The sequence below is a fragment of the Antedon mediterranea genome, chromosome 6, assembly GCF_964355755.1.
Source record: "Antedon mediterranea chromosome 6, ecAntMedi1.1, whole genome shotgun sequence".
Taxonomy (NCBI): Eukaryota; Metazoa; Echinodermata; class Crinoidea; order Comatulida; family Antedonidae; genus Antedon; species Antedon mediterranea.
Window position 1 is genome coordinate 18,688,953 of NC_092675.1, and position 68,727 is coordinate 18,757,679.

At 32.7% G+C, this 68,727-nt stretch overlaps 1 protein-coding gene and 1 long non-coding RNA gene across 3 annotated transcripts; both read right to left on the reverse strand.

Moving 5' to 3' along the window:
- Positions 1-35,323: 35,323 nt before the first annotated feature.
- LOC140051174 (QRFP-like peptide receptor) lies at positions 35,324-53,354 on the reverse strand. Of its 2 annotated transcripts, XM_072096309.1 has the most exons (3): positions 52,857-53,354; positions 41,153-41,235; positions 35,324-36,727 (listed from the first exon to the last, which is right to left on the reverse strand). In XM_072096309.1, exon 3 carries the CDS (start codon positions 36,710-36,712, stop codon positions 35,627-35,629), a length of 1,086 nt encoding a protein of 361 aa, XP_071952410.1. In that variant the 5' UTR covers positions 36,713-36,727; positions 41,153-41,235; positions 52,857-53,354; the 3' UTR covers positions 35,324-35,626. The 2 variants fall into 2 exon arrangements, with proteins under 2 accessions (XP_071952410.1, XP_071952411.1); XM_072096310.1 differs by lacking the exon at positions 41,153-41,235.
- A 7,960-nt stretch (positions 53,355-61,314) lies between these two features.
- Positions 61,315-63,780, reverse strand: LOC140051270 (uncharacterized). The gene is made up of 3 exons (XR_011845498.1): positions 63,676-63,780; positions 62,231-62,865; positions 61,315-61,420 (listed from the first exon to the last, which is right to left on the reverse strand). It is a non-coding gene; the product is annotated as an uncharacterized lncRNA (long non-coding RNA).
- Between the last annotated feature and the right edge of the window lie 4,947 nt (positions 63,781-68,727).

Here is a 68,727-nt window from a genome sequence, read left to right on the forward strand (position 1 = left end):
TAGGTACAGTACATACATTTAACACACATCTTAATAACATCGATATAACTGACAATATCAAGTTCACCACAGACTCGATGACAAACAACACAATACCTTTCCTGGACATGCTCATCACACTCAATGACAATGGAACAGTTACCACCTCAGTTTATCGGAAGCCCACTCACACAGACCAATATTTACATTTCAACTCACATCATCCACTCGAACACAAACTGGGGCTTATAAACACGCTTGTGGACAGAGCTGAGAAGGTAGTGGGAGATATGGATTTGAGGAAAGTTGAGATGGATAACATCAAGAAAGCGTTACACAACTGCCAGTATCCAGAGTGGTCCTTCCAGAGAGTTATGGAAAACCGAAAAAGAAAAAAGAACAAAGGACACGAACCACAGAAGGAAAAGATCAAGATGCGAGGTAGCATAGGAATCCCCTACGTAAAAGGAATGGCAGAAAGAATACGACGCACTCTCTCCTATCACAATGTCGGAACCTATTTCCTACCCCAAAATAAAATCAAGAATAGCCTCGTCCACCCAAAAGATAAAATCGAGAAGATGGATACATGTGGAGTAATCTACGAAGTCACCTGCCGCAACTGTCCACAAGTTTACATTGGGGAAACAGGGAGGGCATTACAAACACGAATTAATGATCACAAAAAAGATGTTACAACAAACACGGGGGGAGTAATGACTAGGGCCTCCAGAACATCCACATCTTCGATCATACACAAATCTGCCATTACAGAACATGTCATAAAACACAATCATGTACCAAACTGGGAGGCTGCCATCTTAACCAAAGAGCCTAAACGCAAAGACAGACAGATTAGAGAATCATTACATATAAGGAGAAATAAGGAGAAGACCATGAACCGGGACACTGGAGCCCACGAACTCTCGCATTTGTACAATGGTTTGATAGACACATCACCTGGCCGAGCCCCGCACAACCTCCAACCTACAACCGGAGGCGTACGACGTCATCAACAGATGACGTCAAGAATGACCAAGCTGCATTAACACTCCGCAGTCAGTTTGAGAAGGATCTCTGATAGAGATCGAAACGTTCGAGTAAGTACTCCGTTAACTTGTGCTTTTACAAAAACGAAATTTGTCATCTATACAAAGTATAAAGTTTAATTAGTTTAGGACAGGAGCGGATGCCGAAATACACACTTACACTCCTTGCAAATGAGAACCGGGATGATCAGTGCATTGAAAGGGGGTGTTGGGTTACACTGTGGCAACAAACATAAACACTGTTACGGCGTAAAACACAGACAACTTTTGTGTTTAAAACAAAAAAATAAAACCATTATTCAAGACAATTTGATCTCAACACCAAAATCAAACGTCCCTAATGTTAAATAAATATAAATGGATTAATAACTCATGAAATCTACATAAAAATGTTTTTTTAATAAGAAGGTAATAGCCACAATTTTAAGTAAGAATCAGTGTGTACTGTTTTGTTACTGCGGTTAAATTTTGCTTGGAAATCGAACGTTGAGCCTAGGTAACCACCGTGGACGACAACCAAGGTAAGCATGTGTATATACTGTACTGTTACCACTGTGCATCAGTTTGGTCCTATTTGATTTGAAATGTTCTCCAAATTAGTTTTAAATATTAAATTAAATTTCTAGCTCTTTTTGTTGGATAATTTACTGAATCAAGTATAGTACTGATTATACAACAATAGTTTGCGTGTTGGTACTATAATTTGGTTAAAAAGTGGATTTTTAAACACTCTGCAACTACGTCGCCCTCTAACATTGTACAAAATTAATCAACAATAGAGGGCATATTTTCTTGACTATAGACAATAACAATACAGTAATACAAGTTTTATTGGACAGGTTTTTTTTTTATAGGTTATCACAGTTATATATAAAGTTATTTATTATTATTTATGGTGATAAAGTCATGTGTATTTTGTGGTAATCTAAGCCATTAATATTCTCTAAATTACATTTTCAGGTATATTCAGAAAGTGGATGGCGCCCTCTCAATTTTAGTGGACGATTAAGGTAAATATATATTTTAAACGGTAATACTTATTAGGCCTACGTGAAACAGCAAGCATGTTATGAAGCATGTATCCACCCGCTGCAGATAGAACCAACTGGAAAATTGTCACTGCAGACCCATCCTGAAGAGAAGGCAACTGAGGTATGTATCCATATTATTGTTTAATCTTTTTTTCTTAAATGATATTGTTAAAAATGGTAAATAATGCAAAAGATGTCAACAAAATGTCGCCCTCTAACATTGTGAAAAACTAGTCAAAATAGAGGGCTTTTTCTTGACTACCGATGATAAAGATGTCTCGACTGATCCACAGGATTTTAAGATATCTTATTTTTTAGGGTCATAGCCTACGGCGGCCACACCCACAATTAAATTACGGTAACTATTTATACCGGATTCTATTATGTTGTTGCTGTTGCTGTAAGGCAATCTAACAACTTTTACGTGTGCTAACACAGTTTTATTACAATGGCAATATTGTGTAGCAATTGCGATTAAATGAATGGAAATATCAAACAAAGTATCGTACGAAAAAAAAAGTCTACAGATGGTTTTAAACGAAAACACGTTTTAGACAATTACCTCAAATTAATCAATTCAATATTCTTGCTTGTTAATTGAGGCGAATCATGCTCACATCATCAACTTGTGTTATTATGTTGCAAAATGCCAAACCGACCATGATAAACTCATAATCCCAATGCTCATGTAGTAGACTCATTTGATTAAGTGAAGCGATTGATGTCATACATTGTCTAGTAAATACATCGGCTTTTTAATTAAATAATACTTTTGTTAAACTTACCCAACTCGTACTAATTTTCTCAATATTGAACTAACTTATACAATCCGACAGTTGGGCCTAAAATAATTATTTTTTAATAAATATTTTTTAACGGAGAAATCATGAATGATACATGGACATATTATTTACTATACTGTAATATTACATTAAATATATGTTTGTTATATATTAACCCTCCTCATAACAACAACAATCTGTCGAAACTATACTGTATTGAAAAATTATGATTTCGAATCCTGGTCTATGTAAAGCCAAATACTAACCGTTCAACCAGAACTGGCTGCAAAAAAAACAACAGATTAATTTATGGTCATACTTACATAGCCTCCTGTAAGGTTTTAATTTATGCCATAACTAATGTCATACATTATATATACTGTGTGCCTTAACCACGTCGTTTTAAACATAAACACATCCCGTTAATATTTCAAAATACAATTAATACAACAAAAAGCACCGGTAAATAAAAAGATCACCGTACAGTGGGTAGGCGTCTGGGTAGAAACCATCTGTGTCGAGGTTGGAAGCGACAAAATATATATACCCGCATGCGCACAAAGAATTAACAGGACGTAGTTTGGTCGTCGGCCGTCGGTCGTCGTAACTCTTTAATAGCCACTTAATGATGCTAGGATCCAACATATTTAATGTCATCACAAAACAAAGCCCCCAAAAATCGATTGTAATAAACTTGCACATTAAACTGTAAGATTGTATAGGTTCGGTAACAATTGCTATCGATCTAACTTTAATTGTAGTTTAGGCACACGCTCTTCCTTTTGTCGTTTTGATTTCATTAGATTAGGCAGGTGTTAAACCTTCTAGTGGCTAATTGAAAACTGGATAATACTACACAGATAATACAACCACGTGGCGCGGTATGTATGATGTTAGGTGATAAGACCAGTGTACATGCAACAGTGGGAGTGATAGGTTACATATTTTGTGTTCTGTATACTTATAAAGTCAGTTCAATCAATTCAATTCAATTCAATTTTTCAATTCAAGAAACATTTATTGACCAAAAATATTATATTATAACAATGGTTAGCATATAATATATATAGTCGAGAGACTACAAAACGCCCAATGGGCCTGTCGCTGTAGTCCCTGTTTACATTATACAAATACTAATAATACAACACTTAATCTTTACGTACATTATATAAATGGGAAAAAAAGAATACAGTATCTTAATTAATTAATAATTAATTAGGTTAACATCTGAGGTACATTAATCTGATGGTAACATACAAATCTCAATATATATTAGCACTAAAGAATAGTTCCTATATACTAAACTACCTAGCCGATCAAAAAAGTAAATCTAGCTGGAAGTGTCTTAATTGAAGGAACTCTCAGCTGATAGAGAAGGGAAAATGTCACATTCCTTAACCTTTGGTCACAAATTTAGTAGTATCGGCTCTTGAAGCACGGTGTTCTAATAACTGTACATGCTATCCAACTCAACAGCAATGGATTACAGTTTTTAAGATCTGTCATTTGTCCCTGTTTGAATCTCCTATTAAAGCTTGGTTCCCACTAGAACGTAACGCAAGGACGTAAACGCAACGCAAGCGTTTTAACCAATGACAAGCGAAGTTATAGACAGTTAGCAATCACAAGCGAATAAGCCATCGCTTGTGATTGGTCAATTCACTTACGTTGCGTTACGTCCTTGCGTTGCGTCACTAGTGGGAACCACGCTTAAAGCACTTTCAGATCGCTTGCTTTAGTTTGTTGTAAATTATAGTGAGTCTGTTTCGTAGAAAAGGTGTGTAAGTTATGTAACAATTTATAGTACAGTATAATATCTGGTACAAGTTGAACGCAGTGTTTTTTTTAAATCATTTACGCCATCAACGTGAACATACATTTTCTAATTAAATTCATAAAGCTTAATAGGATTTGAAAATGTATTTTAATTTGAAATAAACACGGGGTTGATTAAAATTTCAATATATTTCCAGAAACATTATTATACTGATGAAAACACGATTGAGCTCCTTTGTCTAAATCTTGAATGTAATTAATAAAAAGGCTAAAGCTATACCAAATAGTAATAATGATTATGTCTTTATTATTAGTGTTAATGTTCATTGGAATTTTAATTATTTTCATAATTATACTTATTTGATCCATTAAGCCTTCAATCACAAAAGTATTCACAACCAGAATTAATTAATTGAATGAACAAAATATTGAATAGAATTTAAATACATCTTCGTTTTGTTAAGTGCAAATTTGACGTTTTCATTAGATAGCCACATCAGTCACGTGAAAAATAGTAAGTGTAAAATCTAGCTAATCGGCCAATAATAGGGTTGTTGAACTGACTAGATAATTAGGTTTTAAACCACAGTTTCACAAACGCACACTGACTTAAATCTCAGTCACTTGATCAAATCTGAAGTTATTTTCAACATCTGAGAAATGCTATTCCCAAGAATCTTTGTTCTGGCGAAAAAGAATTACGACGGCGAGTTTGTGTTCTTTCTTAAAATAGAATCTGGAAAACGAAGAGGATGATAGAATACAAAGAGATTATGACATAATTTGTTTCGGTTCCTGGGATATACTTTTGGAGAGGTCATAACATTGGGTCAATAGAAAAAAACAAAACAATAAAAGATCCTTTTTTTAAAAAATATATACCTTATTTAGATAATTAATCTTTAATTAATCGATCTTTACTTTAATATACAAGAATTACAATTTTGAGAAAGCAATCAGTGTAGTATTAGTATTATATTAGTACAGGCGTAGAGCTCCGTGGTTAGCCTAAGAGAACGGGACTTTTTTCTTTTACACAAATTGCTTCTAAGAAAACGACGACTCGTGATGACTAAGTGAGTAAGATGTGTATACAACATTGTAAACAGTAACTAAACATTCAATGTTTAGATTTTAAAATCAAATCAACAGTACAAGGAATACAAACACACCAAAGGTTAAGGAATATGACATTTTCCCTTCTCTATCAGCTGAGAGTTCCTTCAATTAAGACACTTAGACAGATTAGGTAGACTCACAACAGTCAAAAACACGAACATGCATTACGCTACACGTTATATTACAGATGTTCATTCGACTATTTTAATGATAATTAATCATTCTGATGTATAGTATTATGTAAAAATGTGTTATATATATATTTCAAATCATATCAAGCTGGTAAGAAATATTATTTATGTTATTATGAAAGTGCAATATAAACATTACGTTTACCATTAACTATTGTTATAGACTTTTAACAATCATACACAAAAATTGTTTCAAATAATGTAAAATAGAAACCACCATTTTAGAAAGATTATAGTAGAAACGCATTAATGAACAGTACACGGAGTACTACAACCACCACACACACATTACTAATCATAATTCGTATTACGATCTACCGTACCATTTATTAAAATGTCCTAATTGAATTTGATTACAGTGGTCGGAATTTTTAATGGTCATCCCATTACAGTATGAAACGACAATGGCAACGAGAGGCCTAATATAGTTCAACTTTGATCTTTAAGATCGCTTAAAAATTGTTTGATCGTAGGACACATTTATGATATGATAATACAATAATAATACATAATTCAATGTTGTGTTTAAAAATTCACGATTATATGTTTTCTTTTTGTTTTCTTTTTTTTTATTTAGGCCTATAAATTTGATCAGAATAAATTATAAACATTGTAAACTTAAATAAAAAATAATGGGAGGGCTAAAAAAATAGTCAGAACTAATCAAGTTCAGTCCTTAAACATTGAAAAATATGCTTAAATATAAATTTAAATAATTCAATAATTAAGACTATTTGACTGACAATATTCATGTTAGTTATTCTCTAAACTCTATGGTCCTTAACTTGGAAACCTTATTCCTTGATAAGTACTGTTGACATACAGTACGCATCGTCATACACAAGCACGTGATGGCTTTGTGTAGTTTTTTTATTTATTCAAATCGATGTCATGCCTACAGTGACCATAAACACAATGGTATCGCGTCTTCTACAGCTTCCTGTACAGTAGATGCTGGTACGGTTATATTGTCGTCTGAAGATACGGATACTACTGCTGTTGCTGCAAGAATCTACAGCGAGCCCAAAAGTTCCAGATTATTTTTTGAAAGAAGAGCATTCCAAAAGAAACTGTAAACGTCAGAAATTACCACATATGTTGTTATCTTTATACTAAATCAAATCGCAGTAAGGCAAGGTTATTTGTTAACTTATTTAATCTGTATTAAGAAATACTATAGCTGCTGATGTAAATCACGCAGCTGAAAAAAGGTAATAATACTTCTGTCGAATAATATTTAAGATAGGTTTAATAATGAAAAACACCATTAATCACGAAAGAAGCTGCAGCTAAATGGTAAATTTGTGTTGTTTACTACGTAATTTTTGACATTTTTACGAAAGAACAGGAGGTTTTCTTTATAAAGAATTGAATGTGTGATTAGGGTATATGGCGTTGAGGATACATCATGTTCTTTTGAAATCTCAACTCTTAACCTTGTTTCTTTATTCTATAAATAAAAGAATCCTATATTCTATATTGTCTTTCCTATTTTGTCTGTGTTACATGATCATATAATTGCTCTTTAATGCGTTTCATTGTGATAAACATGTTTCTAATCAAAAAGTTTAAGCTTGTTTCACAAGGGCATATGCGTAACGTAAGTAATTTGACGTGAAGCTTGATTACCACTACGCAACGCAACGACGTAATTGGACCAAACACAACCCATATTTTTTAACCGTCGCTTAGGATTGGGCAACTCGCTTGCGTTACGCCTACGTCCTTGTCTTTCGTCCTAGTAAAATTTTGCTTGTGACTGGTAAACTAACTTGCGTTATCGGTACGCGTATTCATATGGCTGCGTCCAAGTGTGGGATAGCAGTTTAGAGTTATCTAGTGCACTTAGAGTGGGAATATAATTGTTAAAGAAGTCGAAGATTTTCTTTCTATGAAAAATGTTTAAAAAAGTATTTAACACTCCAAACCAATAAGGTCACATACATTTTTATTCTATTGGATAACAGGTTTCAATACGCATGAATTGAAATGACAGTTTTACGTACACACTCACGTTATAGTAGCTGTTGTCATGATTCGGTTACTATTTATGATCTATTCAGCATCACCCATGGGGTACGATCTCACGCCATAAGTCAGAATAAAATATAACTAAAGCACAGGTGTTGTAAAATAATACTTCCTTCATATGTACAGGAAAATCTTTTTTTTTTTACAATTTTTTTCTACAGTCTTGACATAAAAAAGTCATCAAAATAATATTTGCTTTGTGATATGATATGCGTATGTTCCAGATTATTATTGTGTACAATGTTACCATTGACAGTTCACCAATTTTGATATGTTTTGTAGTAATTCCATTTGGCACCATTACTTTCCAACTGTTTGGTTTTCCTATTTAAATTGTGTATATATATACATGTATACATATTATGGAACCTCCTTATTTTTCCAATTTATTCTGTGCTGCAGAATATTCGTAAATATATAAACAATTTATCCCCAATTCAGACCTAACTGTCGAGGTGTTCATTTATGGAATCAAGTTTCTTCCTATAACAGGTTTCAAGTCATCTCAAAAGGATCAAGTTTATGCATAGTTTCTTTTGAAGAAATCTCTGATAAATCAAAATTACGTGATGCATAATTCCTTCTATTGTTTACTTAATTTAAGTTATGTTTTAATGTTACCTTTGTTTTCAATTTACTTACAACCATTGATTAAGTTTTTTTGTGAATAGTATTTGAATATTGCTTTATACAGTAAATATTTCATGGAGCAATACATGAACATGAAAATGCATGAAATGAAAAAGCACAAAATAATCCTGCTTTGATATAATATTGTCATTTCAAATTCTAGAAACAACATCTAGTCCATTTAAATATATCTCTTGAATATCTCCACTTTATTTATTTCGGTATAAAAAATATAAAATACATAGCGGTAAATGAGCTAAAATGCTTGCATTACAAATAAGACAAGACAGCTAACAAATTCATACAAAGAATCACGACAAACAGAATTTACAAAGTACTTTATATTGCACAAGTGGTATGGTTATGCATTGATTATATTGGTATCTACATTAGCTGTATGTTACATAAACGAATCGATACAGAAATGTGGCATGATGCTCACAATAATGTAATGCGATAACATGATGTTTGTACTTATACAGTTTAAGTAACAATGCATATTAATACTATAAAAATTAATAGTATAATATAACTATTCATTATTATTATATTATAATCTTAGTAATCTTTATGAATTTGAATTTACGCAATTCAATAAAAAGTAGTGCAATAGTCATATATATATTCATCAATTCCGCAGCGGCTTTGGATCAAAGGAGAAAAAAGTAAGATGTTGGATAAAAATAAAAGAGATATGTAAAGACGTACGATTTGGCATTTAAGTGAGTTTATAAGCAACAGAACATTATACAAATGAAATAAGGCCGTAGTATTTTTTAAAATTTATTTCCATATAGAGTTTGTCATTTTATCAAAGATTTTGATTCAAGAAGTAATGGAATACATTTACTTTGGGTTTATTCCTTACAACGTGTCGTTAAGTATGCATCACGTACCATTGAAACTGAACAGAGTTCTATTGAATCCGTTTTTGAAAATCGATTAATTAAGTTAATTTGTTAATTTATAATTAACACATTCTATATTCAACTCATCCCATGCATAATGTATTTGAGGTGTTACGTAGCTTTAGACGTTACCATCATCTCTTGTACAAATAGGTTTCGTAACAGCTTTTATCCAGCTGCCATTCGGGCACTGAATACGTATACCGTACGAGAGTGATGTGACACTTTGTAATTGTTTTTGTTAGTTTTTCAATTATCTGTTTTTGTATATCTCAGAGCAAACGTAATTCAATCTATATATATTTTATATGAAAATGGCAATAAATGGAAGTAATTTTCCACTGAATGAATAAATAAACCTCAAAATAAACCCTAGTATTCCATTTAAATACTTCTTTGATTAAAATACATTAAAACATAACATTTTAGAAATTAAATTATTGTTATATCACATGCATTTAATTAATACTCTCTCCAACCTCTTCATTGTTTTCTATATACTCTTACTCTTTTACTTCTTTTATAAAGGGCTAGTGTTGCCCGAAAGGTCTACTAATTTTCTGGCTGTTTTACTTTATTTATGTTTTTTTGGATTTACATTTTATTTTATTTCTGTTAAAGGAAAGTCTTTACACAGTGTTTAAGTTTGATTCTGACAATCGTTATCATTATGTTTACCTTGTATTCTTTGTATTTTCTGTATTTTTTATTGTGCCGAAATTTTGAAAATGAATCAAATAAAAAATTAAATATGTATGTATGTTGCAGTGTTTGAGTAATAAATTAGCAAGTGTTTTTGAAATAATAATTCAATAAAAGACAAAGTCTTGTTGTTTCTGATGGGCTCTTACGTCTAGAGATTAGTCAGTAGACAGAAAATCTGTCCTAATACCTGTCCATGACGCAAACAGACAAACTGGCCTGAAAAATCCAATTGATGTATGATATAGCTTTATACAAGACCGATCTCTTTACATGTGAAGAATGATCTACTAAAAACAAATTATATATTTACTTAAAATAACAAGAAGAGCTTAAAAAAGAGCCATCAATTGTAATCAGAAAGGGGAGAAAGAACAGAATATTTGTTTGAGGACCCAATATAAGCAATTTTTAAAAACTTATTTTACGATTTGTTTTCGTTTTTGCGTATGAAAACGACATTAAAACATACCAAAGTGTCTTAGGTAATAGAAGCCATTGCTTAAAGTATGATTTTTCATAGTTTTCTTATAGTCGGAAATCTATATACATAGTCGTGTGGCGTACAGGCTGCGTGATACACCTATTTTAGATAGCCAGTCGGCAAACTGGGATTCGGAAAACTGGAGTCGGCAAACTGGGTTTCGGCAAACTAACCAGATACCGATATCGCATACAAGAGATAAATGTGATGATTGTTGGCCCTGGAAACAAAAATAAATCTATTTATTTGTTCAAATAAATGCCAAATATAATTTTATTTAAAGAAAATATAGAAAGAAAATAAGATATATAACCAACTGCATTACACAATTACAGTTATCAATTTAAACAAAATAGATAGATAATAAGATTTAGCATTTCTTGCAATAACAATGTAGCCTCTGTATCTGTTTGTATGACCAAACTTAAATCATTTGGCTTAATGTGTCTTCCTCACACAATGTATTAGACTACTTTGATGAATATCTTTTTAGTACCATCATGTTGTGTGAATAAATAAACTGAAACTTGAAATATGTATAAATCTCAAATATGAAAATACCACCGACAACACTAATTAATCTAACAAATATCATAAAATGTGATTATAAAAATAGTTTGGTCCTATTAATCAATTTAAATTTTCTAACTTGAAATGTAGTTAATCCGATAAAAGACTCACTGAATCTTGAAGAAACAGTATACTAAGTCAATGAATTGCGAAGTATGTGTACATTATAGTTACATTAATGATTTAGACATTTAATATTAACTACGATGGCAACTGAATATAACATTATGCAGCGAAAGGTAGTACAAAAGGATGAAAATCTTCCTTCACTAAAACACTGTGATTAAAAGTTTATGATGGTTTTATTCAACACCTTAGTATTTGTAACCTGAGAAGATCGCTCTACAAGTAATCTATTTCACACAAAAAGAAATAAATTAATCAATACAATGACCGTTCAACGCAATTAACAGTACACACATTTATACTGTTAAATAATATTTGTATATAAGTCATTAGCAGCAACATGAATAGGTGGAAGCAAAAATGTGTTATATTTAAGAACATTCAGAGGCGCCTCTAAAAACATTTCCTTCGAAATTTATTTACGACTAAAGCTCTGTCTACAATATCAAGCTTAGTTTGACACAAAAAAGTGTGATGTGCCCAAATATGGTAGTGATATGCGTATTTATGGTAGCGATATGACATCATCATGTCCATTGAGCACATCGGATTTTTGTAACATAAAGTTGGATGGTGTAGACTGAACTTAAGATTGCATCCTTTAGTTATATTTTATATTTATACGGTTAGTTTCATTATATCGCCCGGTTGGTGGTGTCACACACCGATCGCATTTTGCATGGCTGGCGGCTCAAACATTTCACCCTTTTCTAAATCATCGCCATCCGCAACGCACGCTTGGGCTCAGTGGCAGTATTCATCAATCTCACTTAAGCTAAGGGAAATACTTACCCTTAAAATTTAAGAATTTCCTTTTAACAAAGGGAAACACTTAATGGGTATTCACAAATGAGTTAAGGGATTCACTTACCTAAAGAAAACACTTAATTTAAGGGTAAAACTTAAGGGTAAAAATAATCATAAATATTCATGAGTTTCCCCATTGTCCAATCACAAAGGATTTAATTCCCCTATGGTCCAATCACTTTCTTCTCTAAAACTAATTTGCATATTTAGAAAAAGAGTAAGGGGTTGGGGGACGGGGAGGATGAAGAGAAAAGTGTGTGGACGATGATCAATAAAAAGAAAATGGCAGTCAAAACAAAAACAAGTAAATGAATATTAGACCTAGACTAATTTGTATGAGGATCAAGCAAAATAGGTCTAGCCTAGATGCTACTAACAAACCAACATTCTGTCTGTATTGAGGCATATGCATCTCTACCTAGCCTACTAGTAGAATGGGGGCTAATTTCTATTAACAACGAAATGGGAAGCCATCTTTCACGAAAATCCACTCAAAACAAAAAAATAAATGAATATGTAGGCCTAGATAGACTAATTTGTATAGTGAGGATCAGCAAAAAAGATCTAGGCCTACTCGAACCAAACATGAATCCTAGGCTGGTTAGTGGGCACACCAACAGGGGGCCTAGCATCTCTACCTAGCCTAGACTGGGGCTATCTACAAGTAGGCATAGTACTCGTACATACAGAATCGTCAGCACAACCAAGGTACTGAATAGTTAAGGGAACTTTTAAGGGACCTCTGAGGTCCCTTAAAAGTTAAGGGGAAAATAGACAAGGGTTTCCCTTAACCTTCAATCCTTTTTGAATACCACTTAAGTGAAACCTTAAAATATTTTCTTGATTTAAGGGAAATTCTTAGGATTTAAGGGAAATATTTCACTTAAGTGTGATTGGTGAATACGGCCACAGGTTCTTAAAGTTTAATTCTTTTCCCACCCACCCTCCCACTTTATTTTATTTTAATTTGGCTTTTGTAGCATCCCAGTACTTTCTACTTAATCACTTATCCCTCGCACCCTGGGCGAGGGCAATATATACATTTTCTATTTTGCCGTGATCTGTGCTCACGCGACTTTTCACAATAAATATTTATCCAAATCATTATATCATCTATATTTGTGTTTCATTCTCAGTCTCACACACACACACATACACACACGCATAGAGCAAGCCTGACTGCAAAATATAATTCTCATCATTTTCACATTAAAGCGCAAGAAATCCACCATAAATTATATCTTTGAAATACACTCAATTCCAAATTCAGTTGAAAATCAATCCTAGATCCAATGACGACCTAATAATAATGACGTCAAATTTTAAAATAACAAATAAAGTGTAAAAATACATGATGAAGGAACTTGTTTGATGTATAAAAGTATCTAACTCTTCTTTCAAAAGATGTGTAGCTTGTGTATAAACAGTTTAAATTTCTGTGGTTTTTGTATTTTTGTGTTTTAAGCATCAGGAAATCAAATGAATGCCAATATTTTGTTTATGCCAATAAAGATTTATCTTATCTTATTTTAGTCTTTCCTTAATAAAGTACTGAAACGAATATCACTTAATTAATAACGTACTCTTCTTCGAATCCATTAGAACCAGGGAAGAGTAAACTTGTGTTGCTCATTATCTGCAAACACGTAAACGGCATATAGGCATATAAATAAGCATATAAACATTATATTTTCTAAATTATTATGTAATAATTATTATTATGTAATTGGAAATGGTGAAAATAATTATTATTAATTTGAAACTTAAATATAAAAAAGCAAGTATAATATAAAGAACGTTTGCACAATACAGAACCATGAACAACATAATATAACACAATAGCTTTCTGAAAAGCCTTGCTGTTTAAAATTAAAATCACAATGAGTTATGACGTTATTTGAACTAAGTTATAAATACGGGAAATGAAACCCAGTTTAAATAAGAGAGCAACTACTATATATAATACATAGAATGGTGTTTTCAAGACATGCATGTATGAAAATCAATTACCGGTTGTAAGTTCCGTCGTGTATGTTCATTCTTTATGGAAATAAAACCTTAGCATTTGGAATGGCATGTATCAAGTTTATATAAAATGTCAACATTTGAATAATCCCTTCTGTCAGTGTCAATGTTCATGTTGATTAATACAAGTTTTAAAAATAATCCATTCGACTGTTTTAAAGCCATGGTTTAGATGATTCATTTTATTCGTTGTTTAACGCTCACGACAAACATTGAGACTTTCTTAATTTTTCAAATAATTATAGGCTTATTTCGTCTGATTGAGACAATATGTGTTATTAAAACTGCAAACTGTTTTCAGAATGGAACCTACTTTTGATGTTATAAAAAGAAATACAAATGTATAGGCCTAAAAGGTTTCAATTATGATAAAATGCATACATAAAAATAGATGAACGTTCAGATAATATGTGTTTTCAAATGTGGATATACATCTAAACAATTAATTGGAAACTTCAAATATTCTTGCGAGTTTATTTAATCTCATCCTACAGCGATCAAAGTCGATCATTACAAGAATGATATGCATCAGAAATGGTATTGTTCGAGTGAAATACAAGTGCAAAGTTCTCGAGCACGTTTGTGCTGCTAAATTCTCTTACATACTATCACATGCGTGTCACGTTCTGTGATCATAACTTCGTATACTAATCTAACAACCAATATGTCATAGGGAAGTGTAGTTTACCATAAGTTGATCAAACTCTTCCAAAGTTAAATTATACAGCAAAATGACAAATTAAATACATTTTTATTTTCCTGTTATCAGATTGACAAATCACACGGTGGTAACATTATTTATAACACTTAAAGACGTTTGCTATTAAATTTAATGATTAAAATACGATTATTGACTCCTTCATGTCCTAATCCTACTCGCTAAGTTATTTCATTTCCACGAAATCTGTATGGACCAATAATCTCATAGTAACATATGCAATTTATTGTAACATACTTGGCTTTTTATAAAAGATGGTTTGTCTGAAATACGTATGTGAACGACATGAATTTAACCAACGAATAATCACATTAGAAAGTTACAACATAACATTCCTCTAATAAGACATATAAATGGTTTCTTTCTGACGTGAATATGTCATTGTCTTTAAAAGGTCAAATAAAATTCAGGACATAAGTTTTGGGGATAATTCACTTAGATAACTATAATGACAACGATTAAACATTATTATTATCGCCCAACCAATTATTTTCAAAGATTTTAAGGATTAGTAACAGCTTGATTTAGGCTAAATGTCCTCCGTCATTATTGCAGTGATTACTTTGAGTGGAGCTGGTTGTAGACGGCGATTTGGCTTCATACAACCATACCTTAAGAAAAACATTTTGGACATGGCGTGTTAAAACTAAACTTAAGCTGTGTATTGATCACAGTCTAGGCAAATACGACGATGAATACGAGTTTCGCTACATTATTTGCCCACGGCAAAAGAAACAATAGCTATAGAGACTTATGACAAGTCTAGTGTGGCACTCTTTGTATTACCTGCAAATGAAACATGTGTATGTTGTTACTAATTATATCAATATGCTGCAACAAACTGGAATAAATCAGTTTAAAATTAATTCAATGAATGAAGAAGACATCAATCAGACCATGACCAATTAATCAGAACACTAATGATACTATCAATAGATTGACATCGCGTAACTCGACCATCCACGTGAAGAAAGTGATGCTACAATTTAATTAATGGAATATGGGCTATCAACATTACACGCGTTGTCTCAAACAGGGAATCAGACACACTTTTCCTGTGTAATAATACAGAATGTAATAATAGCGGTAGGCTGCTGAATATAGGCGCGATCTAAATTTTGTTCTGTAGGTCTACGACACAAAGTGTACACGAAAAAGAATAGACAGATTATATCAATTTTTAAAACGGCTGTCAAATGATGAAATCTCAAACCGTCTCGAAATCAAAATCTCTGAACTGACAAGTTGATGATAATTTATTTATTTATTTTATTGATGAAACCAGGAGATTTTGACTGGGAAAATCCGTAAAGTTAAGTCTACTTATGCATCATTGTCGGTAGTCAAGTTGTCCACAATCATTCTTGTTAGATATTAGAATTGAAGCTACTGGCTGTAAATTCATACCAACACGCCTACGATTTGAATTCAATTTAGATCAATATTTATCTCAGTGTATTTATAGAATAACATCTAATAGTATAGTGGAATTATATCACACACCTACAACGTTCTAAATCACTCCAATATAAGGAAAGATAGACTTTGTGAACAGTATTCCATGCTACTTGAAGATATTTGTGTTTTAAAAAATAAATTTGTATTTTTTTAAAATCCTAATTTTGCTGTTAACCCATGTACACATGGTTGTTATATATTGAGGAAAATAATGGTTAAAACATTGAAAATCAAAACATACCTTACTTTTTGTATGCATTGATATCCACACTTTGTGCAGATACAACGGTGGGATTGTTTAACATAAAGATATTGTAGACATCAATTATTTACTAAGATAAGATAAAGACAAACATAGGGCTATTCAATTTCACCGTTTAAATAGACTGTAGGCCTATGAGAGTAATTGATATTGAACCTAATGCTGGTCATCAGTGTAATGTCCACACATTTTTCAGTTGCTAAGATGAAACAGTATTGTGAGTCGAAAATAAATTGCTAACACCGTATTTAAAGCTCTGTCTACACTATCAAACCAGTTTGACACAAAAGGTGTATGTGCATACTATGGTAGTAAAATGCCAAAATATGGTAGTGATATGCCCAAATATGGTAGTGATATGACATCATCATGTCCATATATAGATAGATTTTGTCACATAATAATGTAGACAGAGCTTTATACAAGATCCTCTTTCCACTGTCGTTATTGTCGTTAGTAGTTAAACTGAGATTTGATTTTTAAAAACAGTTAAAGGGGGAATAAAAGGTTTACAACGGCACAACGAAGATACAAAATATATTCACAATTTGTCGGGTCAATAAAATACCTTTAAAGAAAATGTAAATTCCCATTGGCATATACCATTGTTATTCTCATGACTGATCCTGTTTCAAACAAGGCAATACTCAAGCTAGTATAGGTTCTAGACGGAGTTTGACTTAATATTAGTAAAAAGATAAATATTTTGGCATGGCGTTTCATACGTATATTACTTGCAATCGTAAATTTTCAGAAAAAATAACTACAGACTTGGGGCAATGATCTATAATCAAGTATGTCTTTAAAACTATCGGTACAATTATAAGGACGCTAAGAAATGATTTTCAAATTTAAATTGTTACAATTTGTTTACCTACAGTATGTGATGGAATTAACTAATATACCACTGACGGTGTTGAAAACATCATTTCCAGCCAGACAGAATGACATTCCCAATGTTGTAATGTGTGAACATTAATTATCCTAGGTTTTATTCAAATTGAGTTTACATTGAATCTATATTATCATTGAACTATCTATTCTATGATGAATCGTTACGTATTTTTCACCTTTCATGAATAGTCAGTGCGGTTACATTCAGTAATTTTTTTGTTTTTCTTTGCCTCCTCAGTAGTGTATTTCATTATAGTGATTTAGGTAAATTCTGCTTATTCTGTTTAAAATGTACGGTGGCTTCAATTGTATGTAGTTTACTTTTAGTAAGATGTCTTTTTTAACGTCTATAACCAGTCACAATGTTGCATTGAGCAATGTTTTTAGAGATTTCTTCTAACTAACAAGTTGGCTTTTATGCAAGTGTGCCAATCAATGTATGTTTGAGAGATGGGTGATAAGAAAGGGTTTGGTATGGGTCCTCATTCTTTTTGAAATATTACCTAGTTAATCAAATGACGTCATGATCAATAAGAACAATGACAATCATATCTGCACGATATTATTGCTCTGACTAATCCGAAATTATTTGATTGGACGTGAGTATAACATATCATTTTCATCAAAGGCAGCATAAATTATTACCCAATAGTTCTATACTGAAAACTTTTCTAATTTTTTTATGTAGAAAATGCATATCTATCTAGTTATCGTCGATCGCTGTCAGAAATAGGAGGACTTTATGGAAAATTATGAAGTACAAACCAATGTACTTACTGCATACTTTACCGTTCACAAGTATGCAGTAAGTACACTGCAAGTTGAATGCAAGAAGTGAAATGACCCCAAAACCCTAAAATCTAAATATATATATGTTGTTAGTATCATTCATCAACAGTTCACAATGTACATATTTAGGCATAATTTGTAAAAATATTATTAATACAATGTACTGATGTTTAACCTGCTGTCACCTGATCTACAAAGCTTGTAATTTAGCCTTGAATAATTTACTATTTGCATATTCCCGTTGAATATCGGGTAACAGAAAGATATTATCGATTTTGACGATTAACCGCAATGAAAATAATTATATATTAGAAATTATTTATTTTATCGACGTAACATATGTAACTTACAGGTCAATACTAGGGCCAATATGTTAATATAATATAATTATATTTACAGTGTACATATTTAATTTGTAAAAATATTATGTTTGTATAATATTAATACAATGTACTGATGTTTAACCTGCTGTATCTGATTTAGAATTGAATAATTTGTTTTACAATAATTTATTATTTGTATATCTTAGTTGAATATATCAGGTAACGGAAAGAAATTGTTTGATTTTGCATTTACGATGAATATCTATATCGATTTTGACGATTAACCTCAATTAAATAAGTATATGTTAGTAATTATTTATTTTATCAATGTAACATATTTAGCCTACAGATGCAGGTCAATACTAGGGCCAATATAGTAATATAAAGTGGTTTAAAACCGACACAAACATCACATGTTTACTAAAATTACGTGTGGCCGAGCGGTTAAGAAAGTGGAACCGTAATTACAGCAAATTTGGGAAACTAAATTATAGTTTATACACAATACCATCTGGAGTAACCCGGACTCCACTACAAGGACATTGAATATCAATAGATAATTATACCTACACTATAGTGACCTCAACAAGTGACAGTTGATGGATGGGTTTGGTACTGCCTCCTTTAAGTCTACTTTTTAAGGAGAATTGGTATTTTACACAAGGTTACCGTACTAATAAATTAAACTTAAAAGACTAGGCGACATATTTATAAAAACAGGTGTCCCTATCAAATAGATCAGATTGACTATACATAGTATAACAAACTGGACATGTATCATTGATGTTACAGCAACTCGCTAGCATCAGTCAGATTTTATTTTCTGCACATTAATTTACTTTCTTCTGCTACAGGATATATACTATATTTAACTCTGGACGCATATTTTACATAGGATTTTATTTAATTGATTATCATTTTCTTTGTGTTGCCTATTTTACTACGTTTTTTATACTCGGCGTTCAATTTATTGATTACAAAATGGCACCTACCAGGACAACTACAAAGCGTTCTACTACGCCGTATGAAAGGGACACGCACAAGAACTGGACAATCGCAAAATTAAAGAGTGAACTTGTTAAGCGAGGTATATCATTCACACAAAATGCTAAAAAAATGGCACTGATTCGCCTTTTGACGGAGTCAAATACTGGCTTTGAGGTGTCATCACCAGTTCCGGCTGAAAGTATTGAACCCGCTGAGGAACAACAACAACAAACAAACAACAGAAACAATCGGGAACTAACGGAGTTGGTATCGAAGCTTTCTTCAACAGTTAAAAATCTGCAGGAAAATGTTTTCTAACTTAACTCAAAGGGTAATTGACCTAGGGCATACTAGTGCCACGAATCCAGTACCACCGCCTACCAGTGGCACGCCTATTAATGCAAACTTTACAACAAATGTCGTCGCTATAGAAGACGACACGCAAGGAACTTACACTGTCGACACGGCCCTCCAAGCATATAACGCTCCTGCGAACAACAATACCTCAAGGATGTTTAAAAAAAACAAGATTTGGATATTCCGCCGAATCTCTACCATTAGTGGAAACAATCTCTCCGGCAATCCGGCAACAGATCATTTCAGGTAGGGATGTTAATTTAGCATCAATAATGATTCTGTATTACTCTGGTCTATCCATCGAATCCAACAACAAGGATGGTGCAAATGCCCACACTAAAGATATAAGGTTAAACAAAAGCCTAAATATCGGGGAGTTCATATATGCCTTTGGCATTTATAAAAATATATTGTGCGGAGCTTATCCGCAACGTAGAAAGGAGTTAGACCAATATGAGAGGGACATTGTAGATATGGCGTCAAGATATCCCGGTAAGGGATTTTACAAATACCACAAACAGTTCAGTTTAACAGCAGCAGCACATTTGCGCTATAACAATATTTTGGTCGATTGGTCCGTGAGAAACAACACACTGTTTTGCAACATATTCGCGAACAGTCGTCCCAATACTTGTTCAAAATGCAACAGCACCTTGCATTCAACGGCGTTCTGCTCTGAGGTGAATATATTTCAGGCGAAAAGTGCTGCTCCAAATAGCTACGCCAGTGACTTATACGGCAGGAAGCGCGTATTCCACAACGGCGTAGAAATTTGCAATAACTTCAATGGGAACAGGGGCTGTCTCAGGCCAAGATGTAATAATCTACATGTTTGCCTAGACTGTAAAGGAGACCATGCAAAACATTTGTGTAGGCTCAGTGCCTCAAAAAACGGACAACGGCCCCACCCTTAAGGGGCCAGAGCAGACTGAAACATGACACCGCTAACTTTAACTTGTCTGTTACAACACCCATTAACATTACGGAACTAACACTAATGCTCGAAACTTTTCCAAACACAAACACCAAAGAGTATTTAATCAACGGACTTTCCCATGGTTTCTACACAGGCATCAAAAGCCTGCCCAAACAATCAATTGAATGTAAGAACTTGAGATCCGCACTGCGACAACCCGAAATCGTTACGGAACTAATCACAACCGAGGTGAGCAAGGGTTATTTGATTGGCCCATATAATAGTAATCCATATAATCAGTATCGTATAAATCCGATTGGTATCGCTGAAGGTAGATACTCGCACAAAAACGACTTATTGTGGACCTATCAGCACCTCATGATGACTTAAACAACCCGAGTCTAAACGAACTTATAGACAAAGACGCATTTTCCCTTCAATACGTATCAATAGATGACGCGATAAAAATAATAAAACAACAAGGGCAAGGCGCGTTATTGATTAAGACTGATATTACGGACGCCTTCAAAATTATACCGATTCATCCTAGCTTAAGAAGTTACCACGGTATCAAATGGGACAATAAATATTACTTTTTTAAACAATTAGTGTTTGGCTGTCGTTCAAGCCCAAAGATATTCGACACCTTATCGGAAACTGTTTGTTGGATCGCAACGAACGTATTTAAAATAAAAAATATTCTTCACCTTTTGGATGATTTTCTGGTCATTGAATCGCCACAGACAAATGCGGATAGTACAAAACAAGTATTGTTAAACATGTTTTCAACACTCGGTATCCCATTATCGGAAAAGAAAACCGAAGGACCAACTACTTTAATAGAATATCTTGGTATTTATCTGGACTCAGTTAACATGGAAGCGAGACTTCCGATGGATAAGGTAAATAGAATCCAACAGATTATACAACAATTCAGTAGGCGCAAATCATGTTCAAAAAGGGAACTATTGAGCCTACTTGGACACTTGAACTTTGCTTGTAGAGTAATCAATCCAGGGCGTTCCTTTGTATCACACCTTATCGGGTTGTCTACTACTGTTAAAGAACTACACCATCATATACGCATTAGTCATGAATGTCGGTCTGTTCTAGCGATGTGGTCACGTTTCTTAAAGGGATGGAACGGTATTTCTTTTTTCATGAATGACGACATAACAACAGCAAGTGATCTTAAACTTTTTACCGATGCAACACGTACTGCATTTGGGGGAATTTATGATAACGAATGGTTCCAGGGGGAATTCCCCAAAGACTGCGTCACCGACAAAACGTCCATGGCCTTTTTTGAACTCTATCCTATTGTTATGAGCTGCGTGTTATGGGGCCATATATGGAGTAGGAAGAGAATTCTGTTTTATTGTGACAATATGGCGACCGTTGAAATTATTACTAAGGGTAGATCAAAAACACCCGAAATTATGAAACTGATGAGGAGATTAACCTACTGTATCATTCAGCTACACACTGTTATTATGTCTATGCAAAACACATTGCTGGTAAAGATAATGTAATAGCAGATTCAATTTCTCGTTACCAGATGGAGAAGTTCCGAATATTGGCACCCGAGGCGAATCTTCTACCAACGAGCTGTCTACATCATTCCGAGCTTCTGATGAATTAAAACAGCAAGTCGAACAACTCTGGAACGCAGCTATTTGTGATTCTACAAAAAGAAAATGTGTATCATACAGCGGTTCAACGTTTTTTGAATTTTCTTATTATGTCAGGTATGATTCTGCCGAAATCAGGACTTCCGCCAATTGTTGAGGGACACCTCATTTATTTTGTAACTCACTGTCAGAAAGTACTGAGCCTAAAACTCCATACAATCAAACTCTACCTGTCAGGAATTCGCTTTCATTATATCAAAGCGGGTCATCAAGATATCACATTGGGAACAGAGAGACTACAATACATACTTCGCGGAATTAAAAAATCACAGAACAATAATCAACAAAAACGTTTACCGATTACTGCAGATGTACTAACAAAAATGAGTAACGTACTTTTGCGGGGTGTGTTTTCCCCGTTTATGGACCTTATGATTCAGTGTGTGTTCAAGTTAGCGTTTTATGGTTTTTTAAGATGTGGTGAGTTCACATGTAAACGAAAGACTTCCTGTAACGATTACTTAAGAATTAGCGATATTACCTTTAGCCCAGATTGCCAATTATATGTTTTACATCTGAGGGCATCCAAAACGGACCCCTTTAGATTGGGAATCGATATAACAATCTTTGAGAACAAAAATTTATATCCCGTCCATAATATGTCTAAATACATTGCCCTTAGATTGTGTAACGGTGCACCCTATTCAGCCCCGTTGTTCGTCGAGAACGAATCAACACACGATCCGTTATCAAGGGAACAATTTCTAATGCTTTTAAGGGAAGTTTTAACCAGAAGTGGGATAGATAACCGCAATTTTTCAGGTCATTCATTTAGGATAGGGGCTGCAACATCTGCTACTGCAGCAGGTGTAGAAGACCATGTAGTACAAACCCTGGGTAGATGGTCCTCTAACTGTTATATTAGATACATCCGAACGAATCGGAAGGTTTTAAAAGACGCTCAAGCAAATATGTGTAAATTGTAATACTGTACAGTAAATTACCAAGCCTTGCAATTACCGCAAGCTCGACTTCATCCTAGGGAATCTACAATAAATTAAACGTATTCTACAAGTACAATTTAAGGAGTTAGTCTACGCTACGATCTGTCTCAAAAAAAAAAAAAAAAAAAAAAAAAAAAAAATAATAATAATCCCGCCGGGCTCATCCCCGGGATTAAATCCAGCCGGGCTCATCCCCTGGATAATTTTGAGAGATCAACAGCACCTATAACTAACACAACCACTTGTCCCGTCGGGCTCATCCCCCGGGACAAGTCTAGATGATTTTCATGAGTTTAGCTACGCTACGATCTCTCTCTCTCAAAAAAAAAAAAAAAAAAAAAAAAAAAAAAAAAAAAAAAAAAAAAAAAAAAAAAAAATAATAATCCCGCCGGGCTCATCCCCGGGATTAAATCCAGCCGGGCTCATCCCCTGGATAATTTTGAGAGATCAACAGCACCTATAACTAACACAACCACTTGTCCCGTCGGGCTCATCCCCCGGGACAAGTCTAGATGAATTTCATGAGTTTAGCTACGCTACGATCTCTCTCTCAAAAAAAAAAAAAAAAAAAAAAAAAAAAAAAAAAAAAAAAAAAATCCCGCCGGGCTCATCCCCGGGATTAAATCCAGCCGGGCTCATCCCCTGGATAATTTTGAGAGATCAACAGCACCTATAACTAACACAACCACTTGTCCCGTCGGGCTCAACCCCGGGACAAGTCTAGATGATCATCATCGTAGGGATCGAATGTCCTGTTTCCTAATATTTTTATTTTTTTTTTACAAGAGCAGTATATTTATGATTTTAAGGTTTCTTTTTATTCTTCTTGGTATAGTATGTTTACCAAGAATTAAATGTAATATCATTTTTAAAAACTATGTAAATAGTCTTTTAATAGGCCTACCTTATTCTTTTTAGAGCCTGTTCTTATACAATTTAAACTACTTTTATTAATATACACTTTGGTTTATTTCTTGGGGGCTTTCTCTCATGCTATTCGCTCAATTGGGCTGGTATAATTCTTGACAATTATCTCGCCCCCAATAAAATATTATATTCCACGTAGGCCTACTCGGTACTAATAATTTACCGACACTCAGTGGAATTCACCTGGGTCCTACTCAGGTCTCATAAAAGATCCGTAACACAGCGAACTAGTATGACAAGAGTAGCCCCCGAAATAGCCAAATAACAATTAAGAATTAAATTATTTAAGGTGTGTAGATCGAAGTAGTAGCATAAATATATAATACATAAATAAGCAATAATTACTAAGGTATTTTGTTATTGAGAGTAAGGTACCACGGCAGTGGCTGGTATTAAATATATAATAAATGTTAACCGATGTATTACTGTACTTATATGGTGTTGTGTATAAAAGCAAATTTGGGAAACTAAATTATAGTTTATACACAATACCATCTGGAGTAACCCGGACTCCACTACAAGGACATTGAATATCAATAGATAATTATACCTACACTATAGTGACCTCAACAAGTGACAGTTGATGGATGGGTTTGGTACTGCCTCCTTTAAGTCTACTTTTTAAGGAGAATTGGTATTTTACACAAGGTTACCGTACTAATAAATTAAACTTAAAAGACTAGGCGACATATTTATAAAAACAGGTGTCCCTATCAAATAGATCAGATTGACTATACATAGTATAACAAACTGGACATGTATCATTGATGTTACAGCAACTCGCTAGCATCAGTCAGATTTTATTTTCCCACCCAACCATCCCCATCATCATCCCATCTTACTATTATGGTGCTACTTAGCTAGTCGTTCAATTGGGCTGGTATAATTCTTGACAATTATCTCGCCCCCAATAAAATATTATATTCCACGTAGGCCTACTCGGTACTAATAATTTACCGACACTCAGTGGAATTCACCTGGGTCCTACTCAGGTCTCATAAAAGATCCGTAACACAGCGAACTAGTATGACAAGAGTAGCCCCCGAAATAGCCAAATAACAATTAAGAATTAAATTATTTAAGGTGTGTAGATCGAAGTAGTAGCATAAATATATAATACATAAATAAGCAATAATTACTAAGGTATTTTGTTATTGAGAGTAAGGTACCACGGCAGTGGCTGGTATTAAATATATAATAAATGTTAACCGATGTATTACTGTACTTATATGGTGTTGTGTATAAAATAGCCATAATATCGGCAGGGGTTCGAGGCTCACTCACTCCATGGTTCTGGTGGTAGAACGAGTCTTCTCGGATAAGGACTATAAACCGTAGGTCCAGTGTACACATCTAGCTCGTGTGCACTTTAAAAGAACCTAGTACATCTTTCGAGACGAGTAGGGGGTTGCCCCGGTGTATTAGTACATCACAGCCACTGATCACCAACTGGGCCCTCTAGGAGACCAGTCTTTGACTGAAGAGGTTACCCAGTATAAATATAAATTTCAATCAATTCAATCAATAAACTCGCGTACCATCTATATTGCCATGGAGAGAAACACCATGCATATATTTCTTTTTAGATGGACTAAACTTATAGTCTACCAACATTTTTTTTTTAAGAGTTTAAACGCCATAAAGAAATCTTGTAAAAAAGCAGTATTATAGTAGAATGTATTTTGTGACAACATGTTTATTATGCAGTATTGTTGTTCTTGGTTTTATTTTTAAAATCGTTTAATTATTATTTAAAGATATGTTGTCGCCTTGGGGCAATGTGTCATTGTTTGATATGTATCTTGTTTGATTTGATCATGTGTGTGTTTGTACTTGGTATTCCTTGAACACAGACATTTGTGGAAATGGAATAAAAGAAAAAAAAAGGAATCGAAAATAATAATAAAACGTTTATTTGTATATTATGTTTATATATCTAACAGTAGGGCCTACCCACACTCACAGTAATAAAGTGTATTTGTATATGTCTAATATATATCTAACAGTATCCACACTCACAGTAAGCAATTTGCGATTCAAATGGCGACCAAAAATGGTTAATCCGTATTTCATACAGTATTGTCAAAGTATTGAAATGCTATATCTAAAGGTTTTAAGTTATTCCAAGGGCCCATAAAATTATTAAAAACAATTATCGTAGAAGGAGATTGGTAAATGCGAAGCATCCTCGTATTATTGTGTGCGGGTATTTTTCAAGATGGTCATCCAAAGCAGTGTATACCACGATCGGAAAACACCCCTATTTGGGGCAAATCGTAGAACCTACATTAACTAATTACCTAACTCAGTTTAATTAGTACACATGGTTACATCAGGTGGTTAATATCACTACCGAAAGTACGAACCAACTTTATATACTATCGAGTAAACATTCTAGAAGTAACGCGCGATTTACTGCATTTTGCACTTACGTACAGTATGTATACATATATATTGTACGTCGATTAAAGGGTGACCAATGATTGTTATTCTATAACCGATTGTACAAAGAATGCTTAACAACATCTTCGCCACTATGTAGACCTAATATTTTTGGTTGGTATATCGGTCGTTAATATATTTGATATGAACATTTATTTTGAATGTTTGAACAAAAAAAATACGTGAGATTGATACGTATGCGCAGAATGTTTTCCTTACTCGACATCTGCGTAAGGCTAGTCCTACGTAGAGAAAACGAAAGCCAATCATTCTAACAAAAAGCTATTTAAAAATGGAAACAAATAAATAGAAAACATTACAATATTTTCAGTTTTCAGCAAGCAAACATTGTATTTTGCTGTGATAAAGTTACATTTTGCTAAAACATTTTCTTAAAACGGTATTATGATATTTAAAGTAAAATATACGTTGTTATTTATAGAATTCTTATCTGCTATTAGCCTAAGTTTTTGAGAAAAAAAAACGATATAAGAGTCCACATTGAATTAGTTGCATAGTTTACTCTAGTAATCTAATTATTACGATACTTCTCTTAGTATGACCAGCAACTAAAATTCATGATGGAGATTATGAATAATGACAGTTTAAAATATACGGGTTAAAACGAGCCATTCTCGACGTGATTCGATTGAAGTTCTAGTACTGAATTCTGGTCATAAAACACGATTTGCGACTTTACGCGTGTTACAGTCAACACTTTCCGAATGCGATCGTGATTGTGGATCGATCACAAAGTCATGGATTGTACTACACTACAAAAGTCACAGTTATAAGCCATTGTGACGGGTTTCTTAATTTTTATTCCGAAACCAATTTTGGAAAAAATGTTTAGTAGGATTAAAAGCATTTTATTGGCCTTACAAAATAAAGAAAGAATGATATTATGCTAATACATTCTCTACTGTACCATTATCATTGTTTGGACGAACTAGATAGTAATGCATAACATTACGGACGTGAAGTGTAAGAGATTAACATTTTATGACGAATAGGTATTTCGTTTAACATTAAATAAATGTATATTCTGGATACATGTGTATATGTAAATAATATGTTACTGATGAAGCTGAGAAATTATTTCTATTATTTCTATGTATCATGATTTGAATAATGATAATCTGTCGATGATTATGACAATGGCAACGATAGACGTTGATACATTCATGTTATCATAGAGGAACATCGCTTTAGCCATGATATTATTGTAATATGACTGCGATGTCTAAATAAAACAGAAAAAATACAATGTCAATGCAAAATTATATTTAATAGCCTATATAGGTCACTATGTTGTAACACATATCGAATGGTTGACCTTCAATAATAAAAAATAAATAAAACATGAACAATAAATAAAGAAGAAATTACGTGGTTTTAATATCGATTAATCTACTTGATTGATATTTTCTCTACTTAATCCGCTAATTGACCTGTTGTATGGTCTTACACACTAATGGAACACGAGTTAAACAACCACAGACTACAAATTACAAGAAGCATTTCAACGACAAGTGGATTGAATAGTTGATTGCGCGGGAATATTTCATAGAAAACAGATGATTGATGGATAATAATAAGACGTCCTCCCTCCTTAGGTTTGTTTCCTGAGAACTTTCGTAAATTCCTTCTTTATATTCAAAGTATTCAATCACTTTCAGAGAGTTACATTGTACAATAATGTTTTACTGTAGTTTCTTTCTTAACCCATTCAACTTTGATTAAAACACATTGTACTTCTTCAAATGAATTCAGAAAAATAGCTTTGATCACTTAATCATGTGGGCTGGCTGTTTTGTATTGTGACCGTCAACCCAACGATGATCACTCATCGAAAGCGGGTCGAAATCGTCATTAATATCTACACAATGATAGTGCGCCAGAGAGACTTGGGGCATCTTCTACATGTACATGTGTGCACTACAACATTCAACCATAATAACCATCTAGAGATGACGGGTTCGAGTGTTGTAACTGGAGAGTGATGGTGTAATGATAATATGCTTTACTCTCATTGCACTGCCCTTCGGATGGGATGTAAAACCGTTGGTCCCGTGTACATAATGATAGTGCACGTTGAAGAACTTAGCCTATTCGGAAATAGTAGGGGATCGTCTCCAATGGTGCTTATCTGGTAGGCGCTGCATTGCATGGCTGTGGAGTGGGTCCTAATCAGTTTCCAGTTAAGCTTCAGGACTAGAATAATACGCGTGTTTACTAGATATATATATAATTTTAAATTTTTAAACGAAACTGTTGATGCATTTTTCTTTCCATATGCTACAAAACAGTGAATAGCATTTAGGCCTAAAATTCCTGAATAAAAAAGTATTATTAATTAAACTGTAATATTATTTTTAATCAAAAAAAATATATATATTAAAAGTAGGCCTAAACTGTTTTAATTAATTAAACTTGTGTGGAGACAACAAAATCATCGGAGAAGCTAAAATAAACATGGAAACCCGTCATTACAACACAGTGTACATATGGTTATAGCCATAGGTTACCTTAATCATTATTATTGTTATTCGACAGCATCATAGGATTGCAGATAAATTAGACTAAATCGAATTGTTTGAATATGCCTGTAACATTTTACGTACATTAAGAAATTACATAACATAATCTTGATGACAAACAAAATATCAGTATAGCCGATTTAGATAAATATATAGCTATTTGATTGTTGCTACATGGATTTAAAGCTTAACATACACAGACACCATGTACCGGTATAGAGCGAGTTAATCTTTCCTTTTATGTAATGTGACAGATTGGTTATGTTATTAGCCTGAAGCAACGAGTTCAAAATTACTGTGTAAAGGGCAAGCGAAATAAATATAATCAACACCAACCAATAAAATATCTGTAAAGACTAAGTCCATCGTATCCTGTAATAGTTTGTTACTTGTAGATAGCTTTTTAATGAACCCGAATCGCATACAAAATTACATTAACTACTAACATGTTTTGAAGTGTAATCTGAATCGAACCGTGCTATTAACATAATTGTATAAAATATGCATAAAACATGTATTTCTGGTAGTGTGTTTAATTACGCAAATAATTGATGTAATAATAATTATGCTGTTCCGCGTCATTTGATATTAATTTGTTATTTTTATTTTTGTATTTCCAGGTGGTATTGATTAGTCGATTGAATAAATAACTGATTTATTAATGTAAGATCGGTTGCTGTATTCTATGGAACACACGGAAAATTCAACGTTTCAGTTGATGACGACAAAGTCTTGAAGCTTGGTCGTTTCACAATTACTGCTCATATGAATTTGGTAGTGAAGTTGATCAAACTATCGTAAAGTATCATTTTAATTTAAATATTTCATTTCGGAATCTATGGTCTATTGAAAATAAACATAATTAACGTATACAATTAACTGCAATAGGACGTGTTGTCATCTAACAACGGCGTCCGGAGAGCATCTTTCTCATATAATGCATGCATTGTCAACTAACGTCTAGAGAAAACAAGGCCAACAGCCATTAAGTCGCATGCTACAATGCATAGTGATACCGGACCGACAGACAGACCGACAGACCGACAGACAGACCGACAGACCGACCGACAGACAGACAGACCGACCGACCGACATAGTGAACTATACTGACCGAAATTACTGAACATGTTTAAAAATGTTGAAATGTTTAAAAACATTTATATTTTTTTAATTTACACGTGCGTAGCCTGTCACTTTTGACGTGCTCGTATAACGTAATTTCGAGTTGAAAAGTAAGTCAAGAAAACAGAAATCGGGCAAAAAGAGTGCGCAATAAAATTTAACGCGCAGTGCGCGCGCAAAAATATGCGCACTCATGGCAATTTTGTAAACGCTTAAAATTGCCTGAAACGTACTCTTATTTCATCGAAAATAAATTTTGAAAATTTTAAGCGCGCGTACGCATGCGTTACATGCGCTACGCACGTAATTGTATTGCCATATGATGATTTATGCCCTGAAATTTATGAGTACCAAATTTTATTTAATTGTGATTCATGGCTGTGAAGATATGATTACAAACGTGATTTCGTTAAATCATGCGTAGACCGCGTAATTTTTTATTGCGCACCGTGAAAACATAACCACATTGATTCCTGGCCATAAGGAATATACTGTGAAAAATTGACCTAGCTAGATTAAACTGATATCAAGATAAGGTCAGAAAGCGATAAAAGGCATAGTGATACCGGACCGACAGACCGACAGACAGACAGACCGACAGACAGACAGACCGACCAACCGACCGACATAGTGAACTATAGAGTCGCTTCCACGCGACTAAAAACAGTCCATGGTATCGTGTCTATATACACACCCCGGCCTCTTCTTCTGAATAGTAACATGTATATACAAATGAATACAAGTAAATGAAACAATAATAATAAACAATTATTGGTAATAAAATGTGTTAAAAGGTTGATATGCAAAATATGTAAAAAGAGGAATGCAGTACTTAGAATTTATGTAAGTTAAAAATAAAATGTGATAATATGTAAAAAAATGAATACAAACAAACACATTCCTATTCTATTCACTATTCTATTCTTATTAAAAATGTATGAGAATTAAAAGTAGAAAGAACCCACATAAGATAAAAAAAAAACTTTTGAAAATAGGTTTTACAATATCCATATATTGGAAGGTTGCAGCTTCACGCTTTACTGCACATTATTTATTGTCGCATTGTTCGTCTGATGTTCAGTGGAAGTATGACTTGAAATCAATCTGTAAAACAGGTCAGTCTTAAAATCTTAATCGTGACAACTGATTACTTTGTGGTAGTTAATCATGTAAGATAGCCCATTACGAATCTTACAAAAACATTGAAATTATCTTATAATCCATCTCATGGCTTAACGCTATACAAATATTATTCATCTGGTGACGTTAAAAACATCACAATATTCATATTAAGTCAAATAATCTTCACTTGAAAATAATTTAGTGTTTATGTATCAAATCAAATCAAAAAACCAAATGCAAAGCTTTACCGGCAATCTATTCGGCGTCCATGTCAGTCAACATCTGTAAAATAGCAAAGCCGTTGAAATCATTCGACAAGATAAGGACAATTTATGTCTAAAAGTCTAATTACAAGCAGCAATATGTCGTAATTCAAATAAGAACTTATTGCACGTACTAAGCACAATTGATAACTATATGTATAAGTATGACTTTCTTTCTTATTCTACAATAAAATGAGTTTTTATTATTGGATTATAAAAATTATAAGGTCTATATATCTCACAATCGTAAATCAACATACAACAATATTTACCCAGTATCTTAGGAGTATTCGGTAATACAGCATCTCACGTAGTGCCTATATCATTAGGTTAAGAGATCATGGTCTATATAGTACCGGGTGATACATGTAAAACACATGTGATGTTGTGGTACAAAATTTCACCATGATACTGCATAAATCTATAGATAAAGTACCGAAAATCGGGTGGTATAAGGTACGTTTTTTTTATTTCGTAATCAAAACTGTATCAAAATCCCGAGTATAAACAAAAACTGTTACCCATAATAGGCTGTGAACTCGTTTTAAAAATAATAACATGCCATTCCATGAAATAACGGGTAATTTTGCAGCATTAACCTCTTCATCACCCAATCTAAAATATTTGCTTTCAGTGTAACAAACTAGCATACTTCAATCACCATATTCATAGTCGTGTTTTTAATGGTAAGATTAAGGTAATTGAAAATTTAAAACAACAGAAGATGCGTTTAAGTCTTGACAGATGGTTTTCTATCCGTGTGAGGTATATGCGTTTCTCTGCAAGGTTAGAATTCAAGTTAAAAGTGTAACGCCTTCCGGATGAGACATTAAGCCAGTAATCCAATGTGCATCAGTGTATATGCTGTGCATAGAAAATAAAGATTGGAAAATCTCCACTCCTATAATAGTCTCGTCTAAAGAAATCTGTTTTCAAAATAGTAAACATGTTTATTTTCTGAAAATATTCAATTCATTGTAATTTAGAACTCGGTAGTAGTAGGCTACCGAGTCGAGTGGTCGAGCAGAAAGGCAGACAAAATCACAGTTCAAATCACTTTCCTCTTTGGTTATGTATATATAAGTGGTAGGTACCACTTAGGTAGGACTTAACATTTGTGATCTAGCTAATGTACACACTGGCTCATGTGTACGTACAAGTAAATGATTCATTGTATGAATGTGTACAACCCACTGTAGCAGCATTCACTTCGTCACGGAAATCTATGTATGGAAGAAGATTATCTTTAACATATTAGTTTTTGCAATATATTCATAGATTTATTCTGTTGTTTACTTACCCATACCTTCACATTATTTTCAATCTACTAATTCGGTCATTCAACATTATTTCATATATCACAATAGACGATCCATTATAGTTATTAGTATAGCCTACAGAGCTATATACAGTGTAATGATAGCCATATAATATAGAGTGAATATTACCCATTGTCGTATATATATATCTGTATTATTTAATGCACTGGTGTATAATGATATGCTTACCTTTGTTGTGTAAACGTAAACATAACTACTGCCATTTAATATAACGCATAAATATCGTTGTTATAATAGGCTACTGAATATAACAACCGATTCTGCTACTGTCCCTAGGTGATATCTGTATAACTATAGAAAGTTATCCACGTTGCTATCTGCATAAATGCTGTACTTTTAACACCGTACACTGTCATGTAGCACAGTGTCTGTTGAAAATTTACAATGAGTTTATTACCTTAAATAGTTATACAGATACATACCTATTGACAGTAGCAGAATCGGGTGAATATAAGAAGAGTATTATTTATATACGTTTGACATAACGTGAAAGAAATACAAATACTATATATATTTACATATATATTAATTAAGCTGGATAATTGATTTAATTAAGAACAGAGCATAGCATATTTTACAATTAGTGTATAACATCTGTCTTTTTCGTATTTTTCACAAAGCAGGAATATTTCCCCAATGCCTGCACCCGATTCTTCATGTACCGTATTATGTCTAGAGACAATAAACAACATTCAGTTTCTTGTTTCTAGACATGACACCGTAAGCTGTCCAATGTTACATAAAAATAAAGGCACAATTACCTGCACCATGGTTCCACATTTGTAAAAACAAAAATACAAAGCAAGTATTTATGTATCAATTACTGTACAGATTTTTAAAATATTTTTTGCTCACAAGATTTTTTAATTCTTTTGCAATTTAACGACAAAATAACACGTCTCATCGTTTAATAACAATTTTTATTATATCGTAAATCTGTTTGTAGAGATACGTGTTTAAAACCATCTGGAAAATGTACATACAGTACTCAACTTGCTATCTATAAAAGTATGACCCTGCCTACATAGATTGAAATACGTAGATTCAGTGACGAATCGACGAATATTAACAATAGCGTTTACTATTAGATTATTAATTTAATTTTACTTAACAACACTACTATACGAAATATTTCAAAGAAACCGCAAATGCAAAGTTCTATCTTTAAATCCGTTATTTTAACAAATAGATTTTTTTATATTTCTTTTTACAATAGACACGTACCATGTGATATCCATTTACAGTGAATAAAGCTCTGTCTGCGCTATCACACTTTATGATATGCCCATATATGGACATGATGATGTTATATCACTACCATATTTGGACATATTACTACCACATTTGGCCACATCACACTTTTTTGTCACATAAAGTGTGATAGTAGACAGAGCTTAATACTTAACTATAAGATATTATAATGAAAGAAATTTAATTATACAATTATATTAATTATATGCTTCAAAAGAAAAAAGATATTTGTCATTATATACATTATATACATTATCGTGACAATCTGTAATTATTAGAATAATTAATCAAATTCAATAGGTAATTACTTTCGGGCGTTATTGCACAAACAATAGATTTTTGTTCAAAACAATGTTTAAGTTATACAACGACAAGTAAAAGAAAGATAATTGAGATGATTGGGTACATAATAAAATAAACATTTTCCAAATTATTTGTCTTATCAGGATATATTATAAAATGAACACATTAAAAAAAAAATTAGAATCCTCTTCTGAATAAACAGAATATGAATACATCTACATTTTTAGAAACGTGAGTAAGTTACTCTACATCATTGTACCATGAGTTGCAGAACATTTTCATTCGTCGAATAATTTATAAATTGTCGAATAAAAAAAAATGCATTTTTAGTGCTGAATTTGGCCCAAAATAGAACACATGAGTGGTTAAAATTTAATAATAATAATAATAATAATGTTCAATTTAATATAGCGCAAAACGCATGGCGCTCCAAGCGCTGAACAATCAACAGAAAATGGAAAAAGGAGGAAACGAATAATGTTGAAAAGGCAAATTAAAAAGGTGGGATTTGAGGAGCTGAATGTGCATGTGATGGGCGATTCAGATTTCCTGATTGAGTTTGGAAGTGCGCTCCAAAGAACATCAGCAGCTGACCAGGAAAAGGCGTTGTCCATAATATTTTGTTGAAGGTCGTGTAGGTATAGAGCTAGTTGAAACCATTATAATAAGGACATATGAGCCCTGATAAACTCCAGTGGTTACCTTTTAAGCAAAAATAATAATGTGCATTTTAGTGGGATCACCAAAAAGGGTTTGAATCCACAATGTCATTGTTCTGGTGGTAGCATCATTAGCTCTTCTTTCGTCGAAGGAGCGGATTGTTTGATTTTACGGCAGTTTATTCCAACCATGATATAACGTTTAAGGTTAGTGTTCATAAGGCCATACATGATGGGGTTCACGAAAGTACTGCTGAACCCGATGAGCTTTACAATGTACATTAAAAAGAGATTTCTTGAACTATCGTCAAAACTAAATATTTCTGTCTTTAATACAAAACGGATCCAGGTAAGTACATGATATGGTAACCACGAAAGAACAAATACCAACACAATAAGAATAAGTACTTTAATGGCCCGCTTTTTCTTTTTGACATTTCCTGTTGTTACGCTAGAAATTCCATTTCCGCCTCCACCGCTGAATGTTTCCTTGAGCTGCCAAAGTTGACCAACAACTTTTGAGTAGAGAACGAAAATCACAAGAAATGGTAAAATATACAAAATAACCGTAAATAAAATAGTGTAGCTTTTGATGTAAACCTCCGCCCATGTCTCCTTACAAAACGTATATTCCAGTAGCAAATTTACCTTTTCAGTATCGCTAAATATAAACAAGGGTAATGTAAGCAATATTGAGAAAATCCAAACTATGGCCAAATAACCTAGAGCATGCCAAGATGTTTTTATCTTTCTGTCCTGGTGAGGATGACATATCACCTGATATCTGTCACCTGCTATGCAAATTAATGTCAGAATACTTGCTGCTATGGCCAATGCTGTCAAATAGTTTCCAAGTTTACAACCAATTGTGCCAAGTATCCAATTGAAACTTATGATCTCCACAACTGTGAATGGAATGCACACGCAGGCAATCAACATATCAGCAACTGCCAGAGATGCTACAAGAATATTAGTTATCGTTCTCATTCTACGGTTGAATGTGATGATGTATATTATGACTGAATTTCCAATAAAGGCAAACAGGAATGTTATTCCAAACAACGTACACAGAATAAAGCGAAGTTGATATGACAGACCTTTAAGGCAGTAGTCGCTGAATTCTTCCAACTCGCATCCTTCCTCAGCAGTTAAATTTAACTGACCTAGGAAAATTTGTATTACATCCGCAGACATTTTCCAAGACGTTTTCTGTAGAATAAAGTACAATATCGATTAGCAGATTTAGCAGTTATAGTTTCAATAACAACAATTGAATCGCTTTTGTTTACGGTATTAGTTTAGTGTAGAATACATAAGATATGTTCAGATAAATAAAACTATACTCTCATCTCATCAATTTCCTTAAATATAATTTCTACATGCCAGATTGCCAAATAAAATATTGTTTTTCTCGTGACGGTATACGGAACGAGTAATTTATATGAAAGATTATTTTGCGCATGCTCATATACACAGGGAAGAGTGAAATTTCCCTGGTATACGTTGCGTTTGAGAAACGTCTTTTTGATAAAGTTTTGTAATTTCAATGACCATTCATAAGAAATTACGTAGTATGAAATATCACAATAGGCTTAAATACATCATTTTGTATACTGTAGTTTATAAAATGAATTTCTATAATAAAAATATAAAGCGGTCACTGTCAACAAACATGGTTAAACTTCAATTACAAATAGTCTTGAAAAGGTTATATTTTGCGTTACTTAACTTGGGTTAACGTAAGACAACATACATTTAACTAGTATATCACGATTTATGTTATCAATCTGCGGGTTACTTTGACAACTTTATACATGAAAACACATAAAGACACATAAATCTGCTAGTTAAAAAGCAGGAAACAAAAGGATTAATGTTCTATTATTAGAATTTCACCTTGATTTTGTTTTAGTTTTTAAAAAAATAAAATATTTAAAAAGACACATGAAATATATATTACAATTTAATATGTTATTATTATGATTATGTTGGGGGCGTGGGCTATAATAATCACTAGTCACCTTGTAAAATTGCAATGATCCATACATGTTTGTCCTGTATTTGTTAGAATGAAATATTAGGATCATCTCTTATGGATCAATAGACCGAAATGGCGTACAATTCAGCTAAAAACAAAATAAACCGTTGACAAAATATTCTTAGTTTTATACATGGAATAATCTATATTATATAACACCTATATAAATTCCTGTCATTTGATTGGACGAATGTGGGTCACATGGCGTGCAATAGTACGCACTATTCAACGATCGTTAAATAGTACTTTTTGAAACATTTTTGTGTACGAAAAAAAAACGTCTAGATGTTATATAAAACAAATAATGAATGTTTTGTATTCGTGTAATGGTACAAATAATGGCACTTGGTGAATGATGAAAGGTTATATCAACTCGGCTTTGCCTCGTTGATATAACCTTTCATCATTCACCTCGTGCCATTATTTGTACCATTGCACTCATAAACATTCATTATTTGTATAGTATATTAACAATAATTGTAAAAGTTAACTTAGCTATGACTATACTGTACATTAGGATCTTAAGAGGCGTAAATATTTTCTTTCTATTAAAACATAGTAATAATATACTAATAAACTATGACGCCTAACATGGCGTACTCAAAATGTGACGTCATAAAGTAAGTGCCAAGCAAGCTCTTAACACGTTGTCATTAAACTAATAATTAGTTTCCATAGGTTACGATACCTAATAATAAACCTGTAACACTTTGTGTTGTGATGATGATAAGTGTAAATCCAATTACACACTATTATCCATGGTCAGTGTTTGCAATGAAATAGCATAGCTTTCAAAAGGGCACTAATAATAATTTATTATTTTTACTAAAACTTGTAATGTTTGTAGGCGTAATGCAAATTGTAATTGTATCATCTCCATCTGGATACTGTATTTACATATCTCAAAATGTAATATTATTCCTACTGATAATTGAGAAACTGATAACTGAGGAAATGATCCAATATCAAGACAGATATTTCCATCCATCTAATTTATGTGAGTATAGTGCGTCACAATCAAGAAATGGATGTTTTAACCGTGAATCCCAAGAGGATGAATCATCACCCTTTCTGCTTTTATAAGATTCAAAACAAAAAGAATCATCATAAACACTAACATAATCGATAGACACTAGACTCCAATTTATTTGGATAGAGATGTCAAAGCTTCATATTATGCACTTTAAGGCGTAAACAAACAAAAACAAAACATTTGACGAAATCGATTGACCTGAGGTTTAACTTATCACATCGACTTTCTGTTACAAGCATACAGTATGATTTATAGTTTGATAATTTATTATTATATATATTACATAAACAAAGGCTTACAGTACCGTATATGAAGAGAATGCACATACAACAATTCAAACCAGTTAGAAATAGTATCTGCTGATAATGACAGTACTAGACCTAGATTCTCCAGTGTATCTATGAACATATTATAATGTGCATCGTACCATAGACAAATTCATAATAATAATAATAGGGATCACATCAAATTGTTAAATTCTAGCCAATTAATATAACCAGTTGTCATGTGAAAATATATGATTTTAAGATTTGTACTGAATCATTAAGATGCTAAGTCTAAGACTGAATTGGTTGGATGCAGAACGCATTCACTCATCGACGAAATAAGTTCATAGTTTCAAACATGGCAGTAATTATATTCTCATCATCAATTCTTTACAAATGGACATATAATACGGTATTAATGGATCGTGACAATGCTCGATGATCTTATCACTATATTTACTCACAAAGTATCTGCAAATAATCAGTGTATATATACCTGTAGTGTATGCTATATAGCAACGACCCTAATTTCATTGATTACAACTGAAATTAGATTCTTCGTGCTACAGGCCTACATTAAATAAATTGTTCCTGCATAACTGCATCTTGCAGAGTGGACTAAGTGAGTTGGACTGTAAACTAATTGTAAATGACGTGCGCTCACTATTGTCCAAAACTATACAGATAGATAATTTGACTGTATAATTTCTACATTTAGGAGACCAAAAGTACGCGTCAACATGCATATATACGTAAATTATGCGACCGGTTCAACCTCATGTATAATGTCCATTGTGCCGTCTTCTAGGTAATCCGTGTATTTGGTTGATTTTGTATATAGACTTTCCTTTAAAAGAGTGTTTTAATGTTAAATGTAATATTGTAATGACCAAATTAACTTGCGGAGAGACATGAATTGCTATAAATGAAACATTATAGATGAGTCAGCTATATCTAACATATTACATGATTACATTGACTTTAAGACAGCCGACACGTGTATATACATACAAAATATATAGAAACATGTATAACCATGCAGAAAATGTTCGTAAATTACATATAAATACTTCAATCTCGTGTGTCCACATGGGAATAATATCACATCATCAGCAATCAATTCTAGTTGGAAATCAAATACTCAGAGTACCACTTAGTTCAGTCATATTATAGTATTCATTGCTTAACATCTAGAAATAATCAACATTTATTAAAAATGGGTTTGCTGAAATCCCGATATCAATTTGGAGGCACATCAAGATAAATTCAGCGTTAGCAGAATATCCTTGAAAAAAAAGACAAAATCAAAGCTGATGAAATCCCAATGCAACAGTTTACCTGGAGATTTATTCGGCATTAACACAAAATACTTAAAGATGATAAGGCCTAAACCTAGTTAAATCCCAATGCCACACTTTACCTATTGTATTTAGAGTCACATCAAGAGATATTCAGCGTAAACAAAAAAAGCCTTAAAAAATATCAGACCAAAAGCTGATGAAATCCCGATGCGACACTTTACCTCTCTGTAGATATATTCGTCGTTAACACAAAATCCTTAAAAATATAACAATAAAAAGCTAACTTTTCAGCTGTAATGAAGCAGTTGAAATATATAAACATCATCACATCATTACTTATCTTTGTGCCAATAAAACTAGACAATTTGGCGAATTATAGTTTGCTTATCATTCTTAATAAAAAAAAAATGTTGTAAAAAATTGTAATAAAAAGCTACGTGATGTAATGAAGCAGAAATGTACATAATTATACATTATGAGAATAACTAGGACAGTAAGGAGAGAGAAAGATTCTTTATTTAGTTGTAATTACTGTATACACAGGTACCAAACACATTCAAACACACATCGATGAGAAAAATGTAACAACTTTCAAAAAAACTTTGAATAATCAACTGTAATCGGAACAGAATCATTTTTTTCCAGTACGGCAGTCATGCACATTGTACAACGTAATGCATCTTTTTTTAAATTGTCACTGTTTGTTGAACCAACACATTAATATTCTGTCATAATACAGTGAAATATCTACACAGAATGTGGCATGATTAATGTAAAAATAAGTATTATTGCTGTAAATGTCATAATCATATTTGTTCAGCATTATTCAAACAACATTATAAAATTGATAAAAATGATTATGAACAAATTGAGTTGTTGTTCTTGTTTTGGAGAGAAGCTATAAACCCAGAGGAAAATTATCTAAATGTCTCCATTTTCAGCAAGATATTTAATTTCTTTTATATCAATAATAATGCTTTGTATTTAAAAACTAACCTGTTCAATAATGTCGATCCAAATTATTCAGGCTAAATTCTTAAATTTTGGATCGTGAGCTTGGTGTTGAACTCGCCCTCAATCTGTATTATGAGACAAGAATAATTTAATAATTAATTATTGTTAACAAACGCATTAACTGACAGTGAGAGCAATTTTCAATAAATTTAGAATTAAAATAAAACAATGGGTAAAATAAAACATCGCATTGCTGCCAAGTTCTTACACAATAGAGTGCTACTAAAAAATAAGACCTACTTCCAAAATATCCCTTGTTTAAAACGAAAAAGAGCCATAGAGTGAAACCAGTTGCATCCATTATAAAATGTTATCATGCAGACCAGTGGTCTAAATTGATAAAACCGCACAATACAAGAAGAGAGAGAGAGAGAGAGCCCTTCAAAAACCCGTGCTCATTATTTTATGGGATTTAGTAGGCCTATGTTACCTTTTAATGATAGATGATGATGTTGAGATGACATTGTGAGAGAGACTAAAAATGCAATTTATTAATTTTACGATTCTTAATGTGTATAATAATTTAAAAAAAAATAACGTTGTGTTTTAGTGTTCTTATCTTGTCGAACTAAGCAAAACATTTATAAATACAGGTTATGGGCGTATACCATAATCTAAAGTAAAACCTTAATCAATCACTATTTTATCAAAAATATTGATCGAAAACAATAGGTAAGACTATACACTTCTTTCAGTATACGATCGCATTGAAAGTCTCTTAAATTTCTTGCGTGCCAATTACTCATTCGATTTGCCAAAGAAAGATTCTTTAACAGCCTAATCTGTAGCTCTTAAATACGTGTCATAGGTTTCTGTTTTGTCTCTAAATATGTTTTTTAAAAAAGCCATACATCAATTGGATAAAAGACGATTTATCTGAGATTGATTTCTGTTTAATATTAATTAAGAAGCAATTGATTGTCAATATTCTGATGTTATGGTTAGCGGCTGTGGATTTATTGCGTATATACAGTATATTTGACGGGTTGAAATTTATTCTGAAAATAATTGACTTTGATTTCAAGATCTTCTATCTTAAAATCACAATATTTATGAAGAGGTAAAGTAAAACGTTTCATCTTTCATATATCATCCCCGTGGCTTGATTTATATTGTCAGAACAGTAAATAGTATAGCTTTAAATATTCCATTTCAATGGCCTAGAATGATTTTATTTCAGATATTTTCTAACCAAATTATTGCAATAATTTTCACGTTTCTGTAGTTATTTCTTAAACCATCAAAACATGTGCAAGTATAAACGGAGTTTATAATAAAAACATCAAATCAAATCAAAGTAGTCTGATCAATCAAAGTATTGATTTCTTCTTTCTTCTTCAACAAAAAAAAATCCACCTTGACAAAACAAAGGTACATAGGATATGTTCAGTTGTTAAACATAGTAATAGTAGAAGAAATAGAGAAATAATAATAAGAGAAATAACATGATTTTAATCATATTATACAGTTTGCCAACTTTACATTTCGAAAGTAAGTTATATAATGATTAAAACATATATTACTGTTGTACAATGATTTTATAACTTTATGTTTAAAATTTTACATTTTGGTTTATTTTAAGATTTAATGATATACGAGTGGGGCAGGGGTTTAAAAAACATAATAAGACCGAATTGAAAATTACATCAAATTAATATTAAACCTCAAAATATTTAGTTCGTCATTGCTGTACTAATGAATGTAATATACTAACTAATAAATATATTCAGCAAATAAAGTGGACAAATTATGAATAGATAATAAATTGATTTATAATTAAATTATAATGGAAAGATTGATGTACGATCAAGCCGCACTAGACAAACCCTCAGCCATTATGTTTTGTACATGGACGCCAGGTAAAGTAGAATATAATTTAATTCTGAACTTGATTAGTATTTTTAGGAGCTATAGGCAAGAACGGCGAATACTTTACTAGAAATTACTTGGTACACATTTGTTGATTCTCTTTATTGTATCTCTACATCACACATCTCCAGTATCATCGGCAAATTATTAGAACAGTGTCACCTACTATAGGCCTACATCACATGGAAAGCTGTATTATGTTAAGGTTAAAGCAGGCTTATGGTCTATGAAAAGAATCACATGTGATGCATATGTGAAACTGTCACAGAATTTGCATATGATATACTGTAAAAACAGTCCCGAAAATCAGATACTACACGCAATACTGTAACACCAGGTGGCCTGAATAGAATCGATTAGAATTCCATTTTTTTTTTAGAAAGTTACTAGTTATCTTCAAAAAGATGAGAAAACATTCTGTGAAATCTCTATATTTTAGAAACCTTATCAAACTGTTTGGAAAGTGACTACTTCTAAAAGTAGATGAAAATGCGATCCGTAAAATCTCTATATTTTGGAAACCTTTTAAAACTCAGAAGTATGGATCTCAAAAATTAAAATTTCTGAAAACCTAAAAGCAGATGCCTAGAAAATAAATAATAATCTTTAGAACTGGGTTATACTAGCTTTTATGTGAAAGTTTGATTGCAATCAATCAATCTTCTGTATGAATTTGAGAAGAAGTAGATCAGTCCAAATTCTAATTTATAACTTAGAGTAATGCGTCAGTATTGATATTCCATTTGTACAACAAAGCTCTGTATCCGTGATTAAATGGTGTCTTTTTGAAGTTCTGTATTCGTTGAAATACCTATTAATTTTCAGTACGAATTGAACTATCAACACTTATTACGTAAAGTTGAAATGTCATTGCCAACTATATGGCATTATATCGTTTCCATTATTTGACATCGACAATTGGAAAGAGTAAATTCGTTGCAGGGAACGAGAGGGAGCCACATGTGTATAATTCTATGATCCTATACTATTTAGGTAAAAAAAAACACAAGTAGGCACTATGTGACAATTTCTTTGCAACACAAGAAATACATCAGCTAACATAGGTGGATTTTAGTATCCCATCCTGCTAACCATTATTAAACTATTAATATCTTCTCAGGCTTTCACGGTATTACCAATTTGTTGCATTATCAGGTTAGGAATTTGCAATCACCATTAGCACTATATCTAGTAATATGGATCAATGTTTTAGGATGGGAAAGAAAGTTTCAATAAATGTAAGCTTATTTTTATTTTCAACATCAATCAGTCACAAATAGAAATAACAATCTTTATCTGCATGTATTCTTGCTGCTTCATAGATAGGCCTGTTACCAACGCTTGACATGAAATAGCCCCATCAGTTTCTTGTTTTTAGACCATGATGATCGTGTTAAACATAATATGTTGACGTAGTCCTAATTATGTCCGTAAGAAGTGTTATCTTCACCTAGCTAGCCAACTCTGAACTGTGACAAATTTGGCGGCACTGATACATCTATACATTAGGAAAGATAGGCCTATACTAAGTAGAATAATAATAAACACGACATGTCAATTATTTCGCATGGCGCTTTTTTGGTGCCTTCATATTGAATTCGTCAATCAATCGTGTACACTATAAAATTCATCAGACTGTTTATGGTGCACAATCAAGATACATTTACTTGTTATTTTAGCCTGTATGTAAGAGACTGTGAATGGAAACTTATTGCATGTCTAATCATTGAAAATTTGAATCATCATCATATTTGTCAATTATAAGTATAATGTATAATGCATTGCACACTAGGACCTTTTAGATTTACACGTATCGAATGATATCCTATGACGTAATCTGGATGATTTGCGCATGCGGCAAGTCAACTAACCGAAAACTTCTAAATTTGAGAACGTGTTCAGCGGCAATTTTGACGTCCGCTCTCTGATGATTGAGATAAAACGACGTCATGGCACTGCAGATGTTTACCAAAATCATGGAGGAAAATTATCTTGTACGTACAATATTTTGTTCCCAGTTGAATCACACGACGAAAAGGAACTAAAACTTGGTTCCCACTAACGTAACGCAAGAACATAAGCGCAACGCAATTGATACCAATAACAAACTATGGATGAATCTCATTTGTCAATATCTTTGCGTTCCTAGTGGGAATCAAGCTTTAGTTCCTCTTCGTCGTGTGATTCAACTGGGAATAATACACAATGCTTCACATCTAACTATCATGGAAGACAACAATTGAGACATTAAAGTAGGCCTATACACTACCATCAATAGATAAATAAAAAATGTATCTGTCTAGATATTGAATTATATATTTTTAAATAATCAGGATACAATAAAACAGTGAAGACAAATAGTGTGTATACGCAGTTAAATTTATTAGCTTATGTGAACTTGCTTTTTCAAGTTAAAGAATAACGTGTTTAAATTGATTTTACTTGGGGATCTATTTGTCATGTTAATACAGGATAATGGAAAAACGGCTTATGGATACCCGCGACCTTCAGTCGTGTCATTAGAGTTCTACAAAAGTCTTGAAGAAATTCAGTAATATACTAATTAATCTGCAGTGTATGGTTGTACCACGCACCGGATTTAAATGCAGTTGTACTAATAGGAAATAATCTTCTTGTAATTAAAGGTTATGATACAAAGTAAAAGTAGAAAATAAATTTCCCAATCAGAGTTTGATCATTTTTTAATGCTCGGCAATTATATTAGGGACGAACGGGAATTGTAATAATAGTCAGTGTGCACGAGTATTGAGTTACAATCATAGTACCCTAAATGTTTTGATATATAGGAAACAACTAGAACAAAAACTGAAATTTAAAATTCTAAAACAAGATATTACCATAACGTGTGTGTTACAGTATATGAGATTTCGAGGCATAACCTTGGATTTTTCAGTTTTTTAGAAAATACCGAGTGATGAACAATTATGTATTTTTTTATTTGAAAGACACAGATATCGACCTTTACGGAACGGGAATAGGGTAAACTGTTCTAGGCTATGTGGATATGAGTAGTTATTCATGAATATAAATAGTAAATGAATGAAAATGACTTGTCATCAATATAAGCACTCTGTACATGTTGTAAATATAACGTAGCATGCATCTAATAGATGTGAAGAGGACAGAGAGAAGAAAAATCAATAGAGGCAGGTATCGTATCGAGTTAAGTAAATGCTTCAAAGACTGGTGCAATTATACTACTATGTTTGATATTTCAGGTAAGCGAATACAAAGTCGATAAAGAAGAAGGAAAAATCAATGAAATAAACTATATGGTGTTGATTTAAACAGTAAACTGCTTTCAATATTTGATGTAAGCATAAGTTACAAACTGTTTAATGACACGATGTATATTTCAATAATCAAATCAATATTCACTGAATGAATTGTTTAAAAAAAGTTTAAATAATTGAAAACACGTGTAAACTGTGACAATCAAATGAGATGCTGTTTCCGTTGACACTGGGGTAGGCCTTAGTAGTAACCGTCCTGTATCGTCCAAAAAATAATAACTTAGGCCTATACCTCTCATAAATCTATCTAAAAAATCAGTTCAAAGAATAAGTTTATAAATGCACAAGTTAAATTAATTTTTCAGAAGCGAAACGGAATTCTTAATATCTTCTGATGATCAGAAAATGATTGAGATGTGCACTATAGACGTTCTACAGTGATAAAACACTTTGGTATAGTTCATTGCGTATTAAATACAGGGAGAATTACGTGGTTTCGTCACATGTTAATTAAATTTTATCAAAATCAATAGGGACGTTATAATATCTTCAGCTGACGTGACTTGATTGAATTATGTAACATTAATAAAAAATCAAAATAAACTTAATACTTCGTTAAGACATCCTACGACGACTAAACTCACAGTTAGACGTTCTTCTTCTTCAAGGTCGGTAATATTTCGATAATCAATTCTAGAGACATCAACATTACAATTGTATATATATATTTTATTTTGTACAGTTTATCAACAACACAAACAGTCCAGGGACTGGATCAAACATAAGCCTATAAAACCAACATTCTGGTATCATGTACAGTCGGTTTCTCAATACTTATAGGGTGTCTAGAAAACACAGATCTAGAAAACTCAGATCTCAGATCTGAGTTTTCTAGATCTAGAAAAATCAGATATCTGAGTTTTCTAGATCTAGAAAACTCAGATATCTGAGTTTTCTAGATCTAGAAAACTCAGATATCAATTATCTGACTTTTCTAGTTCCAAAATGGAACTAGGAAACCCAGATCATCAAATGGATCGTTCCATTATTATTAGAGGGTAGCATATTTGAAATACTACACAGTATTATACGTTTTCTTACTAAAGCGTGGTTCCCACTAGCGACGCAACGCAAGGACGTAACGCAACGCAAGTGAATTGACCAATCACAAGCGATGGCTTATTCGCTTGTGATTGCTAACTGTCTTCTATAACTTCGCTTGTCATTGGTTAAAACGCTTGCGTTGCGTTTACGTCCTTGCGTTACGTTCTAGTGGGAACCAAGCTTTATAATAATAATTATTGTAACTTGTAGTAGCAGCCTACGACTTAAATCATAAAGAAATACAGTATACACCTTTTAAAATGTAGTCTTAGCATGTAGGCCTAGCTAAGCAAACTTAATTCAAAGCTAACGTGTGGGCGCTATCGCGATGTATCGCGAAGAGTAGGCCTGGTCCTACAGTACTAGACTAGAAGCGGTCAACTCGTACCCAAAATAACTCGTATCTATTCCCAACTTGGCTTACTCGTACATCAACCAACTGCAGGGCCGTAGCCAGGATCTGTCAAGGGGGGGGGGGGGGTTCGCACACTAAGTATTTGGGTCACCCCCACCCCCATACCTACCCCCCCCCCCCCTGGGGTGGGGCCTGAGGCGAAGCAAATTTTGTTAAATGACACCCCTAGATGGCCGGAAAAGACACTCTCATGCAGCATGCTACCCATGAGCAAAACGATCGTACTTGGACTCGTTGACTATTTCAACGATAACATTTGTTGCCGTATATGTTAGATGCGCGTGCTCTGTGCGGAACCGCCGATTGTTTGATCATTTACTCGATATTTTGTTTTGCGTTCAAGTTCAATGCGAACGTACGTCTAGGAGAAGCCCCGAAAAAAGCACACTGGGTGAAGGCAAATGCAATTCTTATTATAGCTCTATCTATAATATTTATTTACAGCAATGTGTTGAGGAAATTAAATATGCCAATGTAAATAGGTGATATTGATACATTTGAGTAGGCCTACGTATCGGCTGGTGGTCTAGAAAAAAATAATCGGATGCCATAATGTGAACTACAGTACATGATACCATAGATATTATAGTGTAAAATATTAATATTCACTATAATCCTCTATGATACATTATACTTCATAGCCACACATAAATACTGATGTATGTCGGAAGGCTATATACTTTATGCATGCTGCCTGACTGCCAGTGATCTAAACAATTGGTACGCAGTTGTCTGGCGGTGTCCTTTGTACGAATCGTTCGTCTCCCAGCTCGCTGTGAGACGCGTCAATATCACGTTACATGCAGGGACCAAACATTTATTTTTCAGGTTAAAATCCGCAATTCATTTGCAACTCTTTACAGACTATATCGCTCGAAGTACGCTCATACAGGGAAGAAGGTACTGTATGAGTTATTCCGAACGAGTTTACGAATTTTTAAATTTACGAACAGCTTTTTGTACTGTGGGGCACGTATTTGGACGATTTTCGGAGATGAGGGTGAGGTATTGGGCATGTCGGAGATGGGGGTTCGCAGTCGGTTAAGGGGAGTTCGCTGTAAAGGGGGGGGGGGGGGGTTCGCCCGAACCATAAAAACCCCCCCTGGCTACGGGCCTGAACTGGTACCCACACCAACTCGTACATGCCTCATTTTAAAGCCTACATTTTAACGGTAACATGCACTGTATTTTATTTATGATTTAAGCCATAGGCCGCTTCTACATGTTACATATTAGTAAGAAAACGTACACAGTAATCAGTTTTAATAATACTCTAGTATTTCAAATGATCTACCTGCTGATTAATAATGGAACGATCCAAATGACCTACCAACCAATCAAATGATGATCTGAGTTTTCTAGTTCCATTTTGGAACTAGAAAAATCAGATATTGATATCTGAGTTTTCTAGATCTAGAAAAGTCAGATATATCTGAGATCTGACTTTTCTAGATCTGAGTTTTCTAGACACCCATACTTATAGACTAACTTTAGGTTGTTTCTTCAGAAATTCCTATTTAGATCGTATTTAGAAGAAAATGTATAAATGTATCTTGTAATATGAATCACCCAAGCCCTTGTAGACCTATTCTTGAATTATTACTCAGAAATCTTGTTCCATATGTGATAATCAACAAAATACAGCATATTTTGTAGGAAATGTCTATTAGTTCTGACATATCGAAAAGTATCTTCTTCAGCTCAGGTAGGAAAATACGGTGACAGTGTTCTAATACATCTGGTGCCACCATTGAGATTCTTTTAGATTATGACTTATGACTGTTTAAAAATGGTAATAACAAACGACAGGATAACATTAAAATGTCAAACTCTGGAACACTCTCGGTCCAAATCGATGCAATAATGTATTCACGTTAGTTCAATAGTTTATTTAACCAACTGCATGCTGAAAAATGTTAGTAATTTAGAAAGAAGTTCACTAGGCATGTTTTAATCTCGAATTGTTGATTTGCGCATGTGTATTCGCACTTCCTTCTGTTTGTAACGCACAACTGAATGTTTATTCATATACATTGAAAACAGTTCAAGTTCACAATTGAAACACGGGGTCAATTGAAATGTATTTATTACATTTATTATTTTGTGGAAACATGTTTATTACTATCACCATGTTTATTACGGATTACTATAACTGACATTAACTTAAGTTCCAAACTAAACTCAGAATGTCTTGTGAGAGACATTTTTTTTAAAGTAACGTAATTTCAATTTCTCTTAAATTGTTCTGAGCCGCTTTTTAATATTTTATTAATTTTAGACAGATATTTACCAAATTCAAACCACTGAAAGAGAGAGCCTACAAAGGACCCCATTAAATTTTGGAGGCAATCCGGACCAGGATCCCAATTCTGGACCATTTTTAGGCTGCGGGATTATGGCCAAATTGTGACTGAATTGTCCTTACCAACTGAAAACTACGTTATAAAAATGCATTATAGACTCCCTGTTTATATAGCCTGTACACTTTAATTCGATATTTTAAGCGATATATATATTTAAAAACGGGGCTTAATGTTTGTTTGAGGTCGGCCATTGTAGGATGTAATCTCTTACCGATTGTATAGTTTCATCTCACCTACACTTTCTAATGTATTATTATAATAAATTTTTATGAATACTTTCCACGTTTGCTTATTCGCAGTGAATCGTCGTTATTTAGGTGCTAATTGTAATTGTGTCCTAAATAACATACTCTAACATTCGTGTAATTCAATTCCAGCGTTGCAGATATACTAAATGAAAATCATAATCATCATGGCCACGAACATTTTTTTAAGAAACACTAAATTCAAGGTTAATTTAAAGATGTATTGTCCCTTTGACTAATTCCCAAAAAATAAAAAATAAAATATTTCGAAAAAAAGTGGGTCATTTTGAAGTATCATAATAGTTATTAACTTTCAACAAAAATTAGCTGAAAAAAAATCATTTAACTGAAATACAGACGTTTTTTTGTTCAAAAAATAACTTTGACTTCCAGTCAAAGTTTTTGATCAAAACATATCTCATAATGCAACGTGCTTGTTTGGCTACTCTGTATGAATAATCATAAAACTTCCTCGCGATCTGTGTAAGAACACATTCTCAACGGTACCGTGACGAGTTGTAAACAATTCTAATTAGCATCATGCATAATGCATACTCGTGGTTTGAAATCTTTGTTTACTTTCGCTCGCGACGATTTTCCAGACGAAATGTAATCAAATTAATTTACCTGTTAATTACGTAAACTTGTTGTTTTGGCTCGAATTTCGACTTAAAGAGAATAACTTTAATATTTCTTTGATATGGTCAATTTAGATTTAGAATATTTTGACTTTCAAGAGACAATACATCTTTAAGCGAAAGCTGACTTTCTATTAGGTAACAATAACATTGAGTGGAGCAAGGCGAATATATTAAACTGCATAAATAAATATATGAATACATTTATATTCTCTCTTGAGTAAGTTACGCTGAATATCAAGCAGAAGACAATAGATTTAAAAATAGAATAATTTGTGGTGCAAATTCCCATAGAAACAGTAACAATTCGTATTTGTTATATTAGTACGGCAATAAACTCGGTTTTAATGCGGTAAAACGCATCTAAACGTAGCTATAATGATGGTTTCAGTCATTTAAAGATAGACACACAGTACGATAGCATTTATAAATAACACATACGAGACATGTTTTTCTAATGTTCAAACACATTAATTGAATAAATTGTATCTACGTAAAAACGGTATTGAAGATTTACATTACGGTTTGCTTTGTTCATTTACCGATAATCGAATCCCCATAGAGGCAGAAAAATGTTAAGAAACAATTCGTTTTAAACCCTGTTATGAGTGCTAACTAAATGTCATACAGACAATCAGTAATGTTATCCCGTAGCAGTGCGGAGACGTGTCCCTGCAATTAAAACACTCTTTTGCCCTATAATGATAAAATCAATACAGAAATATCGAGAAAAAAATTCAATCAGAATTCCCGCGTTTGTTTTAAAACCTTATTACTTAATTATTGATCCGTTCGAAGGATCGGAACTGAAGACGGATGTCCTTTAGTAAATAATTGAAAATTGTAGACGGATTCGGAAGAAGTTTTCCGTTCCGTGAAATGGAACAAGTGTGAATGCAGCTTTAGTGGATAAATTTAATTCATACATGGTTCAATGAAGGGACATAACCCTTTAAATAATCTTAATCGATAATCTTTTATAACCCAATGGATAATGACTTTCCGGCTTCTCTCATTAGGCTTTTACTGTAGGTATTATACTTTAATGTTTCTCATGAGAATAATTTCGGACTCTTTATACTCATCTCCTCTTTTTCCATCTATTATAAGCAATTACATAACTGTACTTTACAATATCTTTATTTTTAGATTCCGTTTGTAACAATCTACTGCCGCCTTGAAACTATACTTCAAGCTAATTTTTAAAAAAAGCAATAGATCATTTTTGTACAGTAAAGTAGTATTATGTACGTCACAGCAATTTGTTAGAGAAACTACAACCAGTGAGCTTGTGTTATTAAAATCCCAAAAATGTATAATAAGCTATTTTATTGTGATTATGCTATCTTTTTTATAGGATAGGATATATGCTATCCACCATGATAATTATCTAGTATTCTTATACCACCATAAAAATATAATACGTGTCTACAAATTTACTAATAACAACGTTCAATAATTATATTGCTTATGGCACTGAACCTATTATGTTATGTTTGCCTGTTTTATTATACTGCTGTCAATAGTCAATGATAATAACGAAAGTTAAAGTTACATAAGCTTGATTAGAGTGTCTTATTTCATTTTTATATAAAAAGTAGACAGTTGTTTAACAAACTGTGACTACTAAACATCAATTACGAAGTACAATAACAACATATTGATGTGATTGATGTTATTAAGTCACGATTGTTCCTAGCCTAGATATCTGTACGATTTATCCAAGGTTTAGTAATTATACAAAATTATCACTGACTGTTATTACATTTGTTATTTAGAACTCAGCAAAGCACCTTACCTTTTAAACTCTCTGTCTTGTTAGGAACAGGTATAATCACATTTACAACTTGTTCCTGGTTCTGGCAAGTACCGCTGCCATGTGTGTATCGTCTGTAGCGTCAACTGGTATAGCGATTTGTACTGTGTATTGTATTTAAAGCAACGCAGTAGACACGCAAGAAATCAATCAAGTGTGCGCGCATGCTCAGTTAAATTCAGTTCGATCACTCCAAAAAAAAAAGAAGCGTATCCAGGAAAGAATGAAATATACGGCTCTAAACGAATATCAATTTCGATCCATTATTGCTCATAGTTCTTTATTGCACTTGTGTTATAACAAACAGGAAGGTCGCTGGACAATAATATATCAAGTTCCAACTCAATTATCATAATAAACACTAATGTCCACCACGCATATGCGCGCATGCGCAATGTATTCAATTAGTAAACATGAATATTTTCAGACAATAAACTCATAAGCATAAATCATATAGATTATAAGTGATGACAGATCCAATTAATAAGTTATGTTATGCTGCATAGGTTAGAAGCATCAACAATCAACGACATAAACAGAAATGGTATTTAGATGTAGTTTAGATGTTTAGAAAAAAGGACTATCGACTCGATAGTACATTGCTGAGAATTCAAATAAACATCACCATACGATCTATGCATGTACCGCACATTCAAGGAAAGTATAATCCTTTTTTAGGCCCACAAAATGCATAGGCATAAAGTAAATTGATAATTTGAGGCCTAATAGAAATTAAATAAATTGTATATGTATCCAGGTAGAGGAAGGAAGAGAAAAATGCTACTGGATAGACTTAAAATGGAAATAAATATTACCAACTAAGGAGTAAAGCATTAAATAGAGAAGAGTGGAAGAAAATAACAGTCATGGGCATGCCAATTGGCAGATGACCAGGTAGACAAGGTAGGTATGTATCACAAAGAAGCGAATATAAGTTTACCGACATATAGTAAATAATGAATATCCCCTTGTGCATCTGTAAACCTTGGTACTTGATCAATTCAATGTACTGGTCCAGATGATCATGTGCTGTTTACTACTGTACTGTAATGAATCAATCGATGTAAAAGGACCTCTAACAAAAAAAATTAAAACTAAAAAATTAACTACGATATTATTACGTGAAGTAAACATTTATTGCATATATTATGTCATTCTCTACGTGATACGGTATCAGTTTAGTTAATTCCTTATAAATTATTTACAAATGTAAGAATTCATTTCCCATTTACTAAAATTTAGCAGCAGTAACCTAATTATTTCACGTGTATATTTTCACTTCAATTATTAAATGTTACAACATTAGGTTAATTTCACATTCTGTTTTATGTTTGGCCATTTCTTAGTGAGACCTATTGACATGTTAGTATGTTTGTTTGAAAGTACAACACTACAATATTCATGCTAATTGTGGCATAAGTCCTGTCATAAGAAAATCCTATAAAACATTCTAATGTTTGAAAACCAACCAATTGCAACTATGTTTAATACTATACCTTAATTATTATTTAGTATTTTACATTTAAAATACTAGATTAATCTAGAACCTTAAATTTTTTAAATCAGAAAAGTTGAAATTGCGCATTTTCCTCCTGGTCTGCCAATGTTCTACGTTTTGCCATCTCTCGTGATACTCGCGAAGTTGATTGTCAATAAATTACATTACTTGAATCAAACTAAAATATTTTTTGTTCTCAAATAAGCTTTCAAATAGCGCCATCAACTTAGTATTCGACGACTGTTGTAATGGACTTTTTCCAGTTGTCTAAGCCATGGCTTTCGAAAAGTCTTATAGATTAGACAAGCTTACACCAAGACAAAAGTATTTAAATTGTAATCCGTCCAAGTACAATATTACAGTATTTCCGATAAAGCATTGTCTTATATATAAATTAAAAGGCAAACTACATACTGTATTTTATAATGTGTTTATGTAAACGCTTTAGTTTGTATCAGGTGGTTATATATACTAGTCTAATACATTCAATAACACGCATACGTGCGTGTTTCCAATTTCTCATATTGACAAAGGCAAAAATTAGTTCTTAAGTTCTGGTAATGTTAAACAAACGTGTACATGTTGAACTTTACAATTCATCAAATATGATTAACACTAATAATTAAAATGCTTTTGCATACAATAGTGATATAGAAACTGCCATAATGTATAGTATGAGTTTATATTGAGTCGGCTTAAAATCCTACATTTTTAATTGTCGTTTGTCGTGTTTTGTTGTTTCAAGAAAAAAATAAAGAAAGATAAGTATTTATAGGAATGGTAAAAAAATTCTAACAATGGTTATGAAAACCATTTGGCTGACGAGACCATTATCAAACTTTGTAACAAACTTCATACACTTTTTTTAATTTAAGATAAAGCATTATCATAACCATCATAATTAAGTACTCTTACAGTCCTGTTGCATTTGTTTTACAGTAGCATTTGTTAAAGAGCTGTTGCCACAGAGGAAATGAATATATTCTGAAACTAGAAGAAAATATAGATCTTCTACATATTTGATAACACAGGTTATTGCCTCCTTACTGATGTTAATACGTGATTCTATCCACTGGCCATAAAGCAAGCAATCAATGAAAAATATTATATATATATTTGAATGTTTAGATGCTTGACAATGTTGCCTGTGGGTTTGAATAAAATAGAGAATACATTTATTATATCAACCTAAATCTCAACGTGTGTTCTTAAGGTGATGATGGGAATGGGAAATATATCTTGTGAAGAGTTGTTTAATTAATAAAGGAAGTTCTATAACATTTGCATATAACATTTAACGTACTTCTAATAAGCACTAATGTAAGGTGGTCTCGTCCAGTTCGTCAGTTATTGTGTATATTACTGCCAAATGTTCGTATACATGCAACAACTGATTGTTGTCCAATTGTTACATGAATCTATTCTTTTATTTGTTTATAGTTCTCTGAAAAAAAAAACTCCATTGCATACCGTAATGTGTTTTAAAACAATAAGTAAAATGGGTAGTAGAATTGTTTTAATTGATTACCGTATGAGTTATTCCCCTAAGGTACTTGAACCAAGTGTTATTGCTTATGTTTACGGCACTAATGTATTATTCCTATTTATATAATTATTGGTTTCATGTGACGTTTTTTACTTTGATCAATCTAATACAGTGCATTTTTCTCGTTAATACATTGTCGCGGTGTTGTTACTACACGTGTATGCAGTTTATGGGCCATTGACTGGCTATACATCAAATGTATTCATACAATCGTAAAGTTCCATTAGAAGGAGTGCGTCATATTTATGAATTGTTACATTTTTCTTATTAATATTGTTTGATAAAAAAAATAATTACATTATATTAACGATGTTATTATGATGCTGTATTAATGGATTGGTATTAAAGCTTGTTTCCACTAATGACGCAACGAAAGAACAACAAAATGACCAATGACAACGCGATGGCTCATCACCCAACGCGTCGTGGATTGGTTAAATTACTTGCGTTGCGTCCTAGAGTGCAGGAACCAAGCTATGACACATCTAGTCCTGGCATTTAGCAAAAGGTTATAAAAACTCTAAAGATAACAAGTTCAATTGAAATTAGAATCAGAAACATCAATGTTTCTAAAACAATGGTATGTTAAAGTATGTTCTGATTTTAATCTTCGTGAATGTTCAACATTAATAACAACGTCACTTTATGGTGATGTTCACAAATTGAACTCACCGTTATTGAGAGTCATCTGATAATACTGACGTCTTCAGATACTAAACTCCTGAACCGATTTTTTTCTGATAACCGTCAGGTTAAAATATAAAGCACCAAATAAACCTATGAATTGCTCTCAGCGTTGGTCGCCACTGCAACATTCGTTGGATTTTCACAACAGTATATGGATGTTTACCTACAATAACCTGAGTAACATGTCAATGCTTTAAATGAGTTATTATTTTATAATATTTAACTAAAAAAACAAAAATACATTGATGCACAAAACAGTAGCGGATCCTTCACATGCTTCCAACCTCACCCCCTCTCACACCAATTATAATCAGGTTATTCTACCAACAGCAAATTAGATTTTGATCATCTACATGTATTAAGTTGAAAATGTTATTGATAATGTCTATTATTAAAATTAAGCTATTATTAATTCATTGATTTTTGTTTGATATATACCCGCCATTCGAAATATCTCGATTGGGCCCCTAACGAAATATTTAGCTGCAATAATGGCCGTAGTAGTAGAATGAAAAAACCTACTGTCATGAATTTGTCTTAAAGTAAATAATATAATCTGCATAGGATAATTGTGTTTATACATAGGCTACTTTGTGGTGAATTGTTTTAAAAGTAGAATGACAAAGACAAGTTTTCATTTCACTTCATTATTCAACCTAAATGTACCGTAACAATCATTATTATTGACATTTTGATTGAATTAAATAATAATATTGCATATAACATAATGAAACCATTGGGTTTTATTTTATCTAACTAACATTCCAAATGTTAGACTTATAGACTTAGGATTAATGGATTTTAAAGCATTAGTCTTGTATACTTCCATCGCCAATCCAGATTGATTGAGGGCCGCATTTTCAATATCTCTTAGTGGATATCCAGCTGTATTTCGAAAGTATATGTTCGAAAATATTTCATTGTTACAGTTATGTAACACGTTGCGTGAAGAAAGGTATCCTTTCAGTTTCATGCACGTGTTTTTCTATGAATTTTGAATTTATGTTTTCCTGTTTTCACGTCCAGTTTATTTTTTAGAAAGATCTTCTCTTATCCAACTCAATTCAAGGAGATGAAGATTAAGTGCCTTAATCGTTGCTCATGACATATATTTAATTCTTGGAACCCTACTCTGTAGTGAAATTTCTCTTGGATTGACATGATATTTTTGACATTATTAGATTAAATTTAGGTATAGATACACATTCTTACTTCTGAAACCTAATCAGAATTAGAATTCAGCTACTTATTTTAATGACATAAGCCCTTTACAAACAAACATTAAATGAACATCAATATCACTATTTATAACTGTTTAATAAGAATATCTTCCTGAAAAAAAAGCATAAATATGACAGATCTGTTTGAAATCTCGGAAAAGGTTAGGCCCACTGGAATTTTGACAACAATTTTAAACCAACAAAATTCGGCAGAGCATTATACAAGACAATATAAACCGCAATAAAGATTGAGCCAATAGTAGGCCTCTGTTGTTACGTCCACAAACGGTACTGTTGCTTGATTTTGTTCAATTCAATACATTAATGCAATTTTCAATCAAAGCCATAATTATATAGGTCTACTTAACATTATACCCTTTTAGATGGCTGTTAACCCGTCTGACAATCCATCCGGCAAGGCCGAACAGCTTACAGACTATCAAAACCACCATTTCACAGATTGTGTGATAAGTAAGCGCCACAAGAACACTATATAAAAGATTATAACGTCGATGAAAAGTAACTTAAGTAGAAGCTCACATCAAAATCAAACAATTTTCAAAAGTGATTTTTTATCGGTTAACCTTGAACTGGCGACATCAGGTGATCATTACTGTTAAAATGTTTTACGAAGTTTGATTTGATTTGCTCAGGCTTCCGTTAAAAACGATTCGAATTCACTTTCACAATACGTTGGTTCACTTCCAAAATATCCGAATCATAAATACCAAGGAAGAGGAAGAGTGAAATTTCCTCTATTATGCTCTTTCTCCCATGTGAAAGATATGTTGCCACGCACATTTTTATTATCGAAATCCAATGTTCCTCCTCCAAAAGTGAAATCATCTGGTTCATCCCTTCATTCGATTCTCAGGATCTATTGGAATAATACATTAACTAAATACCAAAACTCATGAGATGTTCAATTCAATTTATTGTACATATAGGCCTACTAAAAAAATAAACAACAACAAAAAAGTATCATTGGTCGAGGGACTACACAGAGACTCAAACAAGTTAGTGAAAATTAAATAGAAGGAGATAAATAGAAGAACCGTCGCTGCCATTTGTATCGTCAGAAAATAACAAAAACATGACTAAACAAAAAAGAGTTCAAAATTCAAATGACTGGTTAACCAAAAAGCGAAATGAATCACTGTCAAGTGGCTCAACAAAATGAAAAATGAAAACATCATACAATTATAATTAAACTATATCTATTGAGATTGTTGGTTGTATGTATAACAAGAAGGCAAAACAACAGTTAAAATTGCAAAAACACACTCAATTGATTTTAACATTAATGTTATGCGCCACGTTAATTTATTGTAATTAACGTATCTTTCAAAGATTTATCATTTTGCATAAAGGCCTTTATTGTTGTAGTTATGTTTTCATAATTAATTTTACAATTTTCATCAAATGGAAATAATGACTGTATGTAGAACTGAACAAGCAAGTACCAATATAATTAGTACATTTTGCATGTATTATAATATTATTTGATAATATGTATTATTTTACGTTGAAAACATAAATTAAGTCTATCAATTCTCATAGAGGAAATGTTAGTTTGAAATTTATCCATTCAATCATATATTTCCTCAACCAAATTTAGAAAAAAAGTTGTATTCATTTAATTGTCAATCGTTTTGGTAATACAATCGCAAGGCTCATTATTTTGTAAGATTAAATCAGAGTAGGTTACTGTTATCGAAGAGTAAGACTATTTATTGTATTGACAGTATTAATTCATGAATGTTTCAATGGCGGTTTGATGTTTCCTTCTCTGACGGCCCATCAGATATCGTATCACTAGAAGATTCTGTTAATGTATACTAATCTCTTCGTATTTAAGCCTCTTAAGTACATTTAACCACAACAATTATGTGTTGTCTTAAACTCAAAGTATAAACATAGAAATCCATTCCATAGTCATTTGAGCGTTCGTTGAGAGAGTAGAAAGAAAGATTGATTTTTATTGATTATTTCCCAAAAATAATCATTGAAATCGTTGAAATAGGTCGAGTTTATGAATTGCAAATATATAAAACCATTCTTTTTACAAATCATAAAATATGAAAAATAAAAAAATAGTAATTGTTTTAACAAGAATGAAAACTAAAAATGTAACCAATAGTAAGTCGCCATGAGAGGTTAGGGTGTTTGTGCATTTATGTTTAAAGCTAAATAAGCTATTGTTTCATCCAAAGTATAGATTTAAACTCGTCACCATGACGAGTTTGTATTTTGTGTATTTATGTTCAAAGTGATAAGCTATTGTTTCATCAAAAGTATATATGTGAACTCGTCACCATGACGAGTTAGTGGTTTGTGCATTTATGTTTAAAGCTAAATAAGCTATTGTTTCATCCAAAGTATAGATGTAAAACTCGTGACTATGACGAGTTAGTGTTTTGTGTATTTATGTTCAAAGCTAAATAAGCTATTGTTTCATCCAATGATAGCTGTGAAACTCGTCACCATGACGAGTTAGCGTTTTGTGCATTATGTTGAAAGCTAATTAAGCTATTGTTTCATCCAAAGTATAGAGGTGAAACTCGTCACCATGACGAGTTAGTGTTTTTGTGTATTATGTTGAAAGCTAAATAAGCTATTGTTTCATCCAAAGTATTGATGTGAAACTCGTTACCATGACGAGTTATTGTTTTGTGCATTTATGTTGAAAGCTAAATAAGCTATTGTTTCATAAAAAGTATAGATGTGAACTCGTCACCATGACGAGTTATCGTTTTGTGTATTTATGTTCAAAGTGATAAGCTATTGTTTCATCCAACGTATAGCCTAGATATGAACTCATCACCATGACGAGTTAGGAGTTTCGTTATGTTACAGCAGTGTGCGTTTTACCAAGAGTGACAACTTGAGCACTCAAACAATGTAATATCGTTCATACATCCTAATAGCCAATTATCCTATTTCTGTGTAAAGCCCAGATGTTTAATAATAACTCTGCCAATTCCCATTTTAATAACACGTATTATACTAAGGGTCCCCATGTGTTCGCATGTTTCGAATCTCACAAATACATCTATTTTTAAAATTAAGTATCGCTTGTGTAGTTACATTTTAAGATTTTTTCTCAGTATTTGTAGATTTTGTTTACGAAAAGTGTCTAATGAGAATTACCATAACAATGTTGGATGCAAAATTGAAATGAAACGTGTTTTAACCAGAAGTTTAACATAAAAAGTCGTTTCATTCATGAAAAATGGGAATGATTTAGGTCCTACCCTAAGCTTTCGCTAAACTTATACTTAGAATGTTTCTTTTTTTTCATGTTGCTGTATCAGATCGATGTACACACAGCAGGCGTACGTGAATAAAACTGATTGGTACGGGAACAGATTGTTTTCTTTTCTTTTTCCTAAACTGAAAAAAAGTTAAAAAATACTTAAAAGTACTTTTGTAGTGATCAACTTTATTTTAATTAAATAAAATTATTAAAATATATATGTAAGGATGTGGACGACAACACAAAAGGAAAAACACGCTTTTTCTCACTTTTACCACGGTCCGGTGGTGTATTTGGTTTTAATTTGTTTTTAGCATAACAATAGAGATCAGTATGGTCCTGAAAACCACAAAATAAATACAATGAGAAACAAAAGTAAATAATATTCTAAAATACAAGCCAATTCTTAGTAACGACCTCAACTTAACAGGCGACTCTAATAAAAAGGATTCTCTCTGAGGACTGCGACTATTACGTCAAACGGCACGTCTACCTAAACAGCCTCTGTATACTTTGTTAGAGTATACAAATACCTAATTAATTACCTACACAATTGCATCATAAGTGCCTGAATATTACTATTATATTACTAGAATAAATGCATGTTGGAATTTACTCACACTATTTGAATACTAAACTTAGTCTATTCATTGAATCAAGGAGTTATAATCTTAGGTTTGTGTAAAATATATAAATAACAAATCCATGGGCGCAGCCATTTTGTATGACAAATAGAGGGCGCACTACATGACGATCTATCACGAGCATGGTAGCCTCGTGTGTACAAATTAATCAAGTGTGAACTGTAGGATGAACTATTTTATACAAACTGTTAACTAGAAACTATCTTCTATAAACTAAACATTACTAAATCTATCTAAACATATTTTGTTAATACAAAGAAGGTTTATCACAAAAGTATAATTATATTATAACATTATATGGCATAAAATCCTAGTTCAAAGATTGTAACACAATACTATTCAATAGGCTTCCTAACTGCACATTCCATGAGTCAAGGTTAACCCAAAACAAATGTCTAGGCCTATGAATGCAATCATCTTAAAATACAACATTAATGTTTCTTAAACATAACAGAATCTTATAAATGTATAACAAAGTAATATATGTAAAAAGTAGAGTAATTACCTTTTAATCAGATCTTTAATTAAGTAAGAGACAAAACTATCTGCTTCCTTGACCGGTTCATGAATACAAAAGAAAGCAAATCATTTGAAAAAGACTGTTACAATTATAGGGGGCAGTATTTAATTATCACATGATTAGATTAATCCCCACACTCCCCTGTTTAAGCTGAGTTTGTCCTCAAACTTAATATTATTCACAACAAGAAGAATCTTTTCAGCATTTTCAGAGTCAATGCCAGCATCATCAGGCCAGTCAGGGTAAACGTCCCCAGTACCATCGTCTTCAACAAAGGACTCTACACATTCCCCTTCGGCTCCCACAAAGTGTCTCATCTTCTTCTCTGGGAGAACATATACTGTGTTTCCATTACCATGGGCAGCACGCCTAGTTGCTTCTAGTTCGGCTCTTAGCTCATCAACCGTCCTCTGCACATCTCGCAATGATGCCTTGCTTGCCATCACTGATCTCTAATGTTAAAGCCAAATACGATCCACGATCCCACTTCTGACACCAAATTGTAAGGATGTGGACGACAACACAAAAGGAAAAACACGCTTTTTCTCACTTTTACCACGGTCCGGTGGTGTATTTGGTTTTAATTTGTTTTTAGCATAACAATAGAGATCAGTATGGTCCTGAAAACCACAAAATAAATACAATGAGAAACAAAAGTAAATAATATTCTAAAATACAAGCCAATTCTTAGTAACGACCTCAACTTAACAGGCGACTCTAATAAAAAGGATTCTCTCTGAGGACTGCGACTATTACGTCAAACGGCACGTCTACCTAAACAGCCTCTGTATACTTTGTTAGAGTATACAAATACCTAATTAATTACCTACACAATTGCATCATAAGTGCCTGAATATTACTATTATATTACTAGAATAAATGCATGTTGGAATTTACTCACACTATTTGAATACTAAACTTAGTCTATTCATTGAATCAAGGAGTTATAATCTTAGGTTTGTGTAAAATATATAAATAACAAATCCATGGGCGCAGCCATTTTGTATGACAAATAGAGGGCGCACTACATGACGATCTATCACGAGCATGGTAGCCTCGTGTGTACAAATTAATCAAGTGTGAACTGTAGGATGAACTATTTTATACAAACTGTTAACTAGAAACTATCTTCTATAAACTAAACATTACTAAATCTATCTAAACATATTTTGTTAATACAAAGAAGGTTTATCACAAAAGTATAATTATATTATAACATTATATGGCATAAAATCCTAGTTCAAAGATTGTAACACAATACTATTCAATAGGCTTCCTAACTGCACATTCCATGAGTCAAGGTTAACCCAAAACAAATGTCTAGGCCTATGAATGCAATCATCTTAAAATACAACATTAATGTTTCTTAAACATAACAGAATCTTATAAATGTATAACAAAGTAATATATGTAAAAAGTAGAGTAATTACCTTTTAATCAGATCTTTAATTAAGTAAGAGACAAAACTATCTGCTTCCTTGACCGGTTCATGAATACAAAAGAAAGCAAATCATTTGAAAAAGACTGTTACAATTATAGGGGGCAGTATTTAATTATCACATGATTAGATTAATCCCCACATATATAAATATTATCGCTTTACAATTCACATGATATGATTATATAAAAAGGCACTTGAAATAACACATTATTAAAGCTATCATAAGAACATTGTAAACAGGAAGAAAAACAACTAAAACTAGTTTTGAAAAGATTTATACTCATTTGTATTTACTATTTTGCTGATGTATGTTGCCATTCATTTTATTTAGTGCTGTGTTATTCACAAACAGGAATACGTAAACATTACATTGTCAGAGTACAAAATAAAATAACGTCTTAATCGCCAGGGAAACAGACCTCTTTAAGCTGAACGAGCTTAATTTGTAAAAAGCTGTTTCGTTTGTTCAAAGATGTTTTATGATTACCCTGTTTCCTACACAATTTAGTTAAATTAAAACAAATTGTTAAGGGTTATTGAATTTATACATGATTTCTGTCGTTTTACATTTTATCTTTTTGTATAGCATTGATATTAATATCGTTATTTGAGCTTGATCATTTTTCATGATACTTAAATAGCCCGTAGTCTACAATTAACAGTAACTAACTGTTGCAACAATTATTTTAATGCTTTTAGATTTTCAAGCAATTCATTTTGAATAAATCACCCTAGAATTCTTAACCCTTTATTAAAAAAGAAGTCAAATGCAGTAATTGAAATGCAAATCTAAGGAATGAGATCAAGAAGGCCTGGGCAAAAAAAGGGAAATTAACGAATTGCATATAAATCATTAATTGAATTACAGCATTCGCCCTTTTTTCTACTAAGTAACACTCTCCACTGTCAAACTTGATGTGACAAACAAATGTGATGTGCCCATGGACATGATGATATCATATCTCTATCATACTTGGGCATAGCACTACCATATTTGGGCACATCTACTAGTTCGATGGCGTAGACATACAGTAGCTTAAGTCGGGTAGCAGGAATCAATTGTATAATAGTGTCTATGACAATTTTAATTATATATGTCTGCTGACAGGTTGGATTCCAAAAGATATCGTTTATTCATACGTTTGTAATGAGATAAACCCACACAAGTTCCAAGATATAGATATTTAAATAATGGGGTAACATACAGTGATACAGAATCGAGCAATCATTGTTGGTCTCCCAAGTATCCGTGATGACGAAAAGATGTGGCAGCCTTTCAAACATGCATTAAAAACAAATAAGCATAATGAGCCAAATATCAATGTTGTCTACACATTTGAAATAAGACTAAAAATAATTTTGTTCGTGTCAAAAGTGTAGCGATATGTGATATATTTCACCAGTGTACAATAAAAATAAAGAATATCAACGTATATGAACGTAAGCTGTTCTTTAATTTCGACTATGTACAGTATTATTTTTTATAAATTAAAAGCATAATTATTTAACGGTCTGTGTTTGTATATAGGCCTAGATTTGATTTCATTTTGTATTGTGTTCTTTTAAAGTTTTAAAAGTATAATCAAAGTAATAATGTGGAGTATGGGATGAATTAGACTCACTTAATTCACAATATATAATTTAAATTTGAAAGCTGATTTTTGATGTCTTTGAAATGAACGACTTAATGGGGAGTCTGTAATATTTTCATACTGTTAGGCACTCGATAAAAGAGATATTTCTAACACCACCTTACAAGCTAAGTGTGATGACTTATCTTGTTTTCACCGATTACATAGAGAATATTACGATAAATGTACACATTTTATAATTTGTTTTGCTTATTTCTAATCCAAATGAAAAAGTATGCAATTTGAATTCTGATACATTAATCCACTAAATACATTTACGTTTCTCCGAATTGTAAACAAATTTCAGATATTTAAAAACATGACTAGATAGGTACACGGACTATTTTTTTTTCAGTAGTTCAACCCGATGTTACCATTGTGATTCATCAGAAAATAAAACGGTATGGACATATAATATATACATAGTGTTTAATTTAGCGCAAAAATAACTTTCTTAAATTAAAAAAAAATCAGCCAAAAACGTAATATTCAAGTTCCAATATATTCATTCATTCATTTAATCTTTTATTTATAAACCTCTGGTCCATAGAAAGTAAAAAATACATATAAATGAAATAAAATAAACAAGACTAATTACTAATACTCATCTCAGGATGACATTCACCCTGGAGAGCATCTTCGACTTAACTAAGACGTTGCTTATAATCGTTGAGACTAAAACATTATATATATATATATATTTAACCACGCTGATAATGTTTTTTAAGATTTCACGCCCTGAAGGAAACAGCCACGAGGATCTTACAGTATAGTCTTTGTTAGTGCATACTTACAAACTTAAAAACAGGTGATAAATAAGAAGAACTTATCGTTCTATGCATACTATCATAAATCCCATGTTTGTACAAAAACCTTATACATTATTTGTGATTGGAAATCAGATTGCGTCAATGTCAAAACAAGATTTAGTACAAGACAATTTAGTGTCTAAATATAATTGCCCGTATTATTTGAATAGCCTCACTTTACTATCCATCCAATGCTTCAATAAAACCTTTAATATCCTCATAATATAAGTAATCTAGATAAGATATATCGACAACGTACACACATTAAAATAAACCTACTGATGTTAAACATGTGTTTGTATTAGACATAGCAATAATTGTAAATCATAAACAACTACATTGTATGGATCAAAATGCATTACCAATCCTAAATATCAAACGGAAATGGCAAAATTTAATGGTGTGAATTCAAATCCATAGTTCAACACTTTCTTGATTCATAGGTGACAGATGTCAGAAATCTTCAACATCTAAGTGACATTTTAACAAGGAACCCATTTTTTTGTTTTAAATAAAAGAGAAGGTAAGAATAAGTTATGCAATAAATATTTGATTTATGAAATATAATACATTGGAATGTTATGGTAAAATTTGTCATAAAGGTTAGTTGGTGCAAAAAGATAAGAATAACACAATACATCTTCCTCCTTGATTTTCTCATGATTTTTGATTTTTTTGCTGTTGTTTTGTTAACTTTTTGATGTCGTATTGTGTTATGTCTGTAATTTTGCTGTTGTTTAGTGGATTTAATCATTGCTTTTTTTCCGGACATTTCGATTCATTTCCTGATTTTCATCTTATTTTCGATGAAATCTGCTAGGCCTAGGCCTATGCCGGACCAAGCCTGCTCTACTTGCTCTACTAACAGTTGTATGCCTTGCTGTTCTCAACTCACGCCTGGTAGCACTAACAGCTGGATTCCTACCAGGCCTAGGCTTCGGCCTAGCAAGAGAGGAAGACGTGGTGGTTCTCATATTCATCGACGTATACCAGTGAGAATTAGTTATTATGCTTCTTTGCCTAACTCTAATAAAAGAAGAAAAAATTTTACTCATTTTCTGCATCGACAACTGATAAACATCCCATTATCAAATAATGTGGGTGCCAAGGATAGACCATCTTCTTGCCAACTACCTTTGTTTTTACTTACCAATGCTCAATCACTTTGCAATAAACATGATGAATTGAGTTTGTTATTAAACACCCAAGGGGTTGATGTCGGAGTATTTACTGAATCCTGGTATGGACCTCATATATGTAATGCTCAAATTCATGTTCAAGGATATTCTTTTTTTGGCAAATGTAGAGAGGATCGACGTGGAGGCGGTGTGGCAATTTATGTGAAGGATAACATTGATTGTGCAATCCTTGACATCCCTGTACCACCTGAATTGGAAGTCATTTGGATAAACTTAAAATGTTCTCGTCTACCAAGAGGAATGTCATCAATCGTTGTTTGTGCTATCTACATCACAACAGACTCCCCATATCAACTTCTTCTTGAGCGGCATATTTGTGAAACGATAGACCTTATTCGTTCTAGATCACTTCAGACTGGTTTTTGCATTATGGGCGATTTCAACAGAATGAACATTAACTACATTTTACGTAATAACTGTTTAAAACAAATTGTTAATTTTCCAACCCGTGAACTTGCTACATTAGACCTCATCTTGACTAATTTTGAAACTAAATACCATACCCCAGAAGCGATGTCTCCTCTTGGTTTTAGTGACCACATCTGTATTTTATGGAAACCTAAAGTTCAAGCTATCAAAAATGTTGTCAAATCTATAAGTGTTCGTCCCTTATATGATACCAGAATAAGATCGTTTGGCACCTGGATTGTATCTCAGAATTGGAATGATATTTATAGCTGCATTTCTACACAGAGTAAAGTTGATGCTTTCTATTACAAACTGATCACTGCTATTAATAAGTTTTTCCCGTTGAAAAATATTAAAACGCACAATACTGATAAACCTTGGCTAACACAAAATATCAGAAATTCTATTTCTGAACGCCAAAAAGCGTTTAAATCCAATAACTTAACCCATTGGAAAGCTTGCAGAAACAAAGTCAAGAGGGAAATCATTAAAGCTAAAGTAAAATTTAATGTAGATAGAGTTAGACACCTGCAAAAAACTGACCCAGGTAAATGGCACCAACAGGTCAGAGTTATGACAAACACTAAGAAAATTGATCTCAATATACCAGTTCCTGAAATCTCTCCATTGGATCATAAATCCATTGCTAATGTCATCAATGACTTGTTTACTAACATTAGTGCTCACATCCCTTTTCTAAATAAAACTCAACTCCCTGCATTCCTTCCCTCTGACAAACCTGCACCTAAACTTCATCCTTGGGATATTTATAAAAAATTAAGATCTATTAAAGAAAACAAGGCCTGCGGACCAGATTTGGTCCCACCCAAAATTGTTAAATTATTTGCCATGGAGTTTTGTGAACCACTTTGTGATATACTCAACTGTTCTTTTTCTGAAGGCATTGTCCCTTCTCAGTGGAAAAAGGCAGTTGTAGTCCCTGTGCCCAAGGTTCAGCCTCCTACTATTGACAAACTCAGACCTATCTCCATTA

Coding starts and splice junctions, on each gene's coding strand:
- LOC140051174 (XM_072096310.1), bottom strand. CDS start 36,712: ATGTCTGCGGATGTAATACAAATTTTCCTAGGTCAGTTAAATTTAACT.